Source organism: Plodia interpunctella, chromosome 14 (genome assembly GCF_027563975.2).
Source record: "Plodia interpunctella isolate USDA-ARS_2022_Savannah chromosome 14, ilPloInte3.2, whole genome shotgun sequence".
Classification (NCBI taxonomy): Eukaryota; Metazoa; Arthropoda; class Insecta; order Lepidoptera; family Pyralidae; genus Plodia; species Plodia interpunctella.
Window position 1 is genome coordinate 10,090,383 of NC_071307.1, and position 72,089 is coordinate 10,162,471.

General features: G+C 37.3%; 3 protein-coding genes and 1 non-coding gene across 6 annotated transcripts; 2 read left to right on the forward strand and 2 right to left on the reverse strand.

Annotated features, from left to right (window-relative positions):
* Positions 1 to 16,351: 16,351 nt before the first annotated feature.
* Positions 16,352 to 24,461, forward strand: LOC128675295 (transcription factor Adf-1-like). The gene is made up of 5 exons (XM_053754601.1): positions 16,352 to 16,452; positions 18,212 to 18,364; positions 18,844 to 18,997; positions 23,349 to 23,535; positions 23,822 to 24,461. Exons 2-5 carry the CDS (start codon positions 18,223 to 18,225, stop codon positions 23,921 to 23,923), a joined length of 585 nt encoding a protein of 194 aa, XP_053610576.1. The 5' UTR covers positions 16,352 to 16,452; positions 18,212 to 18,222; the 3' UTR covers positions 23,924 to 24,461.
* On the reverse strand, positions 19,271 to 21,811 carry LOC128675293 (uncharacterized). The gene is made up of 2 exons (XM_053754600.2): positions 21,644 to 21,811; positions 19,271 to 19,933 (listed from the first exon to the last, which is right to left on the reverse strand). Exons 1-2 carry the CDS (start codon positions 21,736 to 21,738, stop codon positions 19,327 to 19,329), a joined length of 702 nt encoding a protein of 233 aa, XP_053610575.1. The 5' UTR covers positions 21,739 to 21,811; the 3' UTR covers positions 19,271 to 19,326.
* Positions 24,462 to 25,043: 582 nt separating the features above from the next.
* Positions 25,044 to 42,700, reverse strand: LOC128675527 (uncharacterized). 3 transcript variants are annotated; one of them, XM_053754989.1, is made up of 8 exons: positions 42,575 to 42,700; positions 30,863 to 30,952; positions 29,204 to 29,489; positions 28,423 to 28,557; positions 27,974 to 28,093; positions 26,919 to 27,074; positions 25,638 to 25,739; positions 25,044 to 25,102 (listed from the first exon to the last, which is right to left on the reverse strand). In XM_053754989.1, exons 2-7 carry the CDS (start codon positions 30,867 to 30,869, stop codon positions 25,649 to 25,651), a joined length of 795 nt encoding a protein of 264 aa, XP_053610964.1. In that variant the 5' UTR covers positions 30,870 to 30,952; positions 42,575 to 42,700; the 3' UTR covers positions 25,044 to 25,102; positions 25,638 to 25,648. The 3 variants fall into 3 exon arrangements, with proteins under 3 accessions (XP_053610964.1, XP_053610963.1, XP_053610962.1); XM_053754988.1 differs by lacking the exon at positions 42,575 to 42,700 and adding an exon at positions 31,078 to 31,153; XM_053754987.1 differs by lacking the exons at positions 30,863 to 30,952; positions 42,575 to 42,700 and adding an exon at positions 29,853 to 29,980.
* Positions 33,259 to 33,330, forward strand: TRNAH-GUG (transfer RNA histidin (anticodon GUG)). Its single transcript has one exon. It is a non-coding gene; the product is annotated as a tRNA-His (tRNA).
* Positions 42,701 to 72,089: the final 29,389 nt, after the last annotated feature.

Sequence of the window (72,089 nt, forward strand, 5' to 3'; positions counted from 1 at the left end):
TGTCCTATCTGGCTTTACAGCCTGCGTTTACTTTAACTAAATTGTGTATATATAGAATGTTGTTTTATGACCATCTGAGAAGACTAGCTTAGATATTGTTGCTCGTTTGTCCATAATGAGCATTCATTTGTAGGGAGAAAACTGTTTGCAACCACATATGGCGATACACTGGTAATGAACACGCGGAGACGGCGTGGCGCGCATGCGTCAACACTGGTTGCCATGCTTTATGTGCGACGCTCGCGCAACCGTAGTTGCTAAATGAAAAACCAAATACATAGTCTTATATAGAAAATCACAATAAAACAAATATCTATTTAAAGTTATGGAAATGAAAATCAAATTGCATAGCCTGAAAGAAACTATAAATTGAAATGTAATAAAAACGTAGTCTGTAAAATGAACTTACTATGTGGCCAGCATAGTATGCTGACCACATATCAAGAAAGGAGGAAGACTTATGTAAAAAAAAATATCGATGTATTCGAGAGTTGGTTTGGACGGGAGACAAACAAAGGCTTCTCTAAGGACCGACTACGACTATGTGTCGTGAATCTCAAAAGGAGAAACCACATATCGACCTATGTCAGGGTCCCCAAGGTATCCTGCATAGGTATGTACAGTACAACAACGTCAAACGTACCTTATATTGAGCTATTAAAAATTTAATTTACCTAACATCCTCACGCGCAGAACTCCAAACAAACAAGCTATTGAAAACACAACACCGCATTCCTTTCTACACGTGGGATATATCGAATACACTCGATTGTAACCGAGTCTAATTCCGTATCGGACGTGTATCGACGATGGTATCCGATATGATGGTTTGTTTTGACAATTTTTATGCTGCTGTTGTTTGACCTTGATGTTGATCGAAATTATGTCGTCAAATTACGGTAATGATAGGCTGAATAATATTTTGAAAAATACATATTATATTTCCAGAACTTTTTCGGATCGAAATTTCTTCTCATAATGAAATATGAGAAAAGATTCATATTCTTATTATATTTCGATTTCGATTTAATATCGAATATGGATGGAAGTTTTCATTTAAAAGTAATACAAGTAAATAGGCTTCAAGTTTAAATAAATTTGATTAAATTGGGTTCACAGCAAATAAATCATCTTTGTCTTTAATAAAGACGATTTATTTGTTGAAACATGAGTTTACACGTATATTTCAATTTGTATGCAAATTTCAATGGAAAGCAAGCTGCATCCTACAAAACCAAAAAAAACACTTATACATTAAGTAATTTAAGTTGACTTTCTCTAAACAAGTAATACAACAACAATATTATTTCGTCGCAGATCTTATCAAATTCAACAACTCCGGCTTGCGCAGACATGTTTCCAAGGCCCCCAAAAAATAACAAGTTACTATTTAATCAAACGAATTGTCTCATCTCTTTGGAAATTTTAAGCAATTTTTTGCGGCCCGTAAGAAATGTGGCTGGTTTTTCTCAATTTTCATATTTATAAGCGCAGGGGAGGTTCATAAAAATTCTATTGCGAGATAACTCAATTTTTAAGCGTATAATTTCTACATTCGGTGTCTCGACACCTGGCGCCCTTCCTTTTTTTTTAAAACGATTTTATTACCTAACTACGTTTGTTACTAGCTACAAATTTTAAATAAGCTGTTAATATTTCATTAAAAATGATTGTAGATTTTATATTTACTTTAATACTACACGATGTTGTGCTGTTAACTTTGTGTTACAATTGCTCTGGAATACGATATGTACTAATGTAATGTACAACTATTTACTTGCTTGATAGAGTTCCACAAATTTTCTAAATAAATAAGTATCAAATGATCAAAAATTTCACAGACGTCTTTGGTACGATCAAAATGTCCGAGTTTCCGTTGAGACCCGGTGACGCCGGGTCATTGTTATTGAACTTTGTCTGAGTTTGCTTTATCCGTCAGATATTGTTATCAGATAACAGATAGAACGTGCACGCTATCCATCTTGTGAGATCATTGTTTTTGGATCGCTTGCGTCAACTGCTTGACTGGACACTCGAATAGACCACAAATAGATCTGAAATAATAGTCTATTAATACTTGTCTGAGGATTTATTTAGTTTCTTTTGCACATAAGATATAGCGTCGGTGCGCTTTTCTAACTTTTCTTCTGTACTTTTCATGGTTTTGGCAACCTTAATTTCCAGATAAGATGTAGTTTTACATATTTCTAGGTGTTACTCAATGGACCCCTGGTTCACCTAGGTATTTCTAGATACATTTTCTGGACAGTATCTATTGCGGCTTTAACATTGTGATAAAGGCATGAATCCAATTCGAATTCAAAATCCTTTATTCAACTTAAGACGTGATGCATTTAAAACTACATATATCAAAAATAAGTCGACTGCCGACTACCAAAGCGCTGGTGAAGAAAAAGCGGCGCAACAAACTTCACCGCAGTTGTGAAGCCCACATTTAGTTGTATTTGGTTTGCTTTTATATTCGTGAAATAGAAATTATCCACAAAGAAGTCATTGGGATTCGAAATTGGCCTGAATTGCTTCGAGAAAAGGATGGTACGGCCGTGCCGCTTTTTATGTTCGACTTGCGGGGGCACTGCCGCACCCCCAGATTCGGTGATAGTGACAGGTTGCTATCTTAACGCCTATAGCTTTCATTTTAATTTATTGCTGTCACAGACAACAGAATAATTGCTAAATAATGTATGGCACAGAAATGGATTTAAACAAGGTTGCATTCCAAAAAAATTAATTATCGAACAAATCCTATGTCTGTTTGTCCGAGGTTTTGAAAAATGGGCCCTAAAACCACTAACTAATGGTCTACTAAGGTCAACTTATAATGTTAATGGTCTACTAAGATAAGTTATCTGTAACTCAAAATGACGAACTAACTTATATCATCTTCTGAGAAAGATTTTCATTTAGGGCATTCTAAGAACCAAACAAGCGCACATCTCACGTGAACTAGCGGAAACATCCGAGTTTGCTTGGAAACTCTTGATGGATCGGCTTGTTTTCACAATAATAAATAACACAAAGTAAACGGATTGATTTAGAATGTTTACTATGACGTTGTTGTGTTAACATTTTTGACGACCACGTGTTACAGAGAGAAACGCTAAGGTTTCCTAATAATTATGATTTTGGTTAAAACTTTTGTTGATTTCAACAAAAGTTTTAACCAAAAGGTTGAAAGGAAATTACTACTTGGATATATGCTTCAAAACAAATATTACTTTTCAATGGAATAAACATGAATATGGCCAAACGATCATAAACTGAATTGTGAATGAGTGATATCTGCATATCATCCTAATTAAAATAATTATTATTTTTAATTGGCTTAGTTTACAAAGTCTACTGGTTTTTTTTACCAAACAAAACATGAATTATAATGAACTAAATCTGGCAGTATTGCGTTACATAGTATAGGAGACGTGGGGCAGATCTGATAGGCACGTGACTGCAAATCATTTGATCAGACCCTCATTAGAGCGCGGGTTTAAGCAAAGATGGGCAAAGATTCGGCTGAAACTAGTCCCAATCAGTTTTAGCCCGTTCCGGCCTGTTTAAACCCATTGGACAGGAACTGGGCAGTTTTGAAATAGACCACGGGGAGCTGTCTACCGAATTCTATCATTATCCTGGACCGATCCTAAATATTTTACGACTGATTAGTCAAATGGTTTCATAAAGTATTATATAACTTTCTAATTGTGCCTACAGGCCCCCTCTTCTGGGTATGTTGGGATGCAAATACGTTGATAAAAGATTAATCCAACCAGAGTCAGTATACAATGTTTTATCACAATCCGCGCATTCACAGTCTTCCGGAACGCTAGTACTAACTAGTATTTTTTGAAAAAAACTATTGAAACGGTTAAAAGCAAATGTACTAAAGGAAATTGATCGAAATAAATTGTTGACATTGCTTTTATATTGACAAATTTTTAATTGATCAATGATAATAAGGATAGAAATAACCGGCCAACTGCTTGTCGGACCATTCACAGTGTACTGTAGTTTACTACAAGAACCAATTATGTGCGAGTCATACCTATATTATTTGTTCATGACCGAATCTGCGTTTAGCTAGAAAACGATCTTATAGATGGATGAGATTGTGAAATAAGGACAGGAATCTCCAGTTGGTAGCTCTTTCTCTACATTGTATAAACATTGATTGTTGTATTATGTGCGGAAGGAGAGCCGGCACAATTTTTGTTTTGCTTTCGCTATCAAATCAAGATCGAACCTTAAAAACAATATTTTTTTTCCATACAAATGGATGAACACAAACGTACCTCATTTCTCGAAAACAATATTTTCCTAACCCATATCCCTGTGCAATATTCAACTTTTTTAATATATATTTTTTTATTGAATTATTATGATTGTTCCAGCCGATTGGCAAGTGGAGGGAGGAGGGGCGAGGACGCCACGGGGAATTTGCATTTTTATATCGTAATTACGAGGCTTTTTGGAGGAACTCAGGCAGATACCGAGCGGTCAAACATTGTTGTACCTATTCCAGACATAATCTTTTACATCGCAATTTTCTTATAACTATCTTAAGTTACCATTTTTAATTATTTCGTCATTTATTATGTAGAAAATGGTAAAAGCCATCAGACGATCATTAAATGTTATTAGAAATATATGATTTATAATGTACATTATGCCGAAAGTAATTATTTTCAAATTCAAAATTCTTTATTCAATTTAGGTTGATACACATCACTTATTGATTTGGAATATTTATTATATATAATATTCCCTACTCACTACAGTGAGAAATTAAACCTTGGTCTCTATAATCTCCTCCGTACAAAGGCTGGAAACAGAGAATTAACAGATTAATTTTATATTTCCCGTTTATTTCACGATCATTGTTATTAATTGAGCTATACTTTCATTACTATTACGTTGAAAAACCCAAATGAGATATTAAATGCTTCAGAGGAAAGCTCCCTTATTTATTCTGTGGGAATTTGCAGGGAAAAATGTTTGCTAATTTGTGTTTGTGTTCAAAGGGAAATTACATTTCTAATGAAAATGTATGTGTCTACTCATTCGCTGTGAAGAACAAGATCGAGCCAATGTTTGCATATGCACAAGTACAAATAATGTCAGAATCAACATGTTCTGTCAATTTTGTGACATTAATTTATTGTGTAACAAAATTATTAGCGCAAATAAATAATGAATCCCCCGTGCGAATTTCGAGATAAAAAGTCCCCTGTGTATCTATTACTCCAGGTTACATTCCACCCGTATTCAAAATTTCACAACCGTCCAGTAGATTATGTGTGAAAGAATATCAATCATACATACACACGTACATACTCACAAACTTTCGCATTTATCATATTAGTAGGATTGTATTAAAATTATATGTATCATTAACTATTATATGTATTGTATATTACTCATGATTAACACAGATTAAAACCCATTAAAAACCTCTTTTCATTTTGAAATGTAACAATATAATTAACGGATTAAATTATTTATAATGCCGCTGCCAAATACAATCCTTCCATAACCCTCCTATAGGTAGCTACAATTTTTTTGTGCAGTCCATTTCTTTTCAGCCCTACTCACAGCTCCCCCGCTGTCATAATCCAAATACAAAAATACAGACGCCAAAAGGTGCTTTCGTCGTATGAATCCGAACAAAAGTCTATTTGCAAATGCACTGTAATTACTCTAAGAGCCATTGACATGTGACGTCATGCTGCATAGAGTGTACACCAGCTGGGAAAGTGGCTGGGAGAGTGGACGTGTGTCGACTCCACACATCTGCCCGCAAGATGTGAAAGAAGGAATGTTATTAACATGAGATATTGTCAAAAACAGCTTTTTTTTTTCTTAGTCCGCTGTGAATACACTGTTATATATGAGAAGCTTTTTAAACTACGTCGTAATTCTTTATTTTATTAAGTGCATTCTGCATACAATTATTATTTAGCTTCGTAAGATCCTGTAGTCTACTTATGTCACAGTTTTGTTACATATAAATATATGTTGGAGTTTGTCATCAGCATGAACTGCTGACGAAAAACTAGGAAAGCGGACCCTGGACTCTAAGACTTAACGGCTGAGGAGGTATCAACTAAACGCTTAGTTGACAAAGAAACCGACAAAAAACAAAACTTTACGAAAACCAATCAAATTCTAATCAACAAGCCGACGCAGTAAATGTGAAGTACACAAAATTAATGAAAGACAAGTCATTAAAAGTCGTCAAAAGTGAAAACATTACGCCGGGACGAGTCTGTTATTAAAGTTCGTCAAATAAATTTGATTTAATCATGAAGTTTGGACGCGTCGTTAATCATTATTTAGGAACGTTCATTTTTATCGTTAATAATGTGGGAAGGAGAAAGGATTGCTGCCTAGTTTTGTCATAGACACGAACTGAAACAAATGGGTCGACGAACTGAAAATTGTTTAATATTTACTTTAAATAGTGTCAGATACATAAATAAAAATACAGGCAAAGTGAGAGGCGGGCCCTAATGATATTCGATGATAATTAAAATGTTATTTCAGATACAGAATATGAAGTGGTACACTTGAGACGGATCGCTCTTCTTTGGTCCTACACAATCTAGCTAAAACCTAATTCCAAAATCAGTGTTGCATCTACTTGCTTGTACTTGGTGTGTATTATCGTATTATTTTGACAATAAACGTTCAATAACTCAGGTGCGTTGTGAATTCAGACTGATTTCATACTTTGATAATAATTGCCAAACCGTGTTTTTAATCGGCATTTTTATGATTGTATATAATTTTTCCAAGTGACCGGTTCTTTTCCACCGATCATTTATCATTTATATGTTATCGCATGTGTGGACACACACACACACACACACACACACACACACACACACACACACTCCCGCGTCGGATTACATCAGCAATCAATTACCATCAACGGGCCACTTGTGCCATCACCATCATTAATGAAATCGAACCTGGCTCTAAACTGACGAGCGGACAGAAGTATTATTTTATCTCGAAAACTCTATATGGTGAAATAATGGATTGGTACTTGATAGACACCGCATGTGTTATTATTTTTTTGCAATTTGTTGTAATAAATTTTAAATAAAAATTAATAAACGAAAAATTAATATTCTTTTTTTTTTGTATATTATTGATTGTATCGTTATCCAGAAACTAGTTGTAATATTTATAAAACTTGTATTATTGAATCCTAATACTAATATTTTATCTCAATGAAGTATGCTAATATTGTTTCAATTTCTGTTCTATAATATTATTTCAAGATCAAATAAAGTGAAAAAAATATAACATTAAAAAGCAAATATAATTCTAAGCTAGCATACTTACAAGGGGTTGACGATGGGGGTGATTAGAGATATTTCATTTCTTCATATGCATGAAAATATTCACATTTTCACGTTGGAATCAAATCTCTACTTTCATTAATTTTGATGCGCGCCCTCATAAGGACCAACATGTGCACACCCCCCGTAACCAATAAATAATCATGACATTTTCAACCTTATAACTTGTAGATACAGTCCAATATAGCTTATTTATTATTTTTGTTATTGAGACAAGTGATGCACGCATTATAATCAATTCTAAATTGAAACTCATGCATTGGAAATTCAATTTAATTACTAATAAGATAAAGTGTGTTATTTTTTAGCAGATTATATTTAATGTTTTATATACAGGTTGATTGAAATTATCCTTTGAGTAAACGTGTATAAAGTGTATTTTAGATTGGCAAAGACTTTAAAAAGGGTTCACTTTTGATATCAAGTGAGCGATGCTCACCACAGTTGTTCTGCGGTAGTTTACACAAGCCTCCTAATTAATAAACTAGCGAGTTCATATATGTGTGTTAATCTCCACAACTTCATTTCAAATTATCGTTGTAATGGTAATTATTTCACGATATCAGTACGAAACTCGTTGAGGAAAAGTTACACACCATATTAACCAAATAACCTTATATTAGCAACCTTGAACGTCCTAATTCATTCTTAAAAAATATATATTGTTTATCATTGTTGTATGTTTTATTTGTAGAAGCTTTGGTGGCGTAATGGTTAAGACGCCCGCCTGTGGATCGAAAGGTCCCAGGTTCAAATCCTACTCGTGCCACACGAGGTTGTATACCAATCTGACTCATGTATAGTAGTTTTCATTGACCACCACTTGCTTCCGGTGAAGGAAAACATCGTGAGGAAACGTGCACACTGGTTGATTATTAACTTGTGTGTGAAATGGAGAAAGCAATGGCAATCCACTCCATTACTAATACCAAGAAAGCTGTTGTGTGTGTTTCATTCCACGTAATAACCACGACCCTCAGCCATGAGGAATACGACTACGAAGAAGGAGATGTTTTATTTATTACTTTAGATATATATACATATTTCGTTTTTTTATTAAGCACAATCACAAATTATACCATTCAGAAGGGGCGCCATTTACGGCATATATGTATATAGGGTAATGTTAAATTAAACGTCAGTGCTTAGGAGCGGTCAAACCAATACTGTTTATTTCTATTTTCTCTACACTACTTGTTTACATTAAGTTACAGGGCTGTGGCTCAGACACAGCTATCATGTAAATGAGAAACGTTGAAACCAAATTAATTCGTTTTACTATACATAGGTAGATGTTGTATAACAAAATCCTTCATGGCAACTATTCAATTCCACTAGCAAATAAGGCGAGTTAAGCTAACTATTTATGCACACATAATGTTTGCAGGCGAACAACAAGTAAATAATTTACGACTGGTTGTTTATATAGGACGGCTTAACGCTGTCTTCCGTAGCACGCTGTATACGTTTGCATAGATAACCTAATGAATAGACGTGGTTATTTTATTTATAAGATCTTCATTATTACTTTATCTACATTATGTTATTCTTACCTAAGACTATCAAATATTGTCCGCATGGGTACCTCACTCTCAATCTATTTCAGCCGCCAAACAGCTGTGCTTGCATTGTTGTGTTCCATTTTGAAAGGTGACAAAAGCACTGTAATTTCAGTGCAAACCGTGAGGCTTTTTCACGGCAATATCACGCATAAACAGGCTATTAAAAATAGTCATTTATCTTGGTCTTAATGAAACTCCTGGATCATAGTTGATCATATATATAGTTGGTCTGTGGTAACAAATGCCCGAGGTGTTTATGCGTGAGCCACGCGGCAGCTGACGCGCCGCCAGCTCACTCCCAGCGTCCTCCAAGAGCTCGCTGTTCACTGCGAGTATGTAATCCTACTGCGCACATATATATTCGTAGGTTGATATGTAACATAGAAAAACAATAATTATGAGGAGTCTTTATGAGAGTAATAGATACCGAAACAATTTTTTTAGAATTATTGTCTGTATGTTTGTTAGCGCATCCAGACTAAAAATCCATAAAGTCCTGGAATAGTATCATGGTTTAAAATATAAGACCGCGAATAGCTTTTGGAATGGCCGCAATGCCACAAGACTATTTCGGACTCAAATGGCCAAAATAGCAAATTTTTAAAAACTCAAAAGTTTTATAGTCTTTCGATGCTATATTTGTTTCAATAAAAACAGAAAAATATGCCCCTAATCATGTAAAAACTATGGTGACTATTTGTCTAGTAGAAACTTCATTATAATGTAAATGTAAACTTTAAATCGATTTTATTTTCACAATAGAATAGAATTAGAATTCCCTCTCGCCTAGCAACGTACAGACAGACAAAGCATCAACGAGAGGTGATATCATCAGTTATTAGTAGTTATGTGTGTGTACTTGTTGACCATTATGTGTTTCCATCCAATTGTACGTGGGTATAATTTACATGCAATATGTAATTATGTAATCAAGTTTTTATAACGTTATGAGTTTGACTTTGTGACCTGTAAAGGATAAAATCAAGGTCCAAGAATAATGATTATTTGGAAAACACGCTCCGGGGAACGAGAATGTTGAATAGATGGTATACTATATATACTAAAGACAAGCGAATCGGATAGTACATAACTACAAGGATAGTCAGTCACGGCCAAAATATTATTCAACAGTAGCAACGCCGGCCTCTACAAAGTCAGTCAAAGTTCACTACAAAGTCAAAGTGTTTTACGGCTCCGCTACGGCAAGAAAGAATGCATAAAAACCTAATTCTTTCTTGATACTTTAATACGCCATAAAAGTCAGGGCCAGTGACATTTTCCGTCTTCCCTTGTAAGCCATAATTGCTCAGCATTCATTCTGCTTCAAAGCCTACTTATTACATGTCACAAAGACCTGCATATTCGTTACAATATCGCAATATAATTGCACTAAATTGCATCTTTTCAAATGGCATGATTCAAGGTCAACAAGTACTGACCCTTTTTAACACTCCAATTGTACGTAAGTTGAAAAGGGATGACACTAACCTGTCGCCTGCGAGTTATCTCAAGCTGAGTATGATATTCTGGCCTTTTCTAACTTGATGTATTTGTATATCGCTGTCACTGTCGGCGGTGTTGCTAGACAGACTGTCGCCGGCGAAGCGTGTGCGCAGCCAACCATGGATATAAGGATGGCTATAGACTGTTGGTTTCGTTTCTGTCCGATTTATAAGTCCCATGACAGTTGCTACAGCTCATTGGTAAACTTTTGATTCTATAAAACGCAAAACAGCAATAACTACATTTTAGACTGAAAACTACACAAAACTGTGTAACGAACTAACAAATCAAGTTTATACTATTATCATCATTTAGGAATTTCATATAAAGTAAGCTTACTAATCAGAATACAGAAAAATCTTACTTTATCCATTCAATATAATATCACCAACACAAGTTGGTGATATTATATTAAATGGATCGAATACATTAAATAACATTTGATACATACAAACCTACTACGTCAAATAAAAACTTGTAAAATAAGTACATGTAAAAAAATATATTATTGGATAGTGAATAGCAGCCCTAAACAGTTATATTGTATTTCGCAAAATCGGGCTCCAATTCCACGAACTAACATTTTTTGTAAAGTTTTTTTTTAATCCCGACTTACATGTGAAACTTTTTGTCATTTCGTTTGAGACCACTTCGGTTCTGGTCCTTGTAAACAAGCCGTAGTTTTTTGGTGTCTAATTTGAATAGGAATAAATTATCGAGTCGTGAGTATTTCTGAATACATTATCCCGATCATTATTTGAAGCATAAAGACTTGGGCAGTGCCGCCCACGCAAGAACTTTTTTATGATGAGTATTTTCGAAATACAACCAAATGTTGATTTGAAATTGTAACTCTTTTACTGTTTAAATTTGTTTTTGTGAGATCATCATCTTTTCGAACGATTCTTGTTTTGTACTCAAATATTTTCAAATCTTTTGTATGATATAATATAAGTACGTTTCTTTTCGATGATACCATACAGGTTTGAACTAAAATTCAGGTTGAGTTTGGATTCAAGTTTATGACTGATTTTTCACTTCATTTCTTAAGTACCATGCCAGAAGTCCTAAATAAGGTTTTCCTTCATCTTAAATAATTTGATATTCACTAAATGCGTGTATTACTGACAAAGCAACTGACGAAACTGTCCCTATTTCACTTTCGACCGTGTCGCACACAGCTGACGGTAACCGTAACGGCTAACCCACATCATACGCCCTAACTACCCGCATTAAAAGGTTTACTGCACCTACTTCTCAAACCTCACAATAGCCCACCTGTCTATAATATATTTATGCTTTTATACTGGCACGAACAGGTCCTTCGAAAAAACCAAAAGATTTCGCGGCTACCCCATTTCTTACGGGGATCTTAACAATTATTTTTATTCTCCACTACTTCGTTCCAATTTCAATCTTAAGGAATTCTGATAGAGTTGGTTTCGGTTTACTGGTGAGCGAATCGAAGACTTTATAAATTTTTTGCTTAGAGGCGAACAAAGAATTTTTTTGGCTGACACGACGCCGATATTTCACGAGCATGCATGACTACTTCGATCGACAGCTAAAATGTATTCTTAAGGTTGTCTTATATTAAAAAAAAAAGATTTATTTTTTGCTCTGACGTGAGACGAGAGCAATTTGGCAATGGTTTGGACCAATTCGATTGTTATGAAATCGGTTGACAGGCCCAGGTTCGTCATTTCGTAAAAAATGACACACGAATCGGAATTAATATGTTGGTGGACTTAACGAAATTTATTTGTGGTTTTTACTTGTAATAGATAGTGATGGCCACCGGCCTGCTGGAAAATCTCAAACAGATGTATATTTACAGTAGGGAACTACAGATGATTGTAATGATTAAATACAAGTTGTTTTTAGAAACAACTAAATTTTTGGATAAATGAATGATCATATGGCATTAAACATCATACATGAACATTTTCAGTAGGTGCGTTATTATTAGAAGATGTATGTAATGAGACTAGAACTCCAACACGCAGATACGGTTAACAAAACATCAAAATATGCACAGATACTTAAAATCATAATCGCCACAAAGATATAAGGAAGGCAGACAAAGTGGTAGTTGATTGTATGTACAGTACTGTAGCTAAAGCTCATGACTCGTATTTATCATTCGACCCAGAGATTTCTGTGGGAATGGGATTGTAGGTAGATATTTGTCTAAATCTTGCGAACATATGGTGCAAAAAGAGCATATGGAGCGAAATCATTTTAGTTATCCCAAATGGGAATCAATCTTCTGTGAGATTGTTTAAAATTCGTGATACTTTTTGTTTAATAAAAAAAAGCACATAATAAATTATCTCTGAAGCGAATGCACCGATAAGAAAGTTCTGCAACTGACATTTATCATTACATTCCAGAGGCCGTTATACATTTTTATAAAGATGCTACATACATTTCAGTTATTCCAATTGCAATACAAAGCTACTCAAACACTCCGTATCATAGATAAAAGAAATATACGGATAATACTCAGTAATTAGCCTAATAGTTTAAACGTTGGACGTTGTGTCTTGTGTCTCTTAGTTGTGTCTAGATGGGCCATTGATTGTGGTGGCAGCTCCGATGCTCCATGATGGATCGCCAATGTCTGTCTGTCAGGTCGGATTAACCGCCAGACTGCTGGTGTGATAGACAAGGTCAAATGCCTTGGTACCATTGCCAGAGAGAGCATATAAGGTGTAAAGTAAGGCGAAAAATCATAGAAGGTTTAAATTAAAACATTATTTGATTGATTGCCCAGCGAATTATTAATTCACTGAAAATGAAGTAACTTAGCAAGTACATATTCATGGGATTCTAAAAACACATAGAGTTGTGAACTTTATTGATTTAATGTCATAAGCATATTTCTCCAATTCCACAGCCAAACTCAATTATGTTCAAAAGATAGACATAGAACATAACAAACATATCAACCTCGATGAAGCCATCGAACTGTTTGCATTCGATTGAGATCGCAACGACTTCCCGTAGCTACAGTGGGTAAATACAATACAATTTAGCAAGTATATGTTTAGACACAAAACATTGTGTTGCCTACCGGTGAGATGACAATGGATGCCAATTTGTGAATTGTATAGATAGTTACGAAGGCGCGGTTTAATTGTTACGTTACGTAATCGACGATACATTTTGTTAGGATTTGAAAGAATCTGTTACTTTCAATGAGATAATTTGGATCGGAAAATCGTGGTAAAAATGTCAAGAATGATGCCCACATTAAAGTCTTTCCGTCGCAGAGTGACAAAACACAAACATTACCTAATTAGTACATTAATTTATTGCAAATTCGGCAATTTTCGTACCGTAGAACCAGGAACAATGCCAATTTTCGTAGAAATACCATCTCTCCAAGTTTACCCAACAACGGAGCAAACCAGTCCTAACTAAACTTTCGAAGAATTTCAACTCTATTGCAACGTCAGAAGAATCATGACTTGTGCATATACCGAAACTCGTCCTGCGAAGATCAGTACCTAACTTATCTTGCAGGACGAAGAGTTGCCACAGCAAAACTATCTTTGTGTCTTTGCTTCAAAATTCACTATTGAGCCTACACAGTAGTGCATACTACACCCCAAAAGTTATTGAACCGTGCTCTACAAAGGAAAGTAGTGTTAATAGCCCAGAAAATAAGAGCGAGAAGGGTATAATGCACGGTTGGTTAACTGTAGAAAATGGTCCCTCTCAGTTATCCTCTAATTTCCGTCCCGGAGGACTCAGAATGGACCTTTTTGTAAACCCTGCTTTATTTATAGATTCCCTGGTTTTAATTTCTCGTATCTTTATTATTTCATCAGCCGGGGGAGATGTTACAGCATATTGCTTTCCAAATAATGAAGGTAATAATGTTGTCCTATCTGATTTATATTTGTTCTGCATATTCTTTGTTTTATCAACTAACAAACTTTATTTAATATATAAATAAGCTTGTAAAACAAATGTAAGTGGCCACCTGTGCCCACGAAATCTAAGAAAGAAAGCTGAGAGAGAAAGAGTGAATATAAGTCACATAAACGATGACCATTTGAAACATTCTTTTGTTCCGTAGGTAGGTACTAAGTATTGTGGTCATCACTGATCAGAATGTATATTACTCTCATTGCTGTCAATGTTGATGTATCACGACGGAATTGTGTTTGGACCTGTCTAAATAACGTTTGTATGCAGCGATGTTCACATTTATTTCGACCGGGTTATAAATAATTCCTAAAATTAACAAAGAATTTTCATACAATTTTCAGTCTTCAAATGTACTTTCACTTCTAAGTTCAAACCTGGAATTAAATTATTTCGGATCAGGTGTCGTATAAAAGGTTTTATATCTCTCACTTTTTTTTTATTTATAAATCAATATAATATATGTATTACTATAAAGTAATACATACAATTCTATAAATATATTAAATTAAAATAACACAAAAATTACAAATGAAAAACCTCCTCAAACGCGCCGCACCGAGGCAACGTGCCCAGAATGCTGGCAGCATTTCCTCGCTGTACTGCCAGACTTATAGATACGCTGAGCAAAAAAAATATCTGATCTCGGATCACCAGTTTGTCTCGATGAGACGCGCTGAAATCTCTTTCAAATTGTTTAGCTTCAGAGCCCCGCTCTTTTTTTATCTCTCACTTGACAAACTATCCAAATTATCCGGCAAATAGTCGTATGATTATCATCTATTGTCGCTAAAAATAAACGCAAATAACAATTGGACTGGATCTAGAATCTAGCCGCGCCTGGATGTAAACAGGTGAAGTAAACACCCGACGGCTAGGCAGCGGATGGGCGGCGGGGTCACGGGGTCACACGGAGGTCGCAACATGAAGCTATTCTTAGAGGCACCACGGATGTAGACACGTGTAGCTAGATGCCGCATCTTTTATGTTCATCTGTGTCTGTGCAACTGTGCCGGATTATCCCAGTCAGCACTGTGAACAGCAGACCTACCATCAACTTTTACAGAACGATTCCAATGCAATTCAGTTCAATTTAGGAACCTAAAATGAATCGCATTCATACAAAAATATAAGTCGATGGTAAAGTGTTTCAGTTCAGTTTAGGTCGTAAAGTGAATCGCGTTAAGAGATGATGGTAAGCCCCCAGGTACCTATTAGTGGTATAATACCACTAATCAGATACGGTAGGTTAGGTTTAAATACCACACAATTTTGTCGACATCCTGACTCTTGTATGTTTACGAGTAATATGATAATCTTCGTGTACCGAGTGCTGGTGGCTTGGTGAACATTAGAACTCGTCTTCACAGTAGCACCTACTCGAGCTCCCATCAAAAACCAGGTATACTAACAGTAACTGAACTGGGAATTTTCGATGTCTAATTAACAAATGAATTACAAAAATCGAATGAGCTCATTAAATAAGTACATTTAGAAATTTTAGGAACGTCGGGCGGCCGTGACCCCGGGGAAAGTAAAATATACAAAAATCTTTTGAGAAAATAACAAAAGAAAGCATTAGCGCTTCTAGCTAGCTAGGTAGAATATTATCTGCGACTGTGTACTTATTTTCATACGGTGTAGTCTAGTAGTTTGAGCGTGAAGAAGTAACAAACATACTCACAAACTTTCGCGTTTATACACAAAATTACAATTTGTAAAAGTTCAATAGCTAGACTCAATGCTAAAAGCATTATTTGAATCAGGGTCATAGGTACTTACAGAGAATTCTGAGTATGGGTGGGTTGCTCCCCTCCGAAAGTAAATACCACCTATTTTCCTAACCATCCAGCTAGCGCTGTGTTTTATTCCGCCCGCTCCGACTAACAGCCATCGAAAATGCTTAACCACGCCACCCACCGCGGCGCGATGCGCGATAAACTGCACGGAGCGGCAACACGACGCGACATCTCCCGAGTATCGCTTCGTCTCGCTCAGTGTAGCTCGCGCCTCGCCCGCAGTCGCTGCGTCGCTCGGCATCGCATCGCATAGCTGATAAACTGCGCGCCGTAAGTATAATTCACATATCTGTTAACAATTTTAATTTATCCTTTATGTACTTGCAAGTTTCTCTCGCACTGTTCTAGGCACCCCAGTACCTTAGAAGTAGAGAACCACACTGAATAACCACAATTCAAATGAAATGACATGCTGACATATTCACAAAGGACTATTGTGAATTATTATTATCTTTCATGTCTTCACAATTATTTTGCTCAATTACTTAAATCTTATCCAACTAAAAATATATTATCTAGAAAGATGTTATGGTTCCTTACGAAAACCATTTTGTAATTGTGCACACAATTACTTTCATGGCCTTATTTTTATTATTTGATAAAATGTATGTATAACGTTTTTTATTTAACCATTTTTATCTAACTAACAAGTATTTAAATGCGAAAGTAAAATTTAAAACGGTTTTTGTTTGGTTTGTTATGAAAATATGTACCTATATCAGAGCTGCGTAATTGAGATCGGAACTTCGGGAGCGCTATTTATGAAATGTATAGCTTATCTAACGCCGGTTTAGCTCCTGCCTGATGCTAAAGCGAGGGGTTTTATTTCGTACTAGCTTTTGCCCGCGGCTTCGCCCGCGGCTTCGCCCGCGTGTATTTCATAGAAAAATCTCAGTAATTTTTTTATCGCGTATTCTGTAAGACTATATTATATGATTCAAATTCGCATTTTTTCTCATCTTTAGTTCAATTTCCTGTTTTCCGCTGCGTGTCTCGTCCCGCAAACTTGTACAATCCCGCTTCCTGCTATGTAATGTAGATATCCCGTACCGTTTTCAACATATTGTGCCATCATATTTTTCGCAATGTGTCCCATTCCGTTTCCCTTTTCGTTTCCCTTCCCCGTTTTCCTTTTAATTATATCTATATCAGACTTCCATCGATAAAAAAAATTGTTTATATTCTGTTTACACTTATCTACAAAATTTAAAGTAAATCGGCTCCGTGGATTGTTATTTTAATTTTTCTACAGGACCCTCCTCATTTTCCGGGATGAAATGTCTATTAAGATGTTAACCCGGGATTCCGGGGCATTTTTGATTCATAATTAGTTTTTCAATTATCCTACGGGAACCTGACCATTTACCGGAATGAAATGTATCTAAGATGTTAACCCGGTATATAAGGTACTTATATACCAAATTTCAAGCAAATCGGTACAGTAGACTTCGAGTGATGCGCGTTCAGACAGACAGACAGACAAAAATTTCCAAAACTATATTTTCGTCATCTATATCAGTAACTAAGTATATTCCATGAAAATTTTAAAAAAATATCAAATGTACAAATTTGGCCTTTCTTCAATTTTATTATATGTATTGATAACAGAAGTTGGTCGCTGTTAAGCAGTCTCCCATGAAACCCCACCGAAATGTGTAGCTATCTACTAATCCAATCCAATCCAACTAATATTATAAATGCGAAAGTAAGTTTGTTTAGTTGTTTGTTACTCTTCCCGCAAAATCTACTGGACCGATTTTGATTAAATTTAGGACACGGGTAGAATATAACATGGAATAACACATAGGGTACTTTTTATCTCGAAATTCCCGCGGGATCGAAGCACCGGGACGCAGCTAGTAATATTCTTCGTACACTTCAACACACAATTTCTGACTGTTACTATTAAACAACCTAAAAACGAATGTTTTTGTTATAAATCAGCTTATACAACCTACGTTACTGATGACCTACGCTGATTAGGTTGATAACAACAAGAAAAATAATTTTAAAATGTTCTTTTTACCAGGTTGATAAGCCATGACGAGACCGTACCGGGAAAGGCTGATCAACGAGGTGAGGCAGTGTCCCGTGCTGTACGACACGGGCAACGAAAACCACCGGGACATCAACGCCCGCGACCGCTGCTGGCAGGAGATCTCAGCCAAACTCGGCATGAACTGTTAGTATTCATCTAGCTTTGAAATAATAATTATGATAAGACATGGTACAACCTTTACTACTCTGTATTGTACTCACCTTGGTGAATTCGTCATCAAAGAAAAGGCTGCGGCGAAGTTTTGCGCTGCCTCTTTACCTAAGGTTTGGAAGTCGGCAGTAGAGTTAAATACATTTTTGACGTCAATAAATCGTCATGTACCTATATCATCGTAAGTTGAAATATTATATTTTGAATTTTGCAAAACAAACTGTACCTACCTTATTCAGTTTCTAATAAACGACGTTGAAAGAATGTAGAGAATTAAATATCTAGCAATGAAGATCTTAATTTTGTTCCGCCAATCGATTATAAGAACATTTACCTAATTTCTTTGTCCATAAATGAAAAATCAAAAATTATGGTATGCAATAGGTATATACTAAATCAAAATACGTATAATATACCTATTTGTCTACACATACTAAATTATTTTCTCTCAGGTGAAATCCTGAAGCGGGAGTGGAAGATTCTCCGGGACTCGATGCGACAGGCGCTAAAGAGGACCCGTAACTCCAGTTCTTCAGCGGGACTGCCCGGCAAGAAGTGGCGCTTCCAGAGCCAGATGGCGTTCTTGTTGCCCTACATGACCAAGAGGTTAGTTAATTATCATTTCAGTTGCAAGTATACTCAATGATTCCCATATAGAGAGAGGTGGATAGTACATCTACTATCCACCGTTTAGCATTCGGGACAGGCAAGCATCATCATGCGTGCCTGTTAGTTGAATGCTAAACTGTACTCAGGCTGACTTAATGGCAGCCATTAAAGTAGTTCGATTCTGGGAGGAATTCTATTATATTATTGATTATAATATTGTCCCAAACATTACCAAGAATAACATTGTAATTCGTTATATATTGTCACAAAATAGCGATAAGAGAGACGAATATAAATATTATAACACTTAAAATTTTTTCGACAATTTAATCGTCTAACATTTCTTGTTTAATCTCTACTTTTATAACAATATTTTCTTTTTTAGTATCAGTTTCACAAACAACCGAAGTCGGGAATGGAGTAATAGATACACTATCAGCAGTCTTAGTATCATTTCTAGCTAATTTCGCATCAATCGATGCACGACTCGGTGTCGCAACCTTGGCAGCTGCCAATTGTTTCTTCAGTTCTACTACTTCTGCTTCTAGTTTCTTCATTTTCTTTTCACTTTCACTAAGCTGGCTTTTCAGCTTCCTTTTTTTAGCTTTCTTAGGTCCAAATTCTCCTTCTAATTCTATCCGCACTTCACCATTAGTTAAGACACCAGTACTTTTACAATTGACTAAATCTTTGTAAAATTTTTTGCGCGTTTGTGTGCTCTTGTCTTCTTTGGTAGTGGGGGTTTTGACAGCTTCGTTAATAATGGGTAGGGTGGGGATGTTCTTGGTGGGGATGGCGGTGGGTCTGAGTAGGGGTTTCCTGATCATCATGAACTCCTCGAAGTGGATGTGGCACACGAAATGGCACTCCGGCTTGAGATCTGGCTTTTGAAGAAGGTCCGGCCTCCCTATCATGTACAGCCAATCTTCGCGACTGAAAAAAATAATATGTTATGGTTATGGAAACAAGTATACTTTGTATGCGAAACCTTGGGAACCATTTGGTATTTATTCTATTAGGAAATGTTATCAATTTTGTCTATGCACTATTAAGTTAATGGTTTTACGATTTCATTTTTAAAGTGAGTATGTTGCATATTTAGGAAAAAAGTTGTTGTTAATTTTGTATTAGCAAGTAAATAGATTTTCTTTCTTTCTTTACAATGGTGCAACAAAATCTATTTACTTGAGAGAATGAGAGGACCGATCACCCCTCTAGACAAATTGCTGTCAAACGGGCTTGTCATTTATTACCCTTTAAGTTATGAGTACATACGTGCAGCTTGACACTGAACTACTTTCCCAAAGTTTAAGCCGGCTGAACTCATAAAATATTAATAGTTATACTGGTTACAGGCGATAGCGACCCGCCTCCACTTACTATACTACCTATACTAAATATAAAGTAAACGTTTCGTACTCGTATATATATATATACATACAAGCGGCCCGTCCCCTCTTCGCTCGGGTAAAACCATAATAAAACGTAGCCTATGATATTCCTGAACGTTTGGTCAAAATCCGTTCAGTAGTTTTTTATTATATTAATTACAATCGAAAAAAAAAGAAAAAGCATTATTTATAATTGTTTATATTAGTATGGAAGTATTACCAATGCAGAGCTATACAGGTCACATAAATGCTTTAAACATATCTAAGTATCCTGTTGAAATGTCTTTGATTTTAAGTTCATCGCGAGTAGACAGATGTAAGTAGCGGGACTTTAGAACATTTAGTACCTATACCTACCTAATAGTGGATATTATATGGAAGAGGTGATGGTGTAATGGTTAAGACGCCCGCCTGTGGATCAAAAGGTCTCAGGTTCGTATCCTACTCGTGCCATATGAGTTCGTATACCAATCTGATATATAGTAAGTAGTTTCATAGACCACCACTTGCTTCCGGTGAAGGAAACATTGTGAGGAAACCTGCACACTGGTGGAGCAGTTTAGATCACTAGTGTGTATGCGACTACCTGCCACTAGATTGCGGTAAGTAGTCGTAAAGTCATGTCAGATGCCTTTAGGCGACTTGAATAAAATCTTACACCAGTTTTAGCACACTCGATATGATGATGAGTGGATATTTATTAGTAAAGTCTTTGAATCCATTACTTAAATTATATAACAACAAACAAACAACACAGCGCTTTTAATCAGCTGTCGCATAAAAATAGTAATAAAAAAGCAAATCGCGTCGCGTGAGAACTCGATACAATACAGTAATCCCGTGGGGCGACCAGCTGATGCCGCGAGCGAGACAGCCGTACGGAATGATGCGATTATGTACAGTGCTAGAGAGAGACGGCGAGAGCGGCTCGATGTGAGCGATGCTACTTTGTTTACGAAGTGGTGTTTGTCAATAAACCGAACAATTCGAAAAAAATTGTTAATTTTAAATAATCATCTTCAAGGGCATTGTTCAGTGGGAGATTTAACACTACGCAAGTAAACAAACTTTATTAGAAAAAACATCCCCGTAGTATAACTATAGCATTATTCACAACATTACCGTATGAAACACTTAATAAACGCTCATACAATTTAATATTTGTGCTATCACAAATGTTTCTATAAGCGGAGCGTTTTCAGAGTACGAAACGTTACCACTACTGCCATCTAGCGACAAGAGAGAGGCTCACCGTTTGGCGTCCGTGGGCAGCTTGAAGAACGAAATTTCCTTCATTGTCTTCTGATTTTTGCATCCCTGGACCGCGCAATATGCTCCCGACGTCATTTTCCCTTTTTATTTTACTCAAAAAAACCGTAATATCACGTAAAACACAAGCGACCCGGCCGAGGCATAGCCGCGTACTAACGCCCTTTCCCCTGGGAACCGCTCGCTTCCGAAACGCTATCATGCATCTCGCTCTAGACATATGTTTATGGTTCGTGTGTCTCGCTTTACTGGTTTCATAGGAACCAGTCAGGTGAACATTGGTGCAACATTGTTTAGAATAATAATAGAAAGGAAACTTGCTTACAAAAGATTTTGATTTCGCCAAGTTGGGCAGGGTCGGCAGATAAAATCAATTTTATTCAGTTTGTTTATTTTATAAATACAGAAAAGATGAATTGATTTGCAAGATTCTAAACAGACTTTGTGATAGAAATTTTAAAACTACTTAATAGACATTATTTATTTAATGGAAAACTACATTATCTTCTCCTCGCGAACTTCCGATTATAATGTAAGATGTCCAAAACTCGTGCTTGAAATGATGTGGGAATTTCGGGAATCTCCAGTGAGCGGATGCGTGACCAGGCAATCGTGAACTCGTAATGCTTCTCCATTTGACTGTAAAATTACGAGCCGAGGCAGAGAACGTAAGGATGATCTTACACCACACCAAACACTTATTTTAGAAATAATGATACCTGAATGACACATTGGGTATTTTTCAATCATTTTTTTTACCGTTCTTATATAAAAAAAATCAATACCGTTCTTGTAAAAAAATATTATTTAGTAATAATAGTTTTTTCTTACAATAATTATATCGGTATTAAAAAAATAGATTAAAAAATACCCAATGTGTCATTCGGGTATCATTATTTCTTTGCCCCAAATATCCTTAGAATCAATTCAAAGAGTTACAAGCATCCAAACATTATCACATACATTCACGTTTATATTATTAGCACGATTGATCATCGCAAATGGGGTATGAGATGAGACACATACATACAGATAAATTATTTTATTACCCCGTGTAATCTTTCGCCGACTTACCGCCAGTGGGAAAGCACCCTAACCCGGCAAATGTGCTCGTCATTTCTCGGCGATCCTTCAGGCGTCTATTTCATCTGCATTTTTTGCTAAATTAACTTTTATTCCCCTATTTCATTTTGTTATTCGTTGCCGAGATGTCGGCTACAGTGAAGTAGGTAACCGCTTTTAATTTCATTCTAACCCCCAGCGAAAAAGATGAATGTGATGAAGTAACTAATGTCGTAAATAAATAATTTTTAGGGCGAATTAAATAACTACTTCTTTCTTCAAATCTTTTGTCTTGTTTTGGTGGTCTGTCTGTGGTTTTCTCCAAGTTCTTTCACTCTCACGTGAGCAATAAATCGATGTGTGTCTGCTAGCACTGACTACTGCTGGGCTACTGGCTACACTCTGACCGGCGATAGGAAATTAGTTAAATAATGAGATAGAGACCAACGCTATTTCAATGAGTATCTTCCAGCAGCGGTCGTTCCGAAAATGAGAAAATACTATTTTAATAATATTTTAAATTTGACGTGAAAAAGTGCCAGTGTATGTCTAATTGCTGAGTTAATGAGTAGATTCGGTTAGGTTTGTCTGCCCCTGTCTGTACCATCACACCTTATCATCCACAGGACACAGCGCCAATTCCGCGACTCCATCAAGATGGACTCGTCCGCGGAGCCCGAGCACTCGGAGCAGGAGCAGGACACAGACGTGTGGGACCCGGGGCACCCGCCCCCCGACCACGACTCCCTGGAGCTGTTCTTCGCCAGCGTCTGCCAGAGCACCAAGCGACTGCCACGAACATTGCAGAATCAGGTACAGAACGATCAGTAATAACCATGAAACACCTGTTATCCTGCTACCTGTGCCCCTAACATCTAAATCCAGAATGGCTAATCGGTAGACTTAGTTTTAAGTATATTTTTTACATCAGTAAATGATAAATATTTATATTAAAAAATCTTAACTTCGATGTACGTAGTGTACACCTTTTCTATTAGAGCTTAAATTTTATGCCAGTAATGTATTGACTGATTTAATAGTTCTTATGTCTTTTCGTGTGCTGTTTATTATAGTAGTAAAAATATGCGTTGTGTTGCAGGTGAAGAGGCAAGTGCTGGACGCGCTGCTCAGGGCTGAGGACGAGCTCCACGGAGAGGACACGAAGGCGGAGCTCAGCAAACAAGACTTACACTTGAACTAGCCTAGGATAGTAGTATAAAATAATAGGATAATAATTTAAAACAACACTCGTATCTCAGACTCGATTGGTTGAATAAAGGGCTAAATGAGATTGGAATAAAAAATACACATTTTGAAAATGAGTATCACATTTCGCAGAAATTGGTTCAATATTTATTTGCACAATTGTGAAAATCCTGGTGCACTGGCTTTATGGATGGATAAGGAGTAAAAGCCATGACCAAGTGGAAGCCAAATGCGGACTGGTGCATTTTAGCGACTGCAAATACAGTCGGGTACAGGAGCCTAATACGAGCTTATATAATACACCCATTTTAGTCGATCTAATGACCGACTGTTGCGAAAGTGTCTCAACTCAACTGCTGCGACCGCAAGCTAATGGAGGCTTCGAGCTCCTCCTCCTAGCTCATTACCCCCTTGAAAATGTCAGGCTGCGACTGCACCTGGGACTGACCTTCACCCTGAGCCGGATCGAGTTTTTGGGATCACTAGCCAGGGACAGACAACTAGTGTGACAAATATATTAATACACTAGCCAGGGATAGACAACTAGTGTGACAAATATATTAATACACTAGCCAGGGACAGACAACTAGTGTGACAAATATATTAATACACTAGCCAGGGACAGACAACTAGTGTGACAAATATATTAATACACTAGCCAGGGACAGACAACTAGTGTGACAAATATATTAATACACTAGCCAGGGACAGACAACTAGTGTGACAAATATATTCATACACTAGCCAGGGACAGACAACTAGTGTGACAAATATATTAATACACTAGCAAGGGACAGGTAACTTGTGTGACAAATTTATTAATGTTGCAAATTATTATTTGTGATATATTTTTTTTCTTTCTAAATTTATTTTAACAACTTTTTTTATAATATTAATTAATCCTTGGCTCAAATTAAGGGGAATTAACAGTATAATGTGTCTGAGTGTCTGGCATCGTACTCTAACTAAACTGATTTTGAGCTATTATATTATCTCTTTTGTTTGAAGGTGAATGGCTAAATCCAGTGTTCTTAGCCATTTCAATGCAACTGAAATTTTCAATTCTTGAAGAATAATGATGGTGGTAAATTAATACAAATTTAAGTACACATGTGTAATAATATTATTTATCTTTTTATTATCTTAAAAATCATAAGCTGCCAAGAAGCGAACGCTGTAAACAATCAGAAATACAATATTAGTCATTAAAAAAACATACATCCACAATTATATATATATATATATATATATATAATATTATTATATATATATATATATATATAATATTATAATATTATTATATATATATATATATATATATATAATATTATTATTGTCTTGTTCAACAGGCAAATAAAGTATTAGGGCCCGGTCGCAATAGTCGTTGCGTCGGCGCAGCGCGTCACCGCTCCCTCGTACTGCATTGTTTTACATAGATTTTGACATTGAAGCGTGTCAACGTACATCAGTGTATTTCATACAGTCTCTTCGTTGATACGTCTACGGACATCAACGTAACGGAGGAAGTCGGGGCAAATGGGAACACTAGTGCATTGAGCATTTGTTTGTTTGTAAACTCTATATTGCACAAAAAACACATACAGAGAAAGCAGTAAAATAAAAAAGAAACGCGTAGAAAGACCCAGATCCCAGAAAGGGATTTCTTCCAGTTAACCAAGTCAAGTATTCCATTGCCTGGTTGAACTTACTATTTGAAGAATTATCCAGCGCTTGGTGGGAAGGTCTGTCCCGGCGACCACGTCTGCGACCCTGGGCCTGTCGCGTTCCAGGGCAGTCCGGTCGTGTTGCTCCTGGAAAGGAGCGTCGTATTCTCAGGCATGTGTGAGGTGTCGCTTGATTTCGTTACACTTTTCTGCATTTCTGCGGATATACCGCAGAAAAGTGTAAGGAATACATATAAGCTCCACTTAAGCTCACTAAATGCACGGCTACGTTAATCACATACATTTTATTTATTGTAAAAATTTTAGATCAATCTTGTTTACAGTTATAATTTGGTAAATATAGTTAGGTAAATATTCTTATAACTAGTTATGAAAGAGCGGAGCTTCCTAGCACAAGCGCACTTTGCTTAATAAGAAGTTCCCACAACTTGTTCAAATGTAAAATTATTGTTAACGCAAAAATAAACATTTTTATTTTATTTTTATCTGACAATGACAGATGTCATGATCTACACAGAGCAGATAGGTCATTTATAACATTACCTTAGTTGCATTGTTGTAGAATATTACGCCATTTTCAAGTAAGTTATGGCTTTATTCGACAAAAAGAATCGACCGCTAGGTGGCGTAACGCAAACACTGTGCTCCGTATAAATAAAATTTTAAAATTATTTAAGTACATCTTATTATCAAAGTAATATGATAATTGTGATTATAGAATAACAATACTCAAGTGTTAGTGTTTGTGACAAAATATATAAACGTTTTTAGGAGTTATCAGGACAAACAAGGATAAACGGAAAAATGCATAGAATGTGAGAATCAAATTGGTGGTGACATATTTATGTATACAGTAATAGTGAAGTGATAAAGAACTCATCTTTGTGTGCAGTTTGTTTAAACAATAAATCCATGTAACAATTGTTATTTTTAAATATACTGGAGTGGACTGGTGCATTGCACTCATAGTAGCACAACATAGTATGATTCGGCAGCGCTACAGCTACAGCTCCTGCTCTCCTTGTTAAGTGGATGTCATAATGACGGGATCTATTCAGATTTTGAATGATGCATATATGATTCGACGGTGCAGACTACTACGAATTAGAGGAAATAAGTTTGACACGCATAGCATATTTTTTACCCATTCCTATGAGCGTGAAGACATGAAAAATGGTTAGTGTCCCCGAATTTCAGATACCCGATGTCAATTTCAATATTCGAGACGTCCTGGACGTATAAAAAAAGATTTATTTTATTTGAACTTTTTTTATACGTCCATGCCAGACGTTGTAGCTAACTCACGGGATTCCTGAATTATTATTGATACTCGACTGTTTGAGGTACTCTGCCATTTTCCTCTGCTCCTCTTCGTGAATCTTGAACAGGAGGTCCACCATGTACTGCACGTCCACGTTCTTCATCAGAACCATTTCGTAGTACACGATGTAGAGGAACACCCTGGCAATTGAAGAAAATTTCGTCCACAGTACTAATATAAATTCGAAAGTCTGTTGTCATGGCTAAACCGCTGGGCCGATTTCGATAAAAATTGGAATAGACCAGCTTAAATGTAGGCTATCACGGTCGGAACTGCGGGCAGTAAGTAGAGGAAATATAAATTAATTAACACACAGAAGTTTTAATTTTAACAAAACGAGAATTCTCGACTCGATCGGACTTTAACATATGAGCGTGATTCTCAACTCAATCAATATCTACCCAACAGATAAAGTGATCAGTGTGCAAGAAGTTACATCAATATTTAAAATAAGATTAGTAAGCAACACTCAACTAAACTTCGGTCAAATAGACATTTATTCCGAAACGAGCACAAACAACGCACACACAATACGACAAATAGTTTTGTGTACAAATAAGGGCAAGGTATTTTGATGTGTGGCCTCATCTTAGCGCCGCTCCAGGCATCCCACAGGTGACCAGCATTATACATGTGTTACCTCATCTTAGCGCCGCTCCAGGCATCCCACAGGTGACCAGCATTATACATGTGTTACCTCATCTTAGCGCCGCTCCAGGCATCCCACAGGTGACTAGCATTATACATGTGTTACCTCATCTTAGCGCCGCTCCAGGCATCCCACAGGTGACCAGCATTATACATGTGTTACCTCATCTTAGCGCCGCTCCAGGCATCCCACAGGTGACTAGCATTATACATGTGTTACCTCATCTTAGCGCCGCTCCAGGCATCCCACAGGTGACCAGCATTATACATGTGTTACCTCATCTTAGCGCCGCTCCAGGCATCCCACAGGTGACTAGCATTATACATGTGTTACCTCATCTTAGCGCCGCTCCAGGCATCCCACAGGTGACCAGCATTATACATGTGTTACCTCATCTTAGCGCCGCTCCAGGCATCCCACAGGTGACCAGCATTATACATGTGCGAGTAAATGTACTCCAATTCCAACTCGATCGTTTCCATCCGCTTGAATATAAAGCTGATACGGAACCTATATTTAATAAACATAGTTATCAAAACGAACTTGACAGATACGGACGCAATGCGTGTGGTCTCTATCTATAAGCATAAAAAAATAAGCCATTATTTAATATAGCATACTGTATTATGTCATAGTGATTTTTAAGCATAACGTTCTTATGCATAACTATTTGAAGTATAACTAACCTAACCTAAAAATTAATTACGCTACATTTACCTGTAAGTATGCCTAAAATCATTTATCCTCACGTCTGTTTGCTTGCTCAATAGCATAAAAATGCTTTATTTAGTTAGTCTTAGTGTGATTTGAAGCAGTAATATAACAAGAGGAGTACTCACTCGGCCAAATCCACATACTTGTTGACGATGGGCTCGACGTCCTTCAGGCGGTACTGCGCGCCGTAGATGGCTTGCTCCACGATCTCAATCATCTTGTGCCGCGATGCTCTCTCCGGCACATCGCGGTTCGAATACCTGTGCTAACACACACTTTATTTATTTACAAATTGACATACATACAGGCTAATGTTGTCCACCGTACAGGCCGCATGCGACAGACGTGCACCGCCCAGTCCCTTTCAGCCTGTAAGTATCGGTACCTAAGTACATCAGGGTGCCCTTCCATAATTCCCTCATAAACCAGAAGCTCTTACAGACATTGCCGGTACGGCGGTCGATTTCTCGAACTTGCCTGTTGTCGAAGGATGCTATCTGGCCTAAGTAAATCTCGACATACTGCAGTGCCAGATCATCGGAGAGGTAGAAACAGACCAAGGAGTAGATGGCGGGATGACTTCATAAATTTTTTGACAGCATGGCCAGACTTTTCCTGGGGCCGGCTTTGGCCCAGCAATGGCACATGTCATCAGAAGGTTAACAAACTTCCATATTAAATAATTATGTAGTAAAGAATGGTTTATTGCTTAGTAATGTATTTGTTTGTTGGTTTATGGACACATATATTACAAGAATAATTTTGTACTTACAACAAGAACAAGTACAAAGGTTCTATTTATTTCAGTTGAAATCTCTTCCAGTACACCCGTAAGAGGAGAGGCCTTGAAGTTGATATATACGTCTGTGGGAGGGGTCATTGTTTAAATTTGAAAGAAAATATTACTTTTTATGACGTTTCGTGCCGAATTCATATTTTCTTCTGTATGGCGTCAGTCCGGGCGGCGCCACAGTGGTCTGGTTCAGCTTCTGCATCGGTATGACCACGGGATGAGGTCGCTGAACGCGCGGGTTGATGTGCTCCGGCAGTATTTTGAACGGCTTGAAGGCTCTGATCAGGTTGTCGTGGTTGCTGCGACGTTTCAACTCCTCCAAAATGCGAGGGTCTTCTTGGTCACAGTTCTTATCGCGATGGGAGATGAAACTCTTCCTCGATGTCACGAACGAAACACCTGTAAACGTTTTTCATTAAAAGCAATGAAGTACGCCTTTCTTTAAAAGGTGCTGATTAAATGCAACTTTTTATTTTAATCTGAACGCGTTCCCGGTTACTTCCTCAGCCAACAAGCTTCAGAGCCCAGGTCCTACTTTCCTATAGTTTCTCCTCCTCTCCGCAGTCAACATCCGTAATTACATGTATTGTCAAACCAGCGGACGCATATCTTACTTTATGCCATGAGGGCAGCACTTTCTGGGTTTGCCCGGTCGATTAGGACCAGTTGCGATCGGCGGCATGGCCAGAATGTTTTCCAAACTTTAGCCTGACACACGAACCGCACTTTAACTAATCAAAGTAATGTACAATAGGTACTTACATAATGCTATGAAGGCTAGCTGCATGACCGGTGAGAGCACAGTAGGTGTGTTTTATTAACAAAATGCTGTAATTGCCTATTAATAGTTTTACGCGCGGCAAACTCATTGTTTTTATGTAACGAAATGCTACGCCTAGAAAGTGGCGAGAAAAATGGAAACCAAATGAAGTATAGAACGGAAATATCTTTAAGTTATATTTTGTAGTAATTAATAAAGCTGATATTCGAAACGCGAATTTCACTTTTATGTAAGTACCTAATATATATTTTCTGATCATTTCCGATCCACCATCAATAATAAACTTCATGATGGCACATGATGCACATGCAGATGCACAATTTATGTTCTAACAGAGTCCTGGAGGGTCTGTTGAATAATTGAATAAAACAGAAGTGACATAAGCACTATCGTTGTTGCCGGGCGGCGAACGATCGATGCTACCTCCGGCTCAGGGCCGGCGCAGGGACGGGCGCGCCCGGGGCATGGGGTGAAGGGGGGCGGCGGAGCGTGGATTTGAACGGAAGAGATTTATTTTTAATTTTTTGTACGGATGATTTATAAGAGTCCGCGGGAAGCGTCTGACTTATGAATTTATTTTCCTTACGAGTTACTAGCGGCCCTGCTCTAGTAATTTCTTTATAGATAGGCTCTATGAGTTCTTGTTTATTTGTAATAACTTTTTATACGATAAATAAGTAGTAGTGTAAAATTAAAATGAATACGTGAAAGATTCATAACAACGGCGGACTAATGTAGAAATCTCTTATACCTAGTCAAACGGAGATCTTTTGTTTTGAAGAAACAAAACAAAACAAACGAACCCTCTCATAAACTTTTGTTTATCATTAAATAACTAGTAAAGTAAAAGATTTTGTGCACTTACATTTCATGCATAAGTGATTATTTTAATAAATAAAAATAGCAGAAACTCTGTTAGCACACATATCTACTTAAGTGATCCCATTAACTTGCAAAACATTTAGACCTAAGTATATAGAAATTAACTCACGGTCCATTTATATGGTTGAAACCTAGTATTGACTAATTTCAAACTCGTGACACAGCGTGAACTCCGCGCTCTGCTTCTCCGTGACAGTGACTGAAAACAAGGACTACTTATTTTTAGCCGAATGAAGGACTCTTTTGTATCTGCAATATATTAATTAAAGTTGCTAATTATAAAATATTATAAATCTATTGTTACAGATAAGTAAACAGGAAAACCTAAACAATAAGCATCAATCTTCATCTCCGCAATTTGAGAGCAGCGCCACCGCCCGCGTCGACTCGCCCTCTCCACTGTGCGTTCATTAATTTTCAAGCGTTTACCAATTCGTGGCTCGAAGGATTCGCCACGTCTCGGCGGAAACAAATCTTGACACGATTGCAATCATTTCCAAATTATTGTGTTCGATTATCGACTCCACAAAATATTTTACAGTAAAAAGTAAAATTACATTTTCTGCTCGTTAATCGCTTCCCGCTGTATTTCTGCCCCTATGTATGCTTAGGGTGGGTTGCACACTTTGTCTAAACGTCGCACGTCGAGGTTGACGGTGCAACTCAACCTTAGATCTTTAAAACTACGCAACGGATTTTGATGTGGGTTTTTAAAAATTAGATAGTGTGATTCCTTAGGAAGATTTAGGTGTATCATTTAATATGGTTTAATCGAGCGAAAGCGGGACGAGCCGCTTGGATCTAATGAACGTAATGATTTGACTGATGTACTCCAAGTCAAAATATTTGTATATTAGCGTTTATGTAATGTAAGTATATTTTACGTATGAATAAATAAACGCAATAATTGACATATAACATAATTCGTACGTATAATATATTTTTCGTGTAAATCATATTAACTTCACATCAACCGAGGCAGTTGTTATTCCTTTCCTTCAAACCGAATTACTTCTGCGTAATAAAAGCAGCTATTACAGTGGTTTAAAAATGATCTCCAAGCCATCGTAAATATACGAATTGTACTAAATAACGCGCACAACCATAAAACACAATTATGCCGAAATTAAATTCCTGATCGATGTTCGCAAGCGTGTTTATGTGAAAACCCGATTACTGCCGAACATCGGTTCCTCCTGTCACCACGGCTCAGTTCCCATAGCACACTACTAACATTTTCCAGTACCGCATGAGTGACCAATAATTACATTTTAAAACCATCGACTAGTAAGGAACAAAATCATTAGAATAATCGTCACACTGTACAATACAGACGAACTTATCAAGATGTTATAAGTAATTAAATTATCTTGTAAAGTCCGGCTATACCCACGATAAACTATATTTGATTTCACATATATAATCCACATTTCAACAAAAACTGGCCCAGCAGAGCTGTTTAGCCGTGAAAAAGAAACAGACTTTTGTATTTGTAATTTTGAAAAGTATACATGTCATCTTAATTAGAATTATGATAGGTACTACTGACTCCTACTGTTGATGAACGAGGTACGTTAGAGCTAGGGCAGAAAGTCAGGGGCCCACTGGGAGCAGACGCCGCCGAACTGCTAAACTCATTACGGCCCCTCTTTGTAACGGCAGCAATGCTTCAGATTAAATGTACAATGTATTACAAACGTTCAACTTAACTATATCGCCTGATGGGGAAGTGTATTTAAAAGAAATAATTATCTTGTTGGAAACAGAAACATTTAGTTGATTTAATATAACATTCACAAATATAATTTATTTATTTAATTAAAAATTTTCGTCATGTAATTTATTTTATTGTACAATGACCCGCTAAAAGTCCTATCTACGTTACTTCAAATATAATTTGTCAGCTGTATGTACTTTCTTTGTGGTAAATGGAATGTTTGTATAATGTTGTCATTATTTAGCAACGATAATACATTTTGTAATTATTTATTAATCAGTGTGATATAAAATACAAAGAATTTCATCAAGTTAATTTAATAAAACCGATCTGGATCACGGTATCCACGGACAAAGCTGGCGGGTCCTTGACAAATTCAATCAAGTTGTATTGGCTGAGAATCGCTGGGGAAATTTCAAAATTATAAATGATAAATGAAGAACATGTTTATTCGGATATCAAGCATGAATGTAACAATGATTATGTACTTTCATATAGGTAACAATGTTCCTTCTTCACCCATAAGGTTTCTTTTGGATGAAGAAGGAACATCTGCTACAACTATCTCTATAGTGCCCCATAATGTTAGAACATTTACTCTGACCGTTGACAATTGTGATTTTTTTTGTTAGTACCTATCTCACAAAATAACACTTTTTACGTAAACTGGAGCAACCGTCCGTGACTCGGTTGATCGGAATACTTACAATACAGTTACGAGAGTTACCCCACCGCCGAATTTGTTAAAGTGACAGTTTATTTCATTGCTACTTACACCAGCTTCGACAGCCGTGATCGTCTAGTGGTTAGGACCCTACGTTGTGGCCGTAGTAACCCAGGTTCGAATCCTGGTCACGGCAGTGAAAACTATCACGGCGAAGCTTTATTTTTGTCTGTGTACTTTGTGTGTGTACATGTCATGTAAATATTCGAGACTTCTATCATGTAAATGTTGCATCTTCTTCATAGTCGTATTCCTCATGGCTGAGGGTCGTGCTCGTGGAATTAAACACACACAACAACTTTCTTGGCATTAGTAATGGAGTGGTTTGCCATTGCCTTCTCCGTTGCGTTGCACACACAAGTGTGCATATTTCCTCACGATGTTTTCCTTCACCGGAAGCAAGTGGTGATGGATGAAAACTACTATACATGAGTCAGATTGGTATACAAACTCATGTGGCATGAGTAGGATTCGAACCTGGGACCTTTCGATCCAAAGCGGGCGTCTTAACCATTACACCACCACCGCTTGCAGACGTTGCATAGAAGTCTCGAATCCGATTCTATATATAATAGCGTACTGAGTACTGATACTCCAACATCAATCTATGAATATCTGAGGTAAGTTATAATAATTCATAGATGCATGTAATAATTTTCACTATATGTGTTTTCACTGTATACATTCATCACAATTATTTTAACTTTTGAGTCGAATTATATTAAGTGCAAACATACATGCAAAAATATGTTTTTAGCCTAAAGCCTAGCCCGCCTAGTCTAAAAGACACTAAAATACAAACACAACCAATTGTCCTAAAAGATAAAAAAAAGCCTGTAATGATGAAATTCACCCTAGTAGCTGGTTCTATAAATAGCGCCGCTCATTGCCAAGGCCGCGCCTGGTCGATACGGCCCCCCCCGGCGCCGCGCCCCGCGCGCGCGCCTCGCTAGCGCCGCGCCCGCCTGACACGAGATTATTATTTTTTTGGGTTGTCAATTTCTTTGTGTGCGCTGTATTTTATGACATCGGTTTACACGGCTGCCATTCAAAGCCCCCACTTTATGTAGAAGTCCTAGCTGTGAAATACGATATCTAAATGTGTTGCTTAATTGTGTAGCGAACGGCTGCACGAATTCGCTATAGTTGCTTATTTGTATGTTGCTAGAAGGCTCAATTGAACCATTTCCTCTACATGCCTCCTTTTATATTTCCTGCTTTTCATCCAGGATTTAACAGCGAGGTTTCCTCCTGCCAGCAAAAATACGTACCTCCGACCTAATGCTTTTCTCCTTCGTTCGCCTACCTCACACACAAATTTGGGATCACATTTTCTTCGCCCCTCACGCGTCGTCACGGTTCATTGCCGTAGGTGCCTACCTTAGTATTGAATATGCAATCGTGATACTTTTTTTAATAATTTCTAAACTTAAAAATCCTTGTAGTAATTACCATAAGAATTTTGAATTGAGACGCGTTCCTATGGTTTTTACAAGCATCTATTTAACTTGCAATGTGTGTAACATTGCAAGTTCAATAGATGCTGTGTGTGTAAATAGTGTGTTCAGGTGGAATCTTGTAACTCAATTTTAAAGCTGATATCTTTCTATTCATATATAGGTTTTTAAAAGCATTTTCTATTTTGTATGAACGAGTGGCTAGCAGACGTTCTTCTTCAGGGTGTGCTGCGCCAGTTAACTTTGACGTTAACAGTAACCTGCGCAGAAAAACTGCAAACTACCTACGTTATTAAATTTTACATAAACGACTGCGGCGCGCAGGTTAAATTAACTGATGCAACCACCCTGAGGGTGCTCTACTTATCTGTGCTGCGTGTCGCTTATCTCACAGATATAAAAGGGGGTCGTTATTACCGCCGCCGGTGTTCGTCAATATTTGCCAAACGCGATATGAGCGCCCTCTATACCGCTGGTAAAACATTGACAGGAAGGATTAGAATGAGGAAATGAAAAGGAAAGCCGAAGGATGAGTGTTTCGTGACGGTTCTTTGTGATCTGTCCGCCTGCCAATATTGATTTTCGCATATTAAGAAGGGACTTCGAAAAGTTTTCACTACAACCATTTTTTACTCAAATCTAATAAAAGAGAAAATGTTTTTTTACGTCCAAGATAAGAAGTAATCGTATAAATTAAATTACAAATGAACTTAAAGCTTATACAAAGAACACAGCCGTGTAAGCGAGGCTAATCCCCCCACTGTATCCTAATCCGGAGTTCTTTTAGGTGAAAATAAATGTAAAGACATTAACGAAACATAAAATAAACACTTTCCCGTGTAGAAATTAACTATAATTAACCCATAAATAGGGAAAGAAAGTCGTAAATGTCGAACAGAAATACTTCGCTGGTGATTTGTCAAGAAACGGCGCGTGTGACACCCTCCCTCGTACCGGCGGCGACAAAATTCACTCTAATTCTTCATTTTCGATATTATCCATTATTGCAATGCATCTCATCTCGTGAGCAGACTACAAAGGAAAATAACTGTAAACTGGAGATTATTTTCATGCGAGGAGCTCATGCTCATTTCCACAATAAACCCAGTAGGTACATATTAGATAAACGTGACCTTCAACTCGGGACTCTGGGCTGTGTCTACGCCGCAAATGATGAAGACGTGCGTGGTACCCACGTGAGTTTGATCTGTAACTAATCAACCACTTTATTTCTAGGAAGATCGATATTATCAATGAGTTGTGTCGCCGACTGTACCGCAACACTGACAGCTTCACTTTTAAACACCCCCTGATAATTTGGGAGGTGACTCTTTGATATTGCAACTCATTTCCATCTTCAGTCTTAATTTACCCTCTTATGTATTCATAATTTAAGATAATTTCAAAATCTGTTGGACGTAAGTAAAGATTTTGACAGAAATAGATTTATAAAAATTCCAGTATCTTTCTCGTCTAATTTCTCGACCACAGAAACATTCGCCATCATACTGTAATATGATTTTGTATATTTCCATTTTAGTTATAGTACTTATAAGGATGTTTAGTTTTTGTTGATTTTCGATGTTGAATATTCTAAGAGGAAAATAACAAGTTGACTGAGGAAAATTCTAATTTATATAATTGGGTAAATTAGAAATTTTCCTACAAAATATTCAGAATTCTTTGCCAAAAACATTCATAAGCGATCATGATCGAGTGGTAGAGCGCGACGTGCCACTGTACGAACAGCACACTAGACGCCCGCCTGTGTTGGTACGTCAATTTGCTTTCTGTATAAGTTTATATATATCTATACAAAGTATAGGTACTCTGTCCGAATATAGTTCTCGGTGGTAGGATATAACTTATTTTTTCACGGAGACAGCTAATAATGAGTGTACGAGCAAGTATCCGCTGTACACACCTCGATTTCTAATCTATCAAGCATCCATAATATATCTAAACCATAATAAATATATTTAACTCCTTTCAGAGTTATCTTTTGACTAGTAGCAACACAAAACATTCATGCACTTGATCGTAGCAACAATCAAGTGGTGTTTGTACTGTACGGTTACATTCCTCACACAAAGAAACAGCTGTTCCGTACCCTAAACACAGAATGCAAAAGTACGTTACAACATAAAGGACGGAGGCAAACTATAAATAATCAATAGTCCTACAAAAAAATTATCAGCTGACTGTTGCTAAGGCCGCACCCGACTTTTCACTCGACCAGTCCTCCAACTTGTCTGCACTTACTGCGCATGGTAGCCGTATCGACTACCTGACAAAACCTGCACGCGATTCCAGTCTTTGTTATATTGAAATAAAGCTGCGCTGATTAAGCGAGCAAATTCGTAGGAGTAGGATCATCCTAATTATAACAAGGACTATATTTAATACGCGTACGTAAGGTCTGGTAAATGAGAACGAGGAAATGAGAGTATTTACGGAACAGGATAAAGAGAATTAGGTATCTAGAACCTATTACTTTGTTTACAGAAAACTATTACTACAGAATTTAGTCACGCCTGTAGACATTACTATACAGGCGGGCTTTTAAAGATCAGCCAAATTTTTACAGAAAGTTTGTACGATGAAATAGAGCAGGTTGCAATAATCTATATGCAGTAAGAACATACATAGTAAGTAATTACCATTTCTCTACTCTCCCAGGCCGGCTGCTGATCGGACCTAATTTCGAAAGTCAAAGTTCATTTTTCACAATGAGAAGAATTTTCCTATTGGGAGTTATAATTGAGAATCAAAATCAAATTAAAATCATCATTATTTATCTACACAGTTTAACTAGGAAGGATACTTAATATTTGAATAGGTACTACAGTGAGAGTGATTATGGTTGTGGAGATCTGGCGACTGCACTAACTGTCAAAAATCTGAACAACAGATCACCTGGTGACCTGGTCCAGCGAGACCTGGTCCAGATCTCGCCCTCGTATGATACGTTGATAATATCACTGGAAGTATTGTCTAATCTGTGATATTACAAAACCAAGAGTATAATATCATTGTATCACACCAGGGAGAGACTTGGTGTTGTTGTGTTTGTGTTAATGTAGTATAAAGACATTTATTATACATAAAGAGAGAGATCTGATGACATTAAGTATCACACAAAAATTCTGAATAACACCTCTACTTTTCTCCAAAGATTTTTAAAACAAGATGGCGGCGCCGGGATTGAAACCTCTTCAGGCGACATAAATTATTTCTAAGCATACTGCAGTCGAGGAAATATTAAAATATCGCGCCCGACTCTGAAACATCTCCGGCGGTGATATGGCCATGGATAAATTAAGGTTTCTCTTAGTGTAACTACATTAGTGATGGTAAGAGTCGAAAATAACTAATAACCGGTACATGAGTAATGCCGTTCTTGGAAAATAATTCATGGACCAAACGTTATTTGGGTCGAAAGTTCGAGCTTGAAAAATTCTATTGATGAATCAATCAGTGGTGTGTTCTGTTGGCGAAAAGTTATTTGGGTTTCTGTTGACCGACAGTTCAATAGATTGCTGGAGTACAGCTACACACTATAAAATCGATCCATACTATTCCAAAACTATCCTTCCATACTAATGTTATAAATGCGAAAATCCGTCTGCAAGTTATCTACGCTTCCATAATTAAACCACGGAACAAATTTTGACAAAATTAGGTAATAGGTGTGATATTTGTAGAAATTTGCCTGGGGTAACCTCAGAGACCAGACATCTTTCATCGTGAGCTTTGAGAATCAGCAGGTAACTCATAAATTAACATATATTACATAATTTATTACATATATAAATTAACATAATATACAATGTCCAGTGCTAGACTTTTGCTTTGTCTTTTCTATCCAGCAATAGAACAGATTCCTATGAGATTGAAGCTCAAAATGCGACATAGTGGGCAGCATATGAGCTATCAGGGCAGCCACATCAGCCGTGACAGTCACCTCCACAAACCCTGAACCTGCCGCGTCTGTCACTAACACACGTCACCGCACTTCACAGGAAGATATAAATAAAAGTCAACTGTTGCCAACTGACGACAAATGATTCCTCGAAAACGGAGATTTTAATAAACCACAGCAGCTATATTTTACTGATTATTTTTCATATTGTTTCGTCGACTCTTTGTCTGAAAAAAGGCTCTTTTTGAAAATAATAAATATACGGGTTGTTTTGTGAGAGAAAAGCAATGTTAGTTAATAAAATGATACTCTCAGCATATCTAGGTACTTGTTGTTACTAGGTCAATGGAAATTATGAAATAAAATTTTATTTCATGATGAGAAATAAGAATGCCACTTAAGTATGTAAAACGTTTCTATAATGTATATACTTAATGTAACTTAATATTGTAATATATGTGTTAGTGTTGGTATTGTAGGAGCATTAACTAATAAACTTTTTCCACTTGGCAACATTTCAAATATCAATAACTGTCATGAAACATCGTGTGGAAATATCATAGACTTATTATATTAAATATTGAAGTGCGAGGTGTCCTAGGTATCCTAACACTTACTATTATTGAGACTGGACAAGGGAAGTATAAAAATAAAAACTTGCATGCGATCATTGGTGTATTTTTGAGTAACTAAAACAATACAAAATTTCTTATCATATGCATAACTATGCCGACTCCCGCTTGACACTTTTTTCGCTAACAGTGGGGTCGAAATCAAAGATGGTTGCCTCGCGTAGACAATAGACGATGCCTCGACCACATCGTAGCTCGTAGCACGGCCCGCGGGTCATTGGCCGGCTATCACAGTAGCGATGCATGACAGTGCCTACTCGCCACTATATTAATATATTTATTACTATAGCATTTATTTTACCGCAATCACCAGGATCCTCAGAATACCTGTCATCATATTCAGCAATCTGGAGGGTAGTTCTAGTGCCTATATAAGCTCGCGTTGTCCAATAGACAGATAGACATACAACACAGGCTCCATCATCCCCCCCCCCTACCTCCCCACTCCCCACTGACCCCAAGGGACTTAATTAACCCGCTGATGGCGCATCCGCTGCTGGATGAGATTTTAAATGACCCTCGCGTCATATAAACCGAATGAGTTTCGCCAGACCAGCCTGGAGTCAGAATATGGGCTTTATGGCCTCGGGTACAGTCTAACGACGTGGTCTCACACTTTGAGGTCAGGTTTCAGACATAGCTTACTGTAATACGTTCCTTTACTAAATTTATGTCAGGAAATATACTCGAATCAATTTTCCCCTATTGGTGTTAGCGGATATGAAATGATTACATGATTATATTTATAGTATTATTGTGAAGAAAAAGTTCCTTGACGATTGATTGATTGATTCCTCAACAGTTTTCAATAGAAAAATAATCATTAGACTTGCATTGATACCCACAGTAAAAATGTGGTGACACTATTCTAAGCCCAACGCCACTTCATCACTTTATTGTTGTAATAAAGTGATTATGTAAATAAATTTAAAAAAAACGAAGAGTAACATCTTGAAGGAAAGCAGTCGACCAGAAAACAATAGACAGTAACTAATGAGAAGAAGAGGAAATAAATGGCTTTAGAGCAATCAGCGCCTCGTTTACATAACAAATCAACCCTCCCTCATTTTTGTTCTCAAAATCCGACTAATGTCTTTAGACACGCCTTTTTCCTTTCACTCAGCGATTTATTCTTTGAAACACCAACGAAAATAAGACGTCTAAAGTAATTTGGAATCGTGATCATTAAGATCTGATTTGTCATTTCGCAAGCGGCATTAATATTCGAAGTAAATTCAGCTAAGCTGAGAAGAGGGCGAAAGATTCCCATTGTCACTCAAGCCCTATCTCCCATTTTAGAAAAAAAGGACTGACGTTATTATATATGTACTAATATTAAACGCGCACATATCTTTTTTATTCCCCAGACGTTTCGGTTCGTGTTACCAAGGTCCGCCGTCACTGGGGTTAGTTAAGTACTGACGTAACAAAGAATAACGCCATAACCAGAAATTGTAGGTTTTCATCAAGCTATTTCATAAATATTAGATTAAGGTCTCATCATTAGGTCCCATTATTTTACTACTCATATCGCAACGGCAGACGGAGGGGAGTTATAATTACCCGATACCTCCCAATGAGGGACATAGCGTGAGCAACAATGGGAATAAACAGCAAATTAATCCGTAAACTTTTGCCAAAAGATCACAATCTGACGACTTCCCACGAAGCAGATGCCAAAATGTTCTTCTTGTCAGAGAAATTGTGATAAAATTCGTTTGGGATTCTGAGGCGTTAGCGAGTGTCAGCTTTGAGGTGACGTGGACACTTTTGTAAGAATCTTGGAAAGAGACCAACACCGGTCAGCGGGAATTAAGATAAACATTATGTTGCTTGTACGTAATTTATTAAACAACACAGTCGCCTTAAATATAACCCTTATACAGACTTGCCTCAGATGCAGGCACAAAGGACCGTCCTCGTCTTGTATCACGGTTTATTGTCTTTGGCTGTCTTGTACAAACATCGGCTAAAATAAATCTTACCCAGCGTAAACTGTTTTGTTCTCACGAGTACTTGAACAAAGTATAAAGATTTTTAGTAGTTCTTGTTTTCCTAATCTACTTACTAGAATACCTCATAGATTGAACCGTAATATCTATTTACGCTATACTAATCATAAAAGTTGTAAATCTACTATATCTCTTACCAAAGATTTCTTATTTCATGTTCATGTACTTTCTTATTAATTTTACTGGAGATAATCCATTCAGCACAAAACCTTAGTAATGGACATTTGCCTGACATTCCTGATGACGTGAGCTCCATTCTTTAGCCAACTATATCGTGTACTGTGAAAGTAACTTTCAATCAGGATCAGAAAAAAATTACAGCTGCAAAGTGCGTTTGGCGCGGTCCCTGCGCACGTCAGATCGCGGATTCTAACTAAGTCATTGGTGCTGCGCCAACTGTACAAATTACCAAGGAAACAGTGGTTACCTTATTTGTGAAATTCACTTTTAATTCTCTGTCCTGTCCTAAAAATGTAATTTTATGTTTGTTTTATTATTTGTATTTGTAATCATGTAACCTACAAGTTTGTGAAATCTATAACTAATACTTCATAAAAAAAAATTAATTTAGTGGACATCACATAATACTCTTAATTTAATAAATAAATATGTATCCCAAAAAGACTGATTCATGGAAAATAACATTATAAATACTAGCTTAGTAAATACATTAGCTTTTGACTACCCTTTCTCCATACTTCAAACAACATTAATGCAAAATTTCAAGAAGATTGGTTGAGTATATAGCATCAACAAATCAACAAATAAACACACTATCGCATTTATTTATATTAGTTAGGATATTAGTTAGGATAATGTAACCTGACAGTAACAGACAATAGATGTTCTCTTTTTAATTTGTGCGAGCCATGTCGCAACCGCTCATATTCTGATCGCACACGTGCGCTGGACCGACGTGCAGTAAACACAATATTTCAGCTCCACTAAATTATCTGCTAGAAAACATGCGCTGGATTGACGTCACAGTGCTGATCGTTTGTTGATATTTTCTCTATTAATGCACCATTGAATGAACTATTAGATAATTCTAAGTTTTTTAGGAGTTTAACACATCAACAGATTTGATTTTAATTTTTTAATTTATTCTTATCCAAGAATCTACTTATGTGCAATTCATTTAAAATTATGAGACGACCGCCACATTATTCAAGCAAATAGATTAAGGAAACACATAGTCATTCCTTTCCGAGGTGAAAATTGACCGATTGTTAGAATAAAAGTATCTGAAGTACTTACCTATAACTATTTCGCCGAATTGGTCTTAGAGTTCTAATTCAAAGTTCATCAGTAGTTTTGTGTATTAAATCGACTCTATTGTTACTAAATCTGTACTTACAATTCTAGTTTCGATCAAGAGATGTGTGGCATTGGATCAGAGATCTCGCAGACGGTGCGGCGGCTTGGCGCAGTTCCACCCACGGCGGAGGCGGGTCACGGACACAGCGTGTACCTCTAGTTAACATCGGATTTTATGCAGATCTCGCGTAAATAGGTTATTATTACACTACTTCCAAGAACCCTTAGCTCGAAATACTTTGAACACAATGTTCTTGTAAGACTTTGTTGTAAGTAATGTTTCATATATTGTTATTTAAAAGCAAGAGAGTTTGCGTCGTCGCTTTGTTAGAGAGAAGTTTGCGTCGTCGCTTTTTTTCTATTTATACATTTGACTGTTGCTATCATAACTGTTCATCATCTTGGATATAAATTATTAATAATACTCGATGCATCTGAAACAAACAAAATAATTTAAGGTACGTAACTTAACTCAATAAGTCTGCAAGTAATAAATTATATGAGGCACTCATACTACTTGGAACTATTACAGATAAATGTACGTCATTGTACATGACAAGCACCAAGAAGCTCCCGACGAGATTACTCCTCAATGGTTAATAACACTGACAATGATGAATATCTATTTACGTGGCCAATGAAGCTCAGTAAATCTTCAATGTACATTGACTATAAATCTGCCCGAAACTGAAATTATTGTGAAAACTTATTATGAATGCTCCCGACGCACGTAGAATCCTAAAGGGGCAACCCTTATGTTTACTTTTATCGCCTGCAACTTTCAGTATAGCTATTAAATATTGAGTTACTGTCCCAGTTAATTCGCTTTAACTGCTGGATAACGCTATCTAATCTCCTTATCCTAATTTAGAGCTTAGAGTCGGAGTGCGCATGAATTTAAGGCAGAAATTTGCATAATTGTGCTCCCATAAACCGGCTAAGTAACTCCGCGGATCTATTACAAGTGGGGGCAGAGATGGGCCAAAAATTGACTACTCAAACCGCCCTGTTTCAGCCCAATTTGTTTGGAAGAAAATACTACCACTAGAAACTACTACTACTAGAGATGTTATCTAATATTATTTTTTCTTTTCAAGTGTGTTATAGTCACTGAGATTATGTATTTGCATTGGCCAGTACTGCTGATCAATGGCCATATACCACACCACATTCGTAATTAAGGCGAATATACTACACATTTTTAAACAGTCCAATTTCTGCCTGGCACTTTTCCGTTACAAGTGGGAACTAAATTTCGTCCTTCGTTAACAGCGAGGTCCGCGCAGCCAAGGCCTCTGTTGTCGGATCAAAGTGTCGAATTTCTGACCAAATTTGGAGTGATTCTGTTTTACAGAAGTGAGGATTTAATTTTAAAATATAGTGTAAATGTTATATGTTTCCAATCGCAACACAAAGCTTTTCTTAGAAGAAGAAGGCCGTTTTGGTGTATCATTTTGTAAAATTTTTGTATGTAAAAAATTTAACTAGTGTAATGATACATCCAAATAAACAATTTTTCTTTCTTTCTTTCTTAGTAGTTCCTTCTTGTAAAGAAAAAAAAATCATAAATCGGTGACTACTGTAAGATTCAGGCAGGATTAGGAAAAAAAATTAAAATAAAATAACACCTTATTTTTAGAAGTTGGTCTAAAGTTACGTATTACAATTTTATTGCACGGCAACAGAATGTAATCTGTTTATAAAGAAATCTCCACAAATCTCCCTCTGCTACGCAAATTATTTTTTGATATTCAAATCATCCGGCTGATTGGAAGATCGCTGGTGTTCAATTTGTGCACACGTTGGGGGCCCGTAATGAGTTCGTGACGTAGCTCTTGTCGAGGGGTAACATTCGTCAGTATCCATTTTTAATCTCTGACGAAATATAACACGACGAGATGTTATCTAATATTTCAAAAAGTAGTAAAAAACGATACAAACTCCCAACGTTGTTAAACAAAACAAGATCGACCATTCGAGCTTTACTTAAGTAAGTAATAACTAAGTAGTTATTTGTATTTAATACGACATTTATAAAATGTCTAAATGTATCTACTTATCTTGTATTTCCGATATTCATGTATGTAAGTACAGTCAATGCATGATAATTAAACCGACCTGGATCTCATTTCTTCTAATAAAATGTCTCGCGATTTTAATAAGTCTACTGTACAGTACTAGTATTAAAATGGGTTTAACAGGAGTACATACGTAATTAGTGTAATATTGCGAAAGTGTTTGCTGTCGAGATCGTGTAAGCCCCTGTACGTGGCGGCAGTCGCGCGCGTCCGCTAAGCTGGGCTAAGCTGCCGCTTAGTAACGTTTTGTTCACCAAATCCTTCGGATGTGATCTTGCGCCTATCTTTATTATGGCTATTTATAGGTTTTCCAGTTTTGGACCCTTTTATTTGTGCTCGTACTATTCTAACGTTTTATTAGATAAGGGCTTCTTCTAGGTTTGTTAAGTAAATATGGATTAAGGTTTTTGTGACATCGGTACCATTCAGAATTAGGCTTTTGCTTTTGATATCGAATGCTAAACTATATATTTACAATATTTATGTTCCATCCACGAATAAAGCATATTTCTCACCAGAACAGAATCCCAGGAACAGCTTATAAAGAGAGTTACGTAATATCAGACACTTTCTTTATTTTATCAAGAGTAATCAGAATGAAAGTAATCTCGATTTATTTCCTAGTTAAAACTGAAAATGAAATCGCAAGTGCGGCGGTGATGTAACCGCGCGCGAATCTAACAAAGACGTGCAGTCACCGCCGGGAATAGAACCCTGGCCCTGAACCGCTCACTGTCACCGCCCGGCCAGCGCACTGTCACTTTTACAAAAACACCGTTGGGGCTGCTCTTGCTAATGTATTATTCGGTAATCGGAATCGTTTATGTAATGTGTGTAATGCTCTTGTCTCCTGATTTCTGGTTTTTAGCAAAATCAGTAGAACTGATATTCTAGCCATAGATTTAAATTAACTAAAAAATGTAAGCCACGTATAACATTACATTTAAATAACACTAATAGAAGGAAGCTGTATATTTAGGGCCATGATTCCAGAATAATGATTCACTTACAAAAACACCGTTATAATTTATTTAAAAGAAATTTCTTTTAAATAAATTATTATTAAGATGATCGCATCTTAAATCAGGTTTGTCAGGCTAACAATAAACGCATTTCCGAATAATATATTTTTAAATGTTAATATTGTTGCGTTGTATCATAGAGATTGAGAGCTGGATAACGATACGATGGTAACAATGACAGTAATGTGACAGCATGCTTTGCCAAAACGTGCCAAGCAAGAACTAATCAGAAGTGGTCATAAAATAATCACAAAAAAATACATAAATATTGTAACTATAAAGAGATTTCCTGGCATCGCTAAGTAATTTATATAAACTAGTATCTTTCAGCCAAGATACTACATTTATCTTCGTCCCAATATATTAATGTTTGATTCAATGTCATATTGTGTAAGAACTTAAAGTACTTCGATGGCACATAGTTTTCACAATTTTTTAAAGATATCAATGATGCTGAACATAGAATCCGTAGAATCTGTTGTGGACAGATTTCTTCGCACATAATGAAATCAGTGGGCAGTACTCGTCGACGACAGACGTCTATTTCCACATAGCAATTGGAACGATGCCTTGCACGTCAGACGCGCCTTCAGGTCTACCGTACGTTCTACAGCAAGATAATCAACTTAGAACCTTATAGCTATAATGATAGAAATAAGTTTCGAAGAGTTTTGGTCAACATCGCAGCACAGAAAACTAACTTGGAATCTAATAATGAAGATAGAAGTGTACAATTTAGGTTGCATGGACAAGAGTCTGCCGTGTCTTGGCCAGGGTTCAGGGTCGGACCGAAGCAGAATGGGAACCTAATTTTGATGATGATAGAGGTACATTCCACTTGCATGATCAGCTCGCGTGTTTGACGTAAATTATTGCATGACGCAAAGATTATAAAGTAAAGAGTGCAGAGACAATAGTTTCACTTCCAACTTATTCAGTTTCACCTGTTCTGTACATCTATAACTTACTTCGCCGGCGCACCGACCTCGGCGACCCAAATAGGATCTTGTTCTACGACAATACAATTTTCCACTCTTTAAAGAGGAATATAAAAAACGCAGAATAGGAATTCCTATTCTGCGACGAGAATAAGAAAGAATGAAATTAATATAAAACACTACAATCAGACTTATGACCACAATAAGTGCAACTTGCAAAGTGTTTGTGACACATAAAATCTTGGCATGTAATCTGTTTTATTTGAACAATAAGGAATAAACTATTGACATTAAAAACTTGAAAAATTCATCTTCATTCATATTCATTACCCAACCACACAATAACATCATACCTTTTAGTTCGTGGACGGGTAGACACTAGATGGAAACCATATTTACTGTAATAGTTGATGAATTTATAAACTACGTGTTGTCCTTATTTTATGGCGATTACCATGAAAGTACATCCAAAATTCTCCGTTGAAATCCGTCCATTTGGCTAAAAGCTTTCAATCGCATTTCGGTAATGCCCCTTAAACTACATGCTATTACTACGACGGCCACTGAAGTCCTAAATCGGAACAAAATTGTTTCTGACGATAATTTATACAGCCACATGAGGAAATTACGAGTTATTTTAAGTGAAGCTTGTTAATTTAAGCTTTAATATTTTTTTCTAAATCTGGACTTCTTAGGACCGAGATAAATTTTTTATTTGCACTTTTCTGAATTCCGATTCTGAGTTCGTTTGTTTGTTACCTCTTCACGCATTATCTACTGGACCGATTGTAAAATAAAATAAAATTTGGTACACGGGTAGAAAATAACCTGGAATAACACATAGGGTAGCCCCGGGGCGCAACTATTCATAAATAAATAGACAATTCCGTCACACGCTCCACAACGAGGGTCTACATCATTTGGACTTGACGGGCCATAATATTAATTGCGATAGTTCCATAAATCGCCACGTGGCGGCGCCGCTGTACTATGTCAGTGTCGCCGGTCGTCCGGCAGCCGGAAGCTGCGTATAAAGCTTGGCGTTATAAGGTGTTTCCTGTCACAGGGAAACTTAAAGCTTTTGTTTTACCTACACTGGATTGAGGGTAAGAGTTAACATTAGAATATCTACTTCATTAGGTACTACGACACTATTTTTTGTTCGGTCCGAAGTCTTGATTTTATATAAGCATTCTTTCAAAGACGGCAGTCTCAAATTTAGTCATTTACCTACAAATTGCAACTCATTCACTCGTCCTACGATGACTGGTGTTTAAACGTTCATTTCTTCTAAACCATAGCAAACTGTCTGTCTTGTTAACACGTCAGAGCCTCCAAACCATTTGTTTCAATACTCACTGGTACTATTTGCCACGATTCACGCTGACTCAGCACGTTTCATGAACTCAACTTCACTCATTTTGACGTAGGTTTTCGTCTTTAGTTCCAGTAACTAATATTAATTTAGAGATTCTTTCTCTTTCATAAGAGTGTTTCCTGGTTTCTTTCTTAGCTGTTAAGCATTAAAGTTCATGGTCCGCTTTCCCATTTTTTTGTCCCTTCCTCACCGTCTTGTCACAAAGATTGCATAGGAGTGAGAGTCCCAAATATTGTATGGACATTATAAAAAGACATTTGTAACTTCCCTGGTAATTTTCCTCCAGATTCCTCGTGCAAGTTGCAGTAGTTTCCCAAAGTTGACATGGCGGATTTTAATCGCTCGTATGTATTCAGGCTTCAGATTAACGTCTCCAAAACTCGCCGACTACATCGATTCACCCTACGGAGTTGCTCAAGTGCTAATAATTACCACGGCACAACCTAAAGTAACATTTACGCCCACAGCAATGAAGTTCGAAATCGTTTGGCAAGTTCTTCAGAGTTGATCCTGCCAATTTAGATAGGTATTTAGTAAGTCGGCGATAGTGCGTCTTTAGATTAATTTCCACTTTGGTGATATATCTTGTGTCGGGACTCGGAAGAGTTATTGACGTTCGCCGTGACGTTTGGTATGAAATGGGATTAGACAAGATGCCCGTAACTATCCCTTCAAACGCGTTGGAATTAAAGGTTTATGAATATCTAATGGAGCTAAATTAAAGGGACGAAATGTAGTCAATGTAATTTTCTGTTATAGTATGAAGATAGGTTGAAAATGTTACGTAATGTCATAACAATAATGGCTGATCTAAAATGCTTATAGTTTAGCATAATACCCTAGGAGAATTGTTGGTAAAGTGACTGTTAAACGTAGTTTGAATAAACGATTTCATTAAAAGAAATATGATCGTAGTTACTAATAATAAATAAATATATAAAATATATATATTTTAGGACAAATCACACAGATTTAGTAATCACACACTAATGGTAATCCACAGCCTCTAGACTGTACCGGCCGCCTCTAAAGCAGGAAATTATAATACCTGTAATTCACAAGAGATAAACAGGAGAGATCGGAATATAAAACCGAGTTGAAAAGTAAATACAAACGAACAGCTAACCAGTTTCCAAGTCGTGAATACCTTTAAATAGATGAGAGTTATTTTATTTAGAACAAAGAACAACAAATTGATAGATTCAAATTAAATTGGAGTTCGCCAACAAGCGGCGATCGCCGGAGTTGCAAAACAAATGCTAAGCAGATGACTTATTCAGGTGATTCCAAGTCCCCGAGTCGAGGAAATGTTCCTACTTGCTAATGCCGTGTACGGAATGAGGAATGAGGTACGAATAGACGTGGCGGCTTCTATCTTTTGTATGAAAATATATAAGCGTTAAGACTCTTATTTCTATCCGCAATTATGATATCTGTGTCTGTATGTGTCGACTCTCACAAAAAAGTATATCTACGTATAAATCTGCAATAAGTAAATCAAATTCAACCAGAAAGTGAGATTTGACTTACAAGCCTCGCAGCTAACTTTCCGACCGAATTTGTCCGAATAAGTCCGATGCGGGTTCTTGTGAGATTTCTATTAGCATAGCATCTCAAATTTAGTGCGGGGTTTGATTTCCACACGATCTGTGAGTAAGATGCACAAACAAACAGATGGACAGAGACTAAAACTATCTAGATAACACACTATTACCTTCGTGAAATTTCTCGATAAATGTAAACTTGGAACTCAAAACTTTATCATTAGCTTAACTTCCAAAAACGACTATATTATTAATTTTGTAGCTACAAAATTTGTACTGCATTTGTGTCTGACCAATACAGAAAGAATGAATGACATAAGAACTGAACTACTTAATATGTTATCGATTGAAGTTTCTGAACGATGCTCATAGGATCATCATGGCAATTTTCCCTCGACCTTACTAATACGGGATTCCGATCCATGATCCACCGGCAAGCTTGTCTCTGCACGCCGCACTTGGTGTGCAAATGGAAACATGAATCTGAAAGATTGAGAGGAAATTTCCCAGAAATGTATTAACATGTTGTAAAATAAACAAATACATACAAAACCCATACCGCACTTAAATAACAAATCAATATAAAGTAGATATGCTACCGACTTTACAGCAACCTTACAGAAAACAGCTTTGAGAGGAAAGTACTTATTTTATACATCATATCTGTTAACTATTCATTCATTCCATATAGCGCTCGCTTCCCCGGCTCCTTGTTTCATTCTCCCATCCCCACCGATTGTAGGAAAGAGAAGGTGCTACAAGTCAACTCCTGTCGCCAGTCTCCTTTGAATTATCAGAGGAGCTAAGATAAATCGGCAGTACATTTCCGGAGCCCAAACTGTTTTTTCATTACGTCATTTTGTTCGTTCGATTTGGTTTTTCATTTCCATTCGTTTGCGAATCAATTTCCGGTAAATCTTCCGCCACCATTCCAATATCTGAATATTACGTTTCACGTCACTATCTGTGAATGTTCACGAAAACGTATTTTGTAGATACTTAGGTACCTAAACACAATTTGTTTGTACAGATAAGTAAATAAAGCTCGACAATCTGTTATTTAACTTAGATTTATGAAACTTAGAACAGAAAACAAGCCACGCAAACGACCATCTGATCGGAGTTTGTATAGAAAATACATTCATAACCATACTGACATCTGTGCTCTGGGCTTTGCTTGTTAGGTTTCCTTCCCTTATCTTAATTGCACTTGCCCGTCTACATTCATAGGCATCAAGCGCATAACAACCTCTTTTACATCTTGCAGAGTATTAATCCAACTGTGAAACCCACTGCACATTAGATTTTACGTGGATTCGAAATTAGGATATCCTTATGGCTACGGATTTCTCATGCCTCATTAACATTACAGCCAGACTCAGAATAACCAACGGACAGTCATTCAAGTGCATTATTGAATCTGAACAAAAAATCTCAAGCACCTACGATAATTTCTTCTAAGCAAGTTAAAATCACATCCTGTGTTGCCAGGTGCCCGACCAGGTGACCACAAAAACAGGGGAAAAGGCGGACATCCCGAATTCGCGGTAACGGTCGCGCTTCGCAGAACCGCCGCATCCCGCCGCGGTAAAAAATAAAAAGTATGCCACAGCTGTCGATAACAAGTCAGCTGTAACTTAAACTTTATAGGACCGAGCCCCGTTACTTAGTTATTAAAATTCAGTAAAAAAAAAAGTAATAATCGTTATCTTCATATGGACAGACATCCGTTAAAAATTAAATTATAGAACAAATGTCCATTGAACTTTGTTGAACATGATTATTATAAACATTACGCATAACCTGCTGCGCATTCGAGTGGGTGTACTTATGAAATATCTAAAATAAAGTAAGCCGGAGAAAATTAATTAGTTTACTTATTAGTTATTATTTGTTACAATATCTAATTTGTAACAACACCAGCCCAGCCCCGAGGTTCTACTTCTACAGTTATGTCAAAGTTTACTTACCTACTTCTCTGGCGCTGTCACTCGTCCAAAGTGCATTTTGGCCTTCTCACTTTGGCTTCGTTCGTCAAATTGGAATTTCGGGATAAAAAGTACCCTATGTATTCCAATAACACAAAATTGGTACACGGGTAAAATATAACCTGGAGGAGGTATCCGTATAACAAATTTAATAACAATCGGTCCAGTAGATATTGCGTGAAGTAACAAACATACATATACACATTCTCACAAACTTTATAATATTAAGTAGGATGTAAACTAGAAATCTAGATTTCTTTCCCTTGTGACTGTAGGTGCAAAGAAAGTGGACGACAGTCGCCCTTCTATTTCGGTCCACTTAAGGTTTAGGGCCATTTCTCAGACGAAGTTCTCAACTTGTGTCCTCAATTTTGTCATAAAATTAAGCTTAAAATTGATAAAACATAAAGATAAATTTGTTCAGTATGTACCATAATCCTGAGGGCTGGGACCCCAATAACGTAGGGTTGTTTCCAAGGGCGCTGTTTGCGTTCTGCGGATTACGATCGCGATTCTATTGCGGGATATGGCAGGTGGTCATCCCTCCCCCACACCTCCCATCCCCCATCCCCCAGTAGGGTCATCATGACCAGACTTTTGACAGATATAATGGTTAAAAAATCACGCATTAGATTTTTGACCTTATTTTATTACACAATACAAAAAAGTATATTTGACGAACTACTGTGATATGATGTGTATCAGTGTTGTTACAATGCAATACAACTGCAATTGATGCATCTCTGCTCAAATGTTATCTCTAATAGTAATTAAAATTTTATTAAAACGTACGATTTATTTTATCATCATTCTGACCCACATAAAAATAATATTTTCCCACGCGGGAGCCCTGATCCAACCCCACCACTCGAGACAAGTGTATTGGGCATAACAAGTGTGTGGAAAAAGAATTTTTGGCTTCCGGGGATTCTGCGCTCTTTTCTATCAATCGAACGGCGGTATTTTTATGTATTATTTATATAAAGTAAATAAGTATTTACTTATATAAATATTACGTATGCGAAAAAAGATATTATTTTAATCCTGTTTACTTACTACTAATATTATAAATACGAAAGTTTGTGAAAAGGATGTATGTGTGTATGTATGTTTATTACTCTTTCATGCAAAATCTAGTGGACGTATTGGTATGAAATTTGGACACGGTTAGAACATAACCTGGAAGTTATTCCAGATACCCGATGTGTTAACATAGGTAGGTAGGTAGGTACTTTTTATCCCGAAATTTCTACGGAAACAAAGACCCGAGGCGCGGCTAGTAGGTAAATAAAATAATAAAGTATATTATAAAAGTGCAAGTTTATCATGACGTTCGTTACTGAATCCCACAAATCTTCTGGACGGATGTCATCACTGAGATCATCATCATTGAGAGCTATCATTTCCTACTGCAAGAAAATATCTAAATATTCATCGTTCTTTAATTAGCACTGTTCTTCGTTGTTGCGCAAATCATCTTAATCATAATGTCAAAAATCATAATAAAATCTGACCTTCAACTGTTTTATTTGCAAAATACGAAAAAAAAAACACAGATTAATAAATCAGTGTCACATGCTATTTGATATCTGCTTGGCAACTCCCTTCAGGTACATGATATATGTGGCATCCCGCCAATTTTCCTCACACAAAATGTGTAGTATATCTCGAGGTGTCGCGGCCATTTCTCAAGATCAAGGCCATGGCTCTTCTCCGCCTCTGTTCCCCTGGTACTAATTATAAAGCTCCTTCAGTGACGCACGGCGACTCTTGACACTTCCAATTTAAATATAAGTAAAAAAACCTGCAGCCAAGAGCGAACGTACTTTAAGAATGGTTCTGGTCTAGGGAGGATGTTTCATTACATTTCCCTGTTAATTTAAAAATTAATCCATCCCTGGTCCGATTCCCGACTAGGTCAAGATGTTATTTTTTTTAAGAATGAGCCCATTAAGACGTAATATCGTCGACCTTAATATCTAAACAAAAATTATTACTTTGTATGGGATTAGCTCAATATATGTAAGAAGAAGGAGACAGAGAAGGCGGGAGAATATCGACAAATTTTCATTCAAATCGCCAGAATTAATAGTATACAAAAACGATTAGAAGAAAAGAGCGCTTGGCTTTTGAGACGAAACCGATGTGTAATGAGTTCTGAACACAAATAATTTATTTATTAAAAAATAAATTTAAAAAAATTAAAACCAATACGAATGCTAAAATAACAATAAATAAGCTGCAAGCGGCCACACCGGCCGGCGGCGTTCAGACATCATCTAAGCTATTTCCATTAAGAAGTATTCCTAGTTGTTGAGAAACCTCCAACAGAATTCCTACAAAGGTATCGTTTTTCCTCCCGAAGCACGGACCCCCAAGACTCTAGCGTCGGAAGGAGGATCAAAGCTCTCTGCGAAGCCGGGGCTCAGTATAATGAGGTAGTAATGAGCTACCGAGAACACAGCCGCTTTGAGAACTGAACCACACTAATTGTTCGTTAATTTCTAATTGTATGTGTTCGGGGCTGTGACCAGAGGAAGTCATTAGTTCCCTATTACTTTTAAAAGGCGGATACCCGTAGCTTTGCCCTCGTGAAATATCGTTTTTCCTTATGTATTTTTCGACTATCTACTTAAATACACCAGGTACAAAAAGATCTAAAATACCAATAGATATTTTCTCTTTATAAGCGAGGGAGAGCCCTTGCACAACTGGGATAACAGAGGTAGAATACAAACTACTGCTGCTGCCCGGGGGCTTTAATCCCAATCCCCAATTGCGTTTTTAGTAAAAAAAATTAAATTATTGATGATAATAAGGCTCAAAACATCCCTCTACTTTGATTTTGATTTTGAAGTTACCAACGCAGTATGTAATTAGCAACTGCCACATAGCAGCAGTATAAAATCCAATGTGAATTATTGAAATGCATTCGCAATAAAATTAGCCATGAATCGTCACTATCTGGTGCATCGGTGCATTTGAGCGGCTGCCAAATTGATTGCAACATTATCATGCCGGTCGAAACACTGGAACGTGCTGAAATTGTGCTTAACTTCGCTTATATGAAAGTATTATAAGTATATTTAAATTGCGTTCCGTGTGGAGGAAAAGGTTTAGTATTGGTGTGACTAGAATTCCAACCTGTTCCAAAATGTTCGTGGTAATTGGGATATTAGAAACTTCAGAAGATTACACTTCTATGTACCTATCACTGAATAATATGACTATAAAATACAAAAAGAATTCCGAATCGTAATTTCTCCTTCATTTCGAGTCTAAATAGCAGAAAAAATTGAAAAATAGTACGAATCAAAATCATGACAAAGCATTTATTCAGAAAACGGACTTTCACGGGCACAATAAAAAAATGTTATTGGTGAATTCTATATTCTATAATAGTATAATATCGTTTTATTTTTATCTCAATATATTGCATGCTAGCTCCACAAAAAAATTGTGACGTAACTGTGCAAAACATGACTAGATTGATACTACGCTAATGAAGAGCTTCTCCCCAAGAGTTCGGCGTCGTCGCCGATTGGAGCGTCACATCCAGAGTTTATGAAATAATTCAGAACTGGGCCGATCTGTTACTCACCAAATTCGAGGAGCATTTATCATAAGCACTTCCGCGAACAAACTTCTCGGCATTGACATCATAGTACCAACAGGACAGTAGGTTAACTCCGTGTGATAAATCAGCGCTGCCCACTCCATGCTTCCTCTCCGCGCCTGCTACCAGAGTACAGAAAGTATTATATAATTAGTGGTACAGATTTTGAAGATATTTTATTCGTTTATATTTTCCTTGTTGTTGATTGTAAATTATTATACTCTAGTCGAGAAACCTATCCCGTCCCACATCGTCATCATTATATCAGCCACACGAAGTCCTCTGCTGAACATAGGCCTCTCTTAATGACTTCCACAAAGACCAATTGAAAGCAGTTTGCGTCCAGCGTCTTAATGCAACTTTGCATCCAGTTTGAATTGAATAAAAATTCAATAGAATAAAGGAGAGATAGAGAGAAGCGAGACGTATCCTACTGTTTGTGCTCTGTTTACTCCGGTTACCGCCGCGACATAGACAAATTGTCCTCGGCGCTAAGTTTGACGCAACACTTATAATTTAGTTTGCAGCATCCTGATTACGCAGCTAGTGAGACAATAGTGATCCGTCAGCATTCCTCTGATTTGGAACTTCAAATAGTTTTTTAAGTAGACAAATACGCAGAGATTACGCAATTTAATTTACTATTTCTGGATAGCGTCAACTGGAAAACACAGGAAAAAAGAAATTTAAACAAAACATCCGACATAGGGCAAAGAACCGCTAAAATAATAGTACATTAGTATATTTTTTTTCATATTTCATATTGACCTTTACCAAAACGTTACAGTGAAAATATTTTATAGCATGAATAGTTTGGAGCGCTATGCTTTTTGCTCTCAACGTATCACTTCATAGTTCGACATAAGCTATAAAGATATCACATACTTCCGTCAGTTCATACGTCCGTCTGTAATGTAGCAAGTGCAGTGTGGTCGTCCGGCGTCCGTCCGGCCACTCTGGTCTATTGATTGACCATTTGTACGGTCCGTTCCGATCGAAGGAACTTAAATATTCGCTGACACTTTTAGCCGCTTATATATATATATATATATTTTAGAAACTACGTATGAACAGTTGGTAGTTTAAGGATTTAGTTTGAACTTATTAATCTGCAATGCAAGGAGACGATATCATAACTTACTTTTAACGTCAATATTACCAATTGAATGTGAAAGTCACAAGCCATGTATTATGTAGACGAGTACATAACGACGGACGAGTATGCGGAGCGGATCGTGTGCGGGCGCCTAACTGCGGCCGCTCGGGGAATACTAAACAGGGCCAGCTAATGGCCCTCGGCCGGTAGGCACTGCTCGGGTCTTGCTCCTTCATAACATATTTCTATACTTAATACTGAAGAAAGGGAGAAGAACATAATTTCGTGAGAACTACCTACCTTTTGCATACGATCACTGCCTTCGTTCATGTCAAAAGGGTGGCATAAACTACCCTTGATTCCCTATGAGAGCGAGACGCTGCGAAGCTAATTTAACATACTCATCACCTATCATCAACTTATGACCTCAGACATTGTATCGGCTATAAAAGCTATTTGGCTTTAAATATCTAAGTAGTTTGTTATATCATCATATAAATATATGTTTATTTTTTAGAATGAATACATTCCATAGTTCAATCTGCATCTACATCGGATTTTATCACGTCATCAATTCGGGATTGAATTACGCCGTGATTTGCCGATGAGATTGGAATCCCGGGATCGCTCCCCTCAGGAATTCGGGATTTAATCTCCGCACGAAAACGCAACTTTTGCGTAGTTTGCGCGTCTCTGCCAGTTTGATAAAGTTGATATCTTAGTACTAAGACATCAACTAATTTATTTAGTACCAGGCACATAATATGTTTTCTTTTTTTTTCTTAGCTTAAGTCAACACTTACTAATCTGTAATTATGCATTATCTATAGATTTGCTCCTACAAATCAACACATATAATCTACAAATAATATAATAGTCAAGAAAAAAATCTGTTGCATAGATAGGTAGGTAATTGTGTTTTTCATTTGTTTCCATTCTATCAACGATGTTTGTGTTAATAATTCTACTGTTATCATTTCTTTTATTATGTTATTAGACAACGAGACAATTTACGTTAAAAGAAATGGAAAATACAAATGAAAAAATGCAAAGTATTGTGCTACAATTAATATTCGGCACCTAATTACATTGCTTGGCAAATGTAGGAGATAACAGGATAAAACAGAATTCTTACGAGGTACAAAGTCCCGAAAAATGTATTTCAAATTATATCTTTCGCTAATTAAACTAACTCGTGCAGATCATTCCGTGGCAAAATTGTGACTCGCGTTCAAGATAGTTTTCAATATATATTTAATAGTTACATCCGAGACTTCTTTACGTCTTCTTCCCACGACATCCCTCCAAGTTGCCTTCAGCGTTATAAGCGCACTTTCCAGGTATTTATCTGAACGCATCCTCGCCCTGGAGGCATCCCTGCCGCATTAATTGCACCGCTGTAATTGTGTCGTATTTTATGTCTTTAGCACCTGCATCCTGCCGCAGCCTCGTTATTACGCAATTATATTTGTGCTACAAGTAGGTTACAATATTTTCAATGTCGGAATTCTTATTCTTTATTTTGTCGAATCTAATAATCAGAAATGCGAAAGTTTGAAATCGATTCAAACACTCAGTGGATTAGGATGTTGGTATAACAGTAAGTAATTCCAAATTTCTCGTAAATAATCGATATTAACGTTTCAAAATTCAATATTTTTTTTTCTCTTTCTGAAAAGTAACAACGAAATAGTAAAGGAATAGCTTGTAGTGCAAGCTGACCTTATGTCACCTCTGCCCACCTGTGTGCGGCCGAGACAGGGCGGCGCGACACCACGACCACCACATACAGATATGATGTCACACCACTAGCCACCTGCTTCTACTGAAATCGCAACCGTTTGTCTTGTTCATTGGGTTACATTTCCAGTAGCTGGCTGTAAGCTACTGGGTTTATTGGGTTTCTTGGATTGTAGACGTTCTGCTGTTGAAAGAAAGTTGAGAATAGACAATTTTGTATCGGTATCATACGATGTGCATGGCTGCCTGCCAGCGACTCACATTGTTTTGGCACAGCGCTTGGCACTGGTTGCAGTATATTGTTTTTATCGGTTATTCGATTATCGCTTTTAATAGCTTCATAGATTTTGTCCTTGTTTTGTCTGTCTAGGCTTATTTTCGCAATGCTCCAGGCTATTTATTTTCACTGTTTGGCTTAGCAAACTTTGCTTCGAGATTGGCTACTGGAACCAATTAAAATTACCGGGAAAATACATTCACTTTAATGCATATAATACTTTAATATACTTGGATGACTGTTTATCATTTATCTCAAAAGACAATAAGTACTCACGGGCAACCGCGCATTGCATTACTCGTATAATTTATCAAGCAGTACATTTGGCGTGACTAATTAATTATATATCCCCAATACAGTGACATATAATCAATGAATATTGGTGTAATCACAGACATAGGCGCAGGTTGAATTAGCTTATATGTATGTGGGTGCCATAATAATAATCGGATGTTAAAAAAAGTTAAGTTCATTAGAACGACATTTCACCGAAACTATAAATAAGGCTAAGAAACTATAATATAATGACGGCAGCATTGACAACAGCGACGTGCCCTTTGGAATGGTCATTATTGGGTGAATGGTGAGCAATCACGTCGCTGGGACGGTCAAACAAGAGCCTGAATATAACATGAAGCCGGAACATTACCGGCACGCGATTCGTCGCTTTGTGGACGACTGCTGCTGGACTTTAGGAGTTCGAGTTCCATGGCCTCTATAGTTCTTATTTATCTTAGAGTAAATATAATAACTTCTTACGGTTCTTACGATTACGTTACTAACACTTTTATGAATACCGTCATATTGTGACAGTAGAATTTATGTAACAGTAATAAGCGAGTTTCCGATTCTTTTGCAGTCGCAAAACAAATGGCTCTGTTTATCGGATCCCAGCAAATTCCGGTGAGAGATAACACTATTACCGAACGCGCTTAATTTATTGATTCCTCTTTGTCCTTTTCATTTCGAAAATAAAATGCCCAATAACTGAACAACAAACCTTTTACCTTCGCTACCTGACAAATGTGGCCAACACAAAGAGCTTAATGTGCAATACGTATGACATCGAGATAAATTCTGCGGATGAGACTCAGGGGTGCGGGGCGGGGCAGAGCAGGGGCTGACGGTATCCATGATGGATGCGAGGAGGAAATTGAGCAGCCATCGGAAATGGACGCCATCAGCAATGGCGCCGACCGCGGTAATTCATTTCTGTTCGGATAATTCATTTTTATTCATGGTGTGAAAGCGATGGACGTTTAGATAGCGCCGGGACGGTCCCGGACGGTACAGCCAAACACAAAGTCGACAATAGAAGCGTATGAGAGAGAAAAAATAGGTTATTATTTCCAAACATTAAACCTTAACAACGGTTTTACCGCCAAATAAATGAAGCCGCCATAATTTGCAATTTTCATGTGTATTTAAACGTCAAATCGTCCTTGGTGCTTGCGAATTTCAAATCAAGGCAAGGAGGGAGAGAAAAAATTAAAATAAAAAAGACGAGTGATGTAATGGCGCGGAGGCATTAACTGTAATTGTTTTGTAAAAGCGCGAGCTCGCAGCGAGGCGTCATTACCGTCGGGCCATTAGCTCGAGAATAGCCGAGAGGAGAGAGAGGAGCCGCGCTCATCCCCTCCACTGCATCCGGCGCCGCGACACGCGAAAATAATAACGGACAATTGTTGAGCCCCCGCTGGGCGCTGGATTACACTTTTTTCACTCAGATTACGTCACTAGTTTTTTCTTTATGGCCGCTGCTCGGCAGTAACTGTCGCGATAAAGGGTCGCGATAAATCAAACTTCGGCTACGGCTACTTGTGCTTCGCTTGCATGAAGGGCGCTACCAAAATTATTATAAATGACACTTCTCTTTATATTTAGGTAATATTATTACGTATTTTATTCAAAACAAATACCTAATTTAAATTTATTATTAGGAATAACGAAGGCCTTGCATCTAAATCTTATAAATAACGTATTCTACTTCTTCTTCCACTCCTCCCACTTTATTACAACTCCACTTCCACTACAAATGTGTCGTAATCCATGCATGCCGTTATGCATAAGACAGAGATACATATTTCGGTAAATAACATTCAATGACATTCTACAATTTGTGACTTACGACCGTGAGATGTTGGTGCAGTTGTACTTTCTTATATAAACTTTGAACACAGGTGTAGTAGTTATGAATGGCAGTCTATCAAATCGATAGATATATTTAACGTCCTAGATTTGGAACAAATTATCATAACCCAATGAAATTACACATGTGGCCAGAACGGGAGGCATTAATAGAAACCGTAGTCAAATAAGCCAAAAGCAATATTTTTGTACATTTTGAGAACCAGATTTTTATTTGGCTACAACTAATTTCTTAGGCGGGTAAAAAGTATGGGGAAGGCCTTTGATCAGCTGTGGGACCCAGCTTCAACATCAACATGATAATATGAAATAGGTACTTCTGCTATCTCCACATTTTATCCAGTCGCCGCAGTGAATTTAGGCTGAACTTGACGTGACATTGCAGGTATCTGCAGGCTCGCATTTAAACCCGAATATATAAATATAATGTACATCAGAGCCCCCAGCAACAGGGCTTGCAGCCGACGTAGCAACCACCGCGAGGGGAGGCGGCGGCGGCGCACAGGGCTGGCACAAATGAGCTTATGTTGCAGTTTAAATTACTTTTTATTAGAACTTTATTTACGGGTGCAATAAGTAGTTTTCCACGAGCCACGCTCTGTTTCGAATTTCCAAATACAAAGAGACTGGACCTGCTTGCGGGGTAATGGCGGGCAGAAAAGTGTAAAATGTAAAAATTGCCCTCAATTAATTCAAAAAAATTTAAACTAAACCCATCTCTAGTAGCTCTGACAGCATCATAATCTTCAAGCTATATAAAATATATTCAGCTCATTAACTTGGCGTCATAGAATAGCTTTTTGGTATAAATATATAAAAATTATAAAAATACAGTGTTGAAACTTACACTCTAGTTGAATAGGGAAGGACAGAGAGCCACATACCACGAAATACGTTACAAACTATAACCTTCAGCTTATATTTCATTACACTCATTAAAAAAAGTGAAATACGTATTAGAATAAGAGACGAGAAGAAAAAGCACAGAGCTCTAATATCTTTTGTCCCTCACCTTGAACCCAGCTTTACAAGGACCAATCTGCCATTCTGCATATAAAATGGAAGATTGGGTCTTGGCCCATCTCTTAAGATGGGCCGGGAAGTTGTATGGAAATCTACTATCTCACTTCGGTTCGCTAACGTCTTTAGTTTTCCATGTCTCTGGTAGCGGCCCTGCCGCCGCTGCCGGCGAGGCGTCGCGTCGCCGTGAATGCTAATGACAGCTCGCTATCTGCTATTGACAGTTATAGTCATTTTTTATCTGTTTTATACTTATTTTGTCGACGGCTGACAGTGAGGGAGGGTCGCTCCAGCAATGACGGCCATGTAAGTAGGGCGCGTATTGATACGAACGGAGGTGCTATCTTTATACACGATATACAGTCAGCTGAATACCTGTGAATGTGTTCCACGAATCATGGAATAGAACAATCAACGACTAAGTTATTTCGTTTCGTAGAACGATGTCTACGCAGAATCTTTTGTCTAATGTCGATGAGATCTCGTCTCATCGACATTAGACAAAAGATTTGCACACATTTCGAATTCCGTGCTAGTGTACCCGTTTAGGCAATAATTTCGGTAGCTATAAAAAGTAATTTTTGTTCCATTCTAATACTTGTACTTTAGTTTCGTGAAAACGAAAATCCGGTCATAATAACGAACTATTGTGTCGGGACAGCCCAGTGATTGAAGAGTACATTTCACAAGAGCTCGACAAGAGAGTCCAAGCTCCCTAGCATCAGAGCGCCACCGCTTTGTCCCGCAACATTTGCAGCCGTTATGGCGCACGCTTCCGTCCTTCCGATACATTGCGCGACTTCGCCGCACACCCTGCCAGTTACAGCTACCACCGTCGCTGTACACAGTAGTTAAAAATGTAGAGTCCATGCTTCATTATTCATGTCACATAACTTTAATCTTCTTCATAATATCTTCTTCTTCATCCTTGGATATTACTTATTAATTACTGAAACTAAATTTGTCAATTATAATATTATTGGATTTTATTGTGACTTGACGGACTTCTACGATTAGAATATGTTAATAAGAAGTTTCGACGTATCTTTCGTACATGACCAATAATTGTAATATTGAAACAAATATCTAAATAACGGTCGTGTATACCTTTATAATTACTAGAACAGCCTATGATTTATAGGTCCATTGTCTGAAATTGTAAAAAAATATACTCTTAATATACCACACTCTTTTTTTCTTTTCAAGACATTGGTATTATAAAGTTTTCAAGTATAGATAACTTACAACCCCCTTCATCATAGACTTTGTGTTAAGCTGCTCTGTGCCGCAGCCCCTCTCCACGGAAACCAATGAACTGTTGTTCCACAAGATAAAACCGATGTGAACTATGACCGATTACAATAACGAACCTTTGTTATACACATCGATTTCGGATCCAACTTGTAAGTAATGTAATGGTTTGAATATCCCGCGCTCATCGGGGAGAAAATATGGGTACCTACTTTTATGTTACTAATATCATACATCTCGTCTTATATACATTAGAACAAACTGTTTGTTTCTCTTTCATGCAATAACGATAGAGATGTTGATTACAGTGTACTGAAGAAATTAAAATCCCACAAAAACAAAGGCAATTGGGATGTTATGTTTAACTCTACATAATAATTAAAATATTTGAAAATTTAGCATCGATATATATATATAACATTTGAAAATTTAGCATCGCCTTTTATTTTAAATTTATGATTATTCCAGAAAATAATTGAGAATTAATGGAATCTTTGTACAACAAAATAGTGCTATTTGTACAATGTATATATCTTATCTGCAAAAACTGATACAACTAGTAGTAGTTATAGCAGTTTTTATGGGTGTAGAGTAGAGTAGACCCACCATGTGAAGGGAAAGTATAACAATCGACACAATAGATCCGCGAGCCGCGGCCGCGCGCCGACCCCGGCTGGCGACACGCGACAAGCGGAGTGCAGTTCAAACAATGGCGGTGATTCGTATATCAATGGCGAAAATTGTGGCTAATGGCCGTGATTCCGCCGGGCGAATGCAGACCGATATGAGAGACCAAGCGAATTTTAAAATAATCTGAAAAAGAAAAAAAAAAGAAAAAGTTTCTGTTTTCTCGCAGAAGTTTGTTTTATAAGAGTTGAATTTGAATTTTAATGAGAATTGAATATAACTGCTTTGTAATTCAACTCTTATTAATTTGATTATCTCCAAATTGACCCGTTACGTCCCGTCCTGTCTTTTCTTAATTTATATGTATAGATTGTCCAACACATTATGAGTTGACTCTATTAATAGTTCATCTCCGTGCAAACGATACCTTGTAACGTGTACAACGAACACAGGTTGGAGTTCAAACAATTTTGCCTAAAGCGGATCGTATCGCGCAGTTGATTTCTAAGTAGTTTTAAAGTATCTTATTTCGAAAGTTATCGCGTTACAAACATGCATACATACATACCAAAAAATGTATTTTTGTCCCAAGTTGATTTGTAGACCTCTCTCGCTCCTTTGATGAAATTTGGTTCAGAGATAAACGAAACAGAAGTAACATCGGCTACTTTTTTATGGTTTCACCCGAGCGGTGCCGGATCGGGCCGTTATTTTATTATAATTGCAAATTTTACAGTAATAATATAATTTAGACAATTGATCAAAGCTGATTGATGTCTCGGTTGTCACTACACGACGGCTCCAGAAATTAGTTCCTCTGTTAATGCCAGCGATCTATTTCAAGTCGCAAGCCGCGGCTCGCCCGCGCCGCCCGGCTGGTTGTTTCATTAGGCTCGGGAACATTCGCATTCACAATATTTATGACGTCAATTGCTACATCTTCATTAATTCACCCCATTTCCGGATTCTTGTCCAATTTTCCCGGAACATTCATGTTCAGATGTAGCTTGAAGGTTCCTTCCAATTGTATACCAACGCAATATTGCTGGTTATGGCTTTTCTTTTCGAGTAACAAAAGTAAATTCTATGGAAGGTACCAATTCATTTTGGCATCTTTTGTCCTACCATCCATAAGTATCAAAATTTTATCAATCACGACAGTAATATTGATAGCAAAGCGTGAACTTGCTAGACTAGGCTCTAAAATGGTAACGGTAACAAGAAAATAGAAGGTGAAACTCCGAATCAAAGATATCCAAATTAAAGCAACACCCGTTCAGTAGATTTTGCGTCATTGAGTTTTGACAATCATCTAATTACTTCCTCATTCACCCACGTACAAACTTAGGGTTGCTTCTGTCCAAGTGAAATTTGGAGTATGTGAAAAATATTTCGATGCGTATAATAAAATGGAAAACTGTAAAACTTTAACGCAAATCCTTAATATAAAAGCCTAAATAAGCAAAAAAAATGCTTACTCCAATCCAAATATACTTTTCTTCCAGCGCAGATAAATAAATTAATAGAATGCACTTGACTGACTTATGATATTGTTATATCTTTTAGAATCCAAGATGAGAGTAGCCGCGTACATTACGACTTGAAAAGAAGAAGATTCTAAGAATTAAGCGATTGACTAAGCAACCAATTTCTGACTCTCATTTCCAGCCAGTGCCACCCCTATTTGTGCCTTTTTTGGTTTCTCCGGCGCGATCTCGGCGTACCGTCGGACACAGCGTGTTGGACGTAATGAACCTGGCTCGGTCGCCGACCTGCCCACTGACCTCTACAGTCATCCGCCGGACAGACAACACCGACCGGGCTAGGGAGCTACCATTGGTTATAATATTAGATTATTTTTCATCTTGTAGTGATCCTTCTAGACGACCTCCAGTAATTGAGAGAATCTCCACTAATTGGTGGAAGGCCATCACATTCACAAACTCCTACAATTATGTTGCTTCATTTTACACAAAAACAGTGCATCTAAACCCAATGCAGTTTCAGAAAAACCACGACAAAGCAAATCTAATATTTGCTTCATACAGTACAGGCAACATAAAAAAGCTGAATGTTTTTATAATGTTTACTTATGAGAAATACTGAATAATGAAACGATAAAGAATATAAACTATTTGATATTTTTTTCATCTGTACATAAATTTGTTTTTTCTGTGCAATATTTTTTTAAAATAAATATAAGTATATATATACTGCTATGCTACCAAATGACCATGTTGTTAATTCGCTAAAAAACAAATCAGCAACTTTGTTATTTATTTAATTTGGCAGTATTGGGTCATCCAGTCCGGCTCGATGTGTATGTCTATGATCTGTTGCCAAGTGACGGTAAGTTCTGGCTATTTGCTGAGTGCATGATGTCATCCGCCGACGTGGAGCTATCCGAACATAACGCTGTAAAACTAAGCAGCAAACAACAACTCAAAGTTAGCTCTCACATCACCATGCTATTACTTATTGCTTAAGTTCCTTCAATTTATAAAATGTGTTTTTTATGTATAAGAAGCGATCATATCATATCATTAATACTTTAAGGGGTGAATTTCACGAGTGTTTAGTGTTTATTAAATTGTGTAGTGTAGTGTTTATTAAATTGTACCATACACAGTAATCAATTTAATTATCGTATTTTAGCAATAAGTAAAGTACTGTTACAATGTTAATTTTATAAATGTTTAATTTAAAAAATATATTCTTCATTAAAAAAAATGTGCGACACTAATGAAACGCTACACGCCGCGTTCAAACGGTCGTGAAATTCACCCTAAGGCAATCTTGGTTGATGAACAGTTTCCTATACAAGATAACAAATGTTAGGAAAGAAAAGTTCTCTTTTCTTTTTCTTTGATTTGAGAACTATAAATGAAAATATTCGGGTCATAATGCAATATCTACTTTGTTTCAATATTGTGCTGTGGGACATTAAATATTGCCATAAGGTATGAACAGAAAAGGAGCGTTACTGATAGCATGTCATCTGTTCGTTTGTGGATAGCAACAAGACGTTAATGAGTACAATACCAATCATTTACGTAGACAATTTGTTGACAACGACCGAGCGATTAGTCTAATGAACGTTTCATGACTGGCTCCGGCTAACGAGGGCAGCACCTAGCCTCGGCCCAGGGCCAGTCGTTACCCCTCGGCTTCAGTTTGATGTAATCTGCCTCCGCCTCTACTTCCAATTGATACTAAGGAGGAAAACGCACATTATTGTTTCAAGACGAATTTCCATTCATTTTGAGGAAATCAATAATTATATAGTTAATGAAATAATATAATGTTATTGGATAGATATATAATAGAAGTGAGCTCTGAGCTGCAATCTCGTCTATATTTTCAGTCATTCGTTTTGATCACTTGGGAAAATCTGACTAGAGCTATAGTTGCCCATTGCTACGTTGCGTTCCGTCGTTCTCCATTGCAACGACGACGGATCAACTCGGAACAACCTAGATGTCGTACGTCACCGACCGTCAACGTACTGGGCGGAGAGCCCTGTCAGAGATTCGTAGTTCGCAACTGGAGAACGAGACTCCTAACGCCATCTGTGATCAACAGATCAAACTAACTGAGACTAGACGACATCTATTTTGCCCATTCATTCGGCACGCGGTTCGCCGAACTTGCGGATTTCGAGGTACCTGATTTTCCTTGCGGAAATCTAATCAATTAAAAATTGCAATGTTTTATAATGCTCACGTAAAAACTATGCAATGTCCGTCGATTCGCGTCGGACTAATGTCCGAGTTCGCCGATAGTGTAATGCCGGCATTAGAAGTACGTTTTTTCAGTAAATTATATTATTTCTGCAAAATCGAATAATCTCAAATTATTCTTTTTGCGAATATAATCTTACACAATATCTTAGAAATAATGAAGTAAGTAAGTCAACGTTGTCGTCATTGTTGGAGACCCACCACACGTTTCCATACCTCTACGAAGAGGAAATAATTGGCAAACAAAGAAAGCCTTCTATCACCGGAGCAGCTTTTCGCCCGTCATTTTTCCGTCATTAGCCGGGAACAAAGGCCCGTTACATTTTACACGCATCGGAGGGTTCCCTGTTCCTCCTCCTGACATTCATGAAATAAAAAATATAAGGAACGATACACACTACACAGATTGTAACGATCCTACACAATCAACCTTACGGAACCTACCAAAACATTCCTTGCATTGATGCACCTATTTTAAATTTTAATCTGATCGTCGTCGTTTAAATAGCTAAAATATCTTCCGCTTGAATATTTTAACCCTGTTATTCATTAAAAAGTTAAAACACTCTCTAAGCTAAAACATTTTTTGTCACTTTATTATATCGCAGTAGTATCGGAAATTGACAGACAGGAACATAACACATTTTAGCTTCGAGTACGTTTTTTATGAATAACAGAGTAAGTGTCTAATTCTACTCGTTCCATTCGTCATCATATTTAAAGGGAGGCGTAAGGAACTATCCTTACCTCCCTTTAAATATGATGATTGGACGTTTTTTTTACTCCAATTCTTACTCCAAGTTTGTAATTATTTTTTGTTTCTATAAATAACAATCAGACAAATACAAGTAAAGCAGTCGGCGCTGTTTCGATGCCCACGCCTCATTAACACCCACATTATTCGAAAACAAAGTACTCTACTTTTTGCTCGTCGACCGAAGCTGGTTTGAACGGAATATGATTGGGTTTAGGAGGTACCTACACGCGAGAAGTCAATTACTGCAGACGGGGTGAGTACTCCTTGACCTCGCGAGGTGACTTCGCTTTTTGACAGTATCAAGCTCTAGGGATCGTATAGCCAGTGTACAGAAATAATTAGCGTGAGTACAGACCACTCTTTCGTTCGCTCCCACTTCGGGCAGGCCTGTGTGTGGCCTGGCAGGGACAGCTCCAAGCCTCATTTTACAACATTTGAACTTTGGGATAAAATTGTGACAGATTAGGTAGTATGTATAGTATATACACTTAGTAGTAGCTAGATGATATTCCAGGTTTCATTCTACCCGTGTACTAAACTCAAGAACGATTTCTTGAGTAAAAGTGTAACAAACACTGTCACAAACTTTTCTGTTACTAATCTAAATCTTATGTGCTATCTACACAGTATCACATCATATCCCTTAGTGTCAAGAGTTGCGAAACTCGAAGCCCACATTTAGGTGTACGCAATTTGTAAATGGCTTTTTGCTAGCCTGACACCCGACCTATCTAATAACCAAATTTATATTGTCAGTTTGGAGACTCAATCTTGGAGCATCCATCGCCCGTGTTCACAGTAGAGTTAGTGTCGAACTTAGTTATAGCCACCAAGGTAGAGTATCGAGCTGAATATCAATCATCAGATATTATATTCGTAGCATTAATTGCCCCGGCTGGAAGCTATATGTAATTGATTAACTGACAATAGGCAACTTGGAGCTGCAGAATAGATTGCATAGAGTCCAAGCTTCGGAAGATTGGGATAACTACAACATTTTATATATGTATTATTATATTATATAAAAATATAATATCGTTGAGTTAGTATCCCATAACACAAGTCTCGAACTTACTTTGGGGCTAGCTCAATTTGTGTGATTTGTCCTAGTATATTTATTTATTTATTTATTTTAACAACATCTCGCGTCTGTTGACGCAACGGATTTTGTGGTTTTGGAAGTAGTTTGACAGCTAATTTCAAAAAGATAGTTGTCTGTTAATTACATATTCAAAAATTTCAGGGACAATGTTTGGACCCTTAGGGACATATTTAGAAAGTCTTGTTTCCAGTGTTTGTTATGTTGCTCTCTGTTAATAAACTTCTTCGTATCAGAGTTTACAGGCGATTAAGGAACTCCGAACAACCTTCGATTTAAATTATCGCTGTAGCTTGTACTGTAGATTGGCTCTACTCCGTGCTAGCATAGCTTTATACTATTGTAGCTGTAGTGAGGGGTGTGAGGGGTGAGGGGGCGAGCCGCAACCTACGACAATAGGCATTGTTCTGGCACAATAGCGTGTTGTGGCTGGCCGGTCTAGCCTAGCAACTGGCTCGGTGACCACGCGACAGCAGTCTAGCCGGACAACGATTGCTAATTCGCCTCTTGTTTCCTAATAAAAACCCAAAAACCAGTACTTTATATTATACATAATGTATGTTGTCCAGTCAGTCATTTCAAACATAACTAGAAACCGTTTAGGACGTTACATAATTGCATCATCCTGACTGTCAGTCCATGTCATTGTCATCCAAAAAAGTTTATTAATATATTTATGAAGGCATCTTAAAAGTTTAGTACATGCGGCCGCTGTGTGATCTTAACCTTATATCATTATTATAAAGCTTTAAATCTACTATTTTCATTTTCACATTATCCGACATAGGCTTAAATTCTTGCCAGTTTAACTTCAGCAGCCATAACATTTCAAAACTATCGACCATCTGAAACTAGGACATGTCAAACGCAGAGGCTTCTTCTCTTCAGTATTTACTTGTTGATATCCCTATAAATTCGTCAACATGGTCACCCCAGTGATGGAAAATCACGCCATATCGATTGTCCGCTATTTTCCCTCTCCGGACGCCGCCCGCTGTTGCTATGCAAGTTGCACTCAGCATTTATATTTTATTGTTAACGTTTTCTCGTAGCTCACCTCGCTGGTATATTAACTTTTCATTATTTACCACGGTCTGCCTTCAGCTTGCCTCAAAGAAAGACGCTTTTATATACAGAGCGATTTCTTTTTTGTTTCATTATACTTAGCCATAGCACCTAGTATATCCACAGTATAATAAAGAGCACCTGCTAGCCGGTAGATAATAATCTATTTATATGATTCTGCGAGGTTATTATTAGACTATCTCTTCGGATATGCCCACATCCCTTGACCCGAAGGCTGGGTTTACTATCACACAATCAGTATATTATCCAAAATATCCTTGATCAATTCCACAGACGTACAAAATGACATCCATTCAGAACGTCCCTCTTGCGTTTCATAAACCATAAGTTTGTAAGAGCCCTTAACTTTTATGTCCTAATCGGGTGACTTTGTTTTATGTCCCATTATCCTTCGCTGTAAAAGTAAAGGTGGACTGGTCTGCCAACATTTTTGATAGTTTTTGCAACATTATTATTTACTTGAAATGTCTGTACCGATTTTCTTTCTTTCAACGTAGCTAAAGAACCATATTGACAAGCTATGCTTTCGACATTACACTCAATGCAGCTCAATCAGACGGGCATGCGTCTGTGCTAAAAATAATATTTACCTCTCGTTTTGAGATAAAAATACAGTTTTGAACCCTCGTAGATGCCTCATAACATACCGGCCGTACCGCGCTGTTTATAAAAGGCCCCATGTAGCGTGGGCGATCAACAAAGGCCGCATGCCCGTCGTAGGGTCTGAAATTCCCTTTTGAGGGCTTCGAATCTGGAATTAGGTTGGAATGCTTTATTGATTAACCTTGAATAAGAGACATTGCTTCTATTTTAGGGTAATAGAACTGTGTAGGAATATCATTGTTGTCATCTGTCGCTGCAACAGAGCTCCTGTGTGCATTCCTCTCCGCTGCAGCGACAGGGTACAAAACAACAAGAGTATACGCTTTTAGACAAATGTGGTAATTTTACATGCATGGATCGATAATAAGCAGGGTTAAGAAGTGCGTGACGCCAGAATGTTTAGAGGTAAGACAACGTAAACCTGCACTAGCTACTACTACTAACACAAAACTATAGACATGTTCGGACTCGTCTCCACTAAGACCGAAGGATGTCAACGTCCACAAACAAGTAGCTATGAAAAATATAAATGAATGAAAAATAAATTTAAGTGTTTTATTTTTCATACATCTCTCATATAAACTGTATGGTTATAGTAAAGCTAAGCCCCTTGTCTCCAGCCAGTGTGATATCGCCGAGTTGCTCAACAAATTATCGACATAATTATAGGGGGGCGGCACTAATCCCGGCTGGAGGCGCCGATAGCAGACGTAAACATGCGTCGGGCCCACTGCGGATCAAGGATCCCTACACTGTGGAAGAAAAACGCTGGGAATACTTTTGAACTTGATAAACTATAGTTGTTCGCCGCGAACTTAGACCTCGTAAACACAATATTTTTTTACAAAATTGTGAACATTTCAAAAAATACTGAACCGATTTTGATGTCCCACAAACTTAAAAATTCTATTGACGGTCCTACATACCTTTTAAATTTCATCAAAATCGAAACAACGGTTCAACTTACTGATATTTATACTAAATATTCATACTAATTAGATACGCCAATCTATCGCAGATTGACTGTAAGAGATCCCTAATTGGGATAAGTCCGCCATTGTACATTGTATCTTTCTTGTATTATTTTAAATCACGTACTTATTTTCTTATCATAAAACAAACGTCGTGGATTTAGAATGTGGATCTAGAAGTGTAATGAGAGACATACACACAGTACATACACACATACAGATCTAAGCAAATAATGATTAGCACGAACATTTATTCTTATTATGTTTATTAAAACCTTGGATAATTTTGAATTAGAAAAATTCGTAGGTATAGAGTTCTTGAATAACTTCCAATTTAGGTTACTCAAAGTTTATAGTTATTTACTGTCAATTTCGTCAGGAAACCGCATAATTGCGAGTTAATTATAACTGTCACCTACGGAACTCTGGTTTGGTCGCAGTCACGCGCTTATCACAATGCCAGCGCAGCGTGTCCGGCCGCCGCGCCGCCGCGCTGCCTCCGTCCCTATTTACAGCACCATAACACAACACAACCTATCCCTCGATAAAGTCGTGCGGTATCTCCCGAGTGCACTC

What these genes read in the sequence shown, in the direction of transcription:
- LOC128675295 (XM_053754601.1), top strand. Translation starts at nt 18,223, where the DNA reads ATGACGAGACCGTACCGGGAAAGGCTGATCAACGAGGTGAGGCAGTGT. An exon ending in AGCCAAACTCGGCATGAACT is followed by an intron (nt 18,365 to 18,843) that starts GTTAGTATTCAT and finishes ATTTTCTCTCAG; the next exon opens with GTGAAATCCTGAAGCGGGAG. An exon ending in TTGCCCTACATGACCAAGAG is followed by an intron (nt 18,998 to 23,348) that starts GTTAGTTAATTA and finishes TATCATCCACAG; the next exon opens with GACACAGCGCCAATTCCGCG.
- LOC128675293 (XM_053754600.2), bottom strand. Translation starts at nt 21,738, where the DNA reads ATGACGTCGGGAGCATATTGCGCGGTCCAGGGATGCAAAAATCAGAAG. An exon ending in CTGCCCACGGACGCCAAACG is followed by an intron (nt 19,934 to 21,643) that starts GTGAGCCTCTCT and finishes TATTTTTTTCAG; the next exon opens with TCGCGAAGATTGGCTGTACA.
- LOC128675527 (XM_053754987.1), bottom strand. Translation starts at nt 29,877, where the DNA reads ATGCAGCTAGCCTTCATAGCATTAT. An exon ending in AAGTATGTGGATTTGGCCGA is followed by an intron (nt 28,094 to 28,422) that starts GTGAGTACTCCT and finishes TATTAAATATAG; the next exon opens with GTTCCGTATCAGCTTTATAT. An exon ending in TGGAGCGGCGCTAAGATGAG is followed by an intron (nt 27,075 to 27,973) that starts GTAACACATGTA and finishes TTCAATTGCCAG; the next exon opens with GGTGTTCCTCTACATCGTGT.